Below are 71,427 nucleotides of genomic sequence, written 5' to 3' on the forward strand. Positions count from 1 at the left end.
AAGAAGGCACATGACCCAGAGCCAGGGTCAGTCTACAGATGGACAGAGACGTGTAAAGGCCTAGATTGGAGTCAGCTTCATGCCTGTACCCTCTACTGTAAATATACACACAGTTATGAATTGTTAATAAAGACTTGCTATTAACATACAAAGTCTACTTTATTGTGTTATGAAACAGGGTTCGCCAGGGTTTGCCTGTGAAACTAAAATAAACATTTAAAGAGGAAAGGAGCTGCAAACAAGAATGACCATTCTTACAGGAGTTTCCATGGTGTCATGACAACCAATCACAGCCCAAATTACTTACGGACATACTAAACTTTTAAAGGAAGATATGTGTTTTTTTTTAAAAGGCTTCCAAGCAAAGGCTGGCTGAGCATGTAAAGTAATCCCTTGCTGGAAAATTCCTATGTGGATTACACTTGACCAACTAGTCCAGAGAATATGGAATGTCGCACCCACAAGGTGTCGAGGCCTACTTCACACAAAGGCACTTGAAAGGGAGAGATGCAATGCAGGAGGCTAAACTTTAATCTCCTGTAGTTGTGGAGACAATGGAGACTAATTACCATCTCTGTAGAAACCATCCTATTCAGTTATACCTCAGAACATAGACATGATCTGAGTCGAAAGAAAGCAGATTCTGGGTGAAAGACATGGTTGTTTTTTCCATTCCAGGGATACACAAGAAGAAGGGTTAAAAAACCAGCTGCAAACCTGATCTGTGTGCTAGTCTGGTGTTCTAGTTCTGGTGTGCTAGTGTGTGTCGTGAAGGTGACAGCAGAGTCAATGCCAGCTGAATCATACCCTCCCAGTGAGAGGCAGTGCAGAAGAACAGCAATTAGGCATCCCTGCACCTTGAAGATAAAATTCTCCTCTCTCTGTTGCTGGAGGCAAGTCACAAGTCAGCAAAGCCATAGTCAAAAAGGAAACAGGACAACTCCTTCAGCTAACCTGAAGAACCAAGTGCCTCCAAACCAACTGCTGAACTGCCACAAAGTCCACTTTACCGGAATCACCCAACTTCATGGCCACACGTTTCACCATCTACTCCTCATGGGCAAGGCAAAGACTGATTCGTATAGTTTTTAAAACTTTTATTTTTGGACTCAGCTTCTCATTTCTGACCTGTGAGCGCGCGTGTTGCTTTTTTATTAGTTTTACTCGGGGTTTTTAGTAACTAATAAACTCACTCTTTCTGTGAACCAAGAAAGCCTGGTTAAATTGGCTCCTTCTAAAGCATAAATACATTTGGACTGGGAAAAGGTGTCTACGAGGGGAGGGATCATTTTTAAAAAGAATTAAACTTGTTGTGACTAACCGAAGGGTGTAGGCTATTCCTACCACTTGGGTTCGGAGGTCCACTCTGGGTATCAGTGACCCAAAACTCAAGACTTCACCCAAAACAACTGCACCTTGTTTTTTGATTTCTGTTCCAGACAGTTCAATAATACTTATGCCAGTGACTATTCACCTCGTGTTTTAGTTGCTTGGTTTCCTCGAGAAACAGGCAGGGTCAGGTGGTCAATCCGTCCTTGTCCGTTCTCTGTTCAGGTTGATGACCAGGCGATCATCCTTCCTTATCCTGCCCCAGCGAGCTTAATGACTGCCATGCTCACACAGTCTTCCTGCCCTCGCTTTTGTACACACTCGCTGATTGGCTCATTCCTCTGTCAGCAACAGTCCAATGATTGGCTCACTACCACCCCCAGCAACCCTCCCTAGAGCAGGAAGGCCCCGATCGCAAGTTTGGCCAGTGTCCTCCTGGATCTGCTAGCTTCAGCACCCACCCCTATCTGTCCCCGGTTCCCTCCAAGCAACCGTTGCAGAAGGGCACTTACAAAAATGCCGAATTTCTACTTACTCAATGATATTCTAAACAAACAGCAATCATCAGGTTACATTAAATTAAGAAGTTAGCTTTTCTCCAAACTGTGAGTTTTAAGCAAACAGCTTTACACGATATTTGTAATCAAAGACGTCACAAACTGGGGAAAAAAATTGTTCCCTGGCCTTTAACCAATTGTTGCCAGGCCATTACCAAGATGTTGCCAGGTCTTTAACCAGTTGTTGCCTGGCCTTTAACAAGTTGTTGCCCGGCTTTTAACCAGTTGTTGCCTCGCCTTTAACCAGTTGTTACCTGGTCTTTAACCAGGTGTTGTCTGGCCTTTAACAAATTGTTGCCTGGCCCTTAACCAAATGTTGCCTGGCCTTTAACCAATTGTTGCCGGGATTTTAACCAATTGTAGCCAGGCCATTAACCACTTTTTTGCCCGGACTATAACTAATTGTTGCCTGGCCTTTAACCAGCTGTTGCCTGACCTTTAACCAGCTGTTCCCTGGTCTTTATCCAATTGATGCCTGGTCTTTAACCAGATGTTGCCTGGCTTTTAGCCAATTGTTGCCTGGCCCTTAACCAGTTGTTGCCTGGCCTTTAACAATTGGTTACCTGGCTTTAACCAATTGTTGCCTTCCATTAACAAGAGGCTGCCTAGTCTTTTACCAATTGTTGCCTGGTCTTTAACCAGTTATTGCCGGGCCTTTAACCAGTTGTTGCCTAGCCTTTGACCAATTGTTGCCTGGCCTTTAACCAGTTGTTGCCTGGCTTTAACCATTTGTTGACTGGTCTTTAACCAATTGTTGCCTGGCCTTTAAGCATTTGTTGCCTGGTCTTTAACCAATTGTTGCCTGGCATTTATCCAGTTGTTGCCTGGCCTTCAGCCAGTTGTTGCTTGGCCTTTAACCATTTGTTGCCTGGCCTTTAACCATTTGTTGCCTGCCCTTTAACTATTTGTTGCCTGGCCTTTAACCAGTTGTTGCCTGGCCTTTAACCAGTTGTTGCCTGGCATTTATCCAGCTGTTGCCTGGTGTTTAACCAGTTGTTGCTTGGCCTTTAACCAGTTGTTGCCTGGCCTTTAACCAATTGTTGCCTGGTCTTCAACCAATTGTTGCCTGGCCTTTAACTATTTGTTGCCTGGCCTTTAACCAGTTGTTGCCTGGTCTTTAACCATTTGTTGCCTGCCTTTAACCAGTTGTTGCTTGGCCTTTAACCATTTGTTGCCTGGCCTTTAATCAGTTGTTGCTTGGCTTTTAACCATTTGTTGCCTGGCATTTAACCAGTTGTTGCCTGGCTTTTAACCATTTGTTGCCTGGCCTTTAACCAGTCATTGCCTGGCTTTAACCAATTACTGCCCTACCTTTAACCAGTTGTTGCCTGGCCTTTAACCAGTTCTGGCCTGTCCTTTAACCAGTTCTAACCTGGCCTTTAACCAGATGTTGCCTGGCTTTAACCAATTGTTGCCTGGCCTTTAACCAGTTGTTTCCTGGCTTTTACACAGTTGTTGCCTGGTCTTTAACCAATTGTTGCCTGGCCTTTAACAAGTTGTTGGGTGGCCTTTAACCAGTTGTTGCCTAGCCTTTAACCAGTTGTTGCCTGGCCAATAACAAGTTGTTGCCTGGCCTTTAATCGGTTGTTCCCTGGCCGTTAACCAGTTGCTGCCTGGCTGTTAACCAGTTGTTCCCTGGCTTTTAACAAATTGTTGCCTGACCTTTAATCAGTTGTTGCCTGGCTTTTAACCAATTGTTGCCTGGCCTTTAACCAGTTGTTGCCTGGCTTTTAACCAATTGTTGCCTGGCCTTTAACCAGTTGTTGCCTGGCGTTTAACTAGTTGTTGCCTGCCCTTTATCCAGTTGTTGCCTGGCCTTTAACCAGTTGTTTCCTGGCTTTTACACAGTTGTTGCCTGGCCTTTAACCAGCTGTTGGGTGGCCTTTAAGCAGCTATTGCCTGGCCGTTTACCAGTTGTTGCCTGGTTGTTAACCAGTTGTTGCCTGGCTTTTAACCAATTGTTGCCTGGCGTTTAACAAGTTGTTGCCTGCCCTTTATCTAGTTGTTGCCTGGCTTTTAAATAGTTGTTGCCTGGTCTTTAACCAGTTGTTGCCAGGCCTTTAACCAATTGTTGATTGGTCTTTAACCAATTGTTGCCTGGCCTTTAGCCAGATGTTGCCTGGTCTATAACCAGCTGTTGCCTGGCCCTTAACCAATTGTTGCGCGATCTTTAACCAATTATTGCCTGGCCTCGAACCGGTTGTTGCCTGGTCTTTAACCAGTTGTTAGCTGGTCTTTTACCAATTGTTGCCTGGTCTTTAACCAGTTGTTGCTTGGTCTTTTACAAATTGTTGCCGGGCCTTTAACCAGTTGTTGCCTGGCCTTTAATCAGTTGTTGCCTGGTCTTTTACCAATTGTTGCCTGGTCTTTAACCAGTTGTTGTCTTGTCTTTTACCAATTGTTGCCAGGCCTTTAATCAGTTGTTGCCTGGTCTTTTACCAATTGTTGTCAGGCATTTAACCAGTTGTTGCCTGGTCTTTTACCAATTGTTGCCTGGTCTTTTACCAATTGTTGCCTGGTCTTTAACCAGTTGTTGCCTGGTCTTTAACCAGTTGTTGCCTGGTCTTTTACCAATTGTTGCCAGGCCTTTTACCAATTGTTGCCTGGTCTTTAACCAGTTGTTGCCTGGTCTTTTACTAATTGTTGCCAGGCCTTTTACCAATTGTTGCCTGGCCTTTAACCAGTTGTTGCCGGTTCATTAACCATTTGTTGCCAGGCCTTTAACCAGTTGTTGCCTGGCTTTTAAGCAATTGTTGCCTGGCCTTTAACCAGTTGTTGCCTGGTCTTTTACCAATTGTTGCCAGGCCTTTAACCAGTTGTTGCCTGGTCTTTTACCAATTGTTGCCTGGTCTTTTACTAATTGTTGCCAGGCCTTTTACCAATTGTTGCCTGGCCTTTAACCAGTTGTTGCCGGTTCATTAACCATTTGTTGCCAGGCCTTTAACCAGTTGTTGCCTGGCTTTTAAGCAATTGTTGCCAGGCCTTTAACCAGTTGTTGCCTGGTCTTTTACCAATTGTTGCCAGGCCTTTAACCAGTTGTTGCCTGGTCTTTTACCAATTGTTGCCTGGTCTTTAACCAGTTGTTGCCTGGTCTTTTAGCAATTGTTGCCAGGCCCTTAACCAATTGTTGCCTGGTCTTTTACCAATTGTTGCCTGTTCTTTAACTAGTTGTTGCCTGGTCTTTAACCAGTTGTTGCCTGGTCTTTTACCAATTGTTGCCAGGCCTTTAACCAGTTGTTGCCTGGTCTTTTACCAATTGTTGCCTGGTCTTTTACCAATTGTTTCCTGGTGTTTAACCAATTGTTGCCTGGTCTTTAACCAGTTGTTGCCTGGCCTTTTACTAATTGTGGCCAAGCCTTTTACAAATTGTTGCCTGGCCTTTAACCAGTTGTTGCCGGTTCTTTAACCATTTGTTGCCAGGCCTTTAACCAGTTGTTGCCTGGTTTTTAAGCAATGGTTGCCTGGCCTCTAACCAATTGTTGCCTGGTCATTAACCAGTTGTTGCCTGGTCTTTTACCAATTGTTGCCTGGTCTTTAACCAGTTGTTGCCTGGTCTTTTTACCAATTGTTGCCAGGCCTTTAACCAACTGTTGCATGGTCTTTAACCAGTTGTTGCCTGGTCTTTCACCAATTGTTGCCAGGCCTTTAACCAGTTGTTGCCTGGTCTTTTACCAATTGTTGCCGGGCCTTTAACCAGTTGTTGCCTGGTCTTTTACCAATTGTTGCCTGGTCTTTAACCAGTTGTTGCCTGGTCTTTTACCAATTGTTGCCAGGCCCTTAACCAATTGTTGCCTGGTCTTTTACCAATTGTTGCCTGTTCTTTAACTAGTTGTTGCCCGGTCTTCAACCAGTTGTTGCCTGGTCTTTTACCAGTTGTTGCCAGGCTTTTAACCAGTTGTTGCCTGGTCTTTTACCAATTGTTGCCTGGTCTTTTACCAATTGTTTCCTGGTGTTTAACCAGTTGTTGCCTGGTCTTTTACCAATTGTGGCCAGGCCTTTTACCAATTGTTGCCTGGCCTTTAACCAGTTGTTGCCGGTTCTTTAACAATTTGTTGCCAGGCCTTTAACCAGTTGTTGCCTGGCTTTTAAGCAATTGTTGCCTGGCCTCTAACCATTTGTTGCCCGGTCTTTTACCAGTTGTTGCCTGGTATTTTACCAATTGTTGCCTGGCCTTTAACCAGTTTTTGCCTGGCTTTTAACCAGTTGTTGCCTAGCCTTTAACGAATTGTTGTCTGGCCTTTAACAAGTTGTTGCCTGGCTGTTAACCAATTGTTACCTGGCCTTTAACCAGTTGTTGCCTGGTTGTTAATCAATTGTTGCCTGGCCATAAAATAATTTTGCCTGGCTTTTAACCAATTGTTGCTTGGCCTTTAACCAGTTATTGTCTGGTCCTGAGCCAATTGTTGCCCGGCTTTTAACCAATTGTTGCCTGGCCTTCAACCAATTGTTGCCCGGCCATTAACAAGTTCTTGCCTGGCCTTTAACCAGATGTTGCCTGGAATTTAACCAATTTGTTGCCTGGCCTTTACCTAGTTGTTGCCTGGTCCTGAACCAATTGTTGCCTGGCCTTTAATCAGTTGTTGCCTGGAAATTAACCAATTGTTGCCTGGCCTTTAACCAGTTATTGCCTGGAAATTAACCAATTGTTGCCTGGCCTTTAACCAGTTGTTGCCTGGTCTTTAACCAGTTGTTGCCTGGAATTTAACCAATTTTTGCCTTGCCTTTAACCAGCTGTTTCTTAAGAATTATCCATTTGTTGCCTGGCCTTTAACCAGTTGTTGCCTGGAACTTAACCAATTGTTGCCTGGCCTTTAACCAGTTGTTGCCTGGTCATTAACCAGTTGCTGCCTGGCCTTTAACCGATTGTTGCCAGGCCATTAACAAGTTGTTGCCTGGTCAGTAACCAGCTGCTGCATGGGATTTAACCATTTGTTGCCTGGTCTTTAACTAATTGTTGTCTGGCCTTTAACCAGTTCTGGCCTGGCCTTTTATCAGTTCTAACCTGGCCTTTAAACAGTTGTTGCCTGGCCTTTAACCAGTTGTTTCCTGGCTTTTATACAGTTGTTGCCTTGCCTTTAGCCCTGACATTTAACCAATTGTTGCCAGGCCTTTAACCAGTTGTTGCCTGGTCTTTTACCAATTGTTGCCAGGCCTTTAACCAATTGTTGCTTGGCCTTTAACCAGTTGTTGCCTGGTCCTTTACTAATTGTTGCCAGGCCTTTAACCAATTGTTGCCTGGCCTTTAACCAGTTGTTGCCTGGCTTTTAACCAGTTGTTGCCTAGCCTTTAACCAATTGTTGCCTGGCCTTTAACAAGTTGTTGTCTGGCCTTTAACCAGTTGTTGCCTGGCCTCTAACCATTTGTGGTCTGGTCTTCAACCAGTTGTTGCCTGGTCTTTTACCAATTGTTGCCAGGCTTTTAACCAGTTGTTGCCTGGTCCTTTACCAATTATTGCCAGGCTTTTAACCAGTTGTTGCCTGGCCTCTAACCAGTTGTTGTCTGGCCTTTAACCAGTTGTTGCCTGGTCCTTTACCAATTGTTGCCAGGCCTCTAACCAATTGTTGCCTGGCCTTTAACCAGTTGTTGCCTGGTCATTAACCAGTTGCTGCCTGGCCTTTAACCGATTGTTGCCAGGCCATTAACAAGTTGTTGCCTGGTCAGTAACCAGCTGCTGCATGGGATTTAACCATTTGTTGCCTGGTCTTTAACCAATTGTTGTCTGGCCTTTAACCAGTTCTGGCCTGGCCTTTTATCAGTTCTAACCTGGCCTTTAAACAGTTGTTGCCTGGCCTTTAACCAGTTGTTTCCTGGCTTTTATACAGTTGTTGCCTTGCCTTTAGCCCTGACATTTAACCAATTGTTGCCAGGCCTTTAACCAGTTGTTGCCTGGTCTTTTACCAATTGTTGCCAGGCCTTTAACCAATTGTTGCTTGGCCTTTAACCAGTTGTTGCCTGGTCCTTTACTAATTGTTGCCAGGCCTTTAACCAATTGTTGCCTGGCCTTTAACCAGTTGTTGCCTGGCTTTTAACCAGTTGTTGCCTAGCCTTTAACCAATTGTTGCCTGGCCTTTAACAAGTTGTTGTCTGGCCTTTAACCAGTTGTGGTCTGGTCTTCAACCAGTTGTTGCCTGGTCTTTTACCAATTGTTGCCAGGCTTTTAACCAGTTGTTGCCTGGTCCTTTACCAATTGTTGCCAGGCTTTTAACCAGTTGTTGCCTGGCCTCTAACCAGTTGTTGTCTGGCCTTTATCCAGTTGTTGCCTGGTCCTTTACCAATTGTTGCCAGGCCTCTAACCAATTGTTGCCTGGCCTTTAACCAATTGTTGCCAGGTCCTTTACCAATTGTTGCCAGGCCATTAACCAGTTGTTGCCTGGTCTTTTACCAATTGTTGCCAGGCCTTTAACCAATTGTTGCCTGGCCTTTAACCATTTGTTGCCAGGTCCTTTACCAATTGTTGCCAGGCCTTTAACCAGTTGTTGCTGGTCTTTTACCAATTGTTGCCAGGCCTTTAACCAATTGTTGCCTGGCCTTTAACCAATTGTTGCCAGGTCCTTTACCAATTGTTGCCAGGCCTTTAACCAGTTGTTGCTTGGTCCTTTACAAATTGTTGCCTGTCTTTTAAGCAATTGTTGCCTGGTCTTTAAAGCAATTGTTGCCTGGTCTTTAAACAATTGTTGCCTGTCTTTTAACCAGTTGTTGCCTGGCTCTTAACCAATTGTTACCTGGCCTTTAACCACTTGTTGCCTGGCTGTTAACCAATTGTTACCTGGCCTTTAACCACTTGTTGCCTGGCTGTTAACCAATTGTTGCCTGGCCCTGAACTAATTGTTGCCTGGCTTTTAACCAATTGTTCCCTGGCCTTTAACCAGTTATTGCCTGGTCCTGAGCCAATTGTTGCCCAGCATTTAACCAATTGTTGCCTGGCCTTTAACCAGTTATTGCCTGGTCCTTTACCAATTGTTGCCTGTCTTTTAAGCAATTGTTGCCTGGTCTTTAAAGCAATTGTTGCCTGGTCTTTAACCAATTGTTGCCTGGCTTTTAAGCAATTGTTCCCTAGCCTCTAACCAACTGTTGCCTGGTCCTTTACCAATTATTGCCAGGCCTTTAACCAATTGTTGCCTGGCCTTTAACCAGTTGTTGCCTGGTCCTTTACCAATTGTTGCCTGGCCTTTAACCAATTGTTGCCTGGCCTTTAACCAGTTGTTGCCTGGCTTTTAACCAGTTGTTGCCTAGCATTTAACCAATTGTTGCCTGGCCTTTAACAAGTTGCTGCCTGGCTGTTAACCAATTGTTACCTGGCCTTTAACAAGTTGCTGCTTGACTGTTAACCAATTGTTACCTGGCCTTTAACCAGTTGTTGCCTGGCTGTTAACCAATTGTTGCCTGGCCCTTAACTAATTGTTGCCTGGCTTTTAACCAATTGTTGCCTGGCCTTTAACCAATTGTTGCCCGGCCATTAACAAGTTCTTGCCTGGCCTTTAAACAAATGTTGCCTGGAATTTAACCAATTGTTGCCTGGCATTTAACCAGCTGTTGCTTGGGATTTAACCATTTGTTGCCTGGTCTTTAACCAGTTGTTGCCTGGAATTTAACCAATTGTTACCTGGAATTTAACCAGTTGTTGCCTGGCCTTTAACCAATTGTTGCACAGGCCATTAACAAGTTGTTGCCTGGTCTTTAACCAGCTGTTGCCGTGCCTTTAACCAATAGTTGCCAGGCCATTAACAAGTTGTTGCCTGGTCTTTAACCAGCTGCTGCTTGGGATTTAACCATTTGTTGCCTGATCTTTAACCAATTGTTACCTGGCCTTTAACCAATTGTTGCCTGGCCTTTAACCAGTTCTGGCCTGGCCTTTAATCAGTTCTAACCCGGCCTTTAAACAGTTGTTGCCTGGCCTTTAACCAGTTGTTTCCTGGCTTTTATATAGTTGTTGCCTTGCCTTTAGCCCTGACCTTTAACCAGTTGTTGCCTGGTTTTTAACCATTTGTTGCCAGGCCTTTATCCAGTTGTTGCCTGGCCTTTAACAAGTTGTTGCTTGGGATTTACCAGCTGTTGCCAGGCCTTTAACCAGTTGTTGCCTGGCCTTTAACCAGTTGTTGTCTGGTCTTAAAGCATTTGTTGCTTGGCCTTTAACCAATTGTTGCCTGGCCTTTAACCAGTTGTTGCCTGGCCTTTAGCAAGTTGTTGCCGGGCCTTTAACAAGTTGTTACCTGGCCTTTAACCAGTTGTTGTCTGGTCTTTAAGCATTTGTTGCATGGCATTTATCCAGTTGCTGCCTGGCCTTTAACCAATTGTTGCCTGGCCTTCAACAAATTGTTGCTTGGGCTTTAACCAACTGTTGCCTGGCCTTTAACAAGTTGTTGTCTGGTCTTTAAGCATTTGTTGCCTGGCCTTTATCCAGCTGTTGCCTGGCCTTTAACCAGCTGTTGCATGGCCTTTATGCAGTTGTTGCCTGGCCTTTAACCAGTTGTTGTCTGGTCTTTAAGCATTTGTTGCCTGGCCTTTAACCCATTATTGCCTGGCTCATAACCAATTGTTGCCTGACCTTTAACAAGTTGTTGTCTGGCCTTAACCAGTTGTTGCCTGGCCTTTAACCAGTTGTTCCGTGGTCTTTAACAAATTGTTATCTGGCCTTTAACCAGTTGTTACTTGGCTGTTAACCAATTTTTGCCTGGCCCTTAACCAATTGTTGGAAAAACTCAGCAGGTCTGGCAGCATCGGTGGAGAAGAGCACAGTTGATGTTTTGAGTCCTCATGACCCTTCAACAGAACTAGGTAAAAATAGGGAAGGGGATGAAATATAAGCTGGTTTAAGGGGTGCGGGGGGGGCAGAGAAGGGCATGGGGGTTGTTGCGACAAGCAAGCAGTGATAGGAGGAGATAACCAAAAGATGTCACAGACAAAAGAACAAAGAGGTGTTGAAGGTGGTGATATTATCTAAAAGAATGTGCTAATTAAGAGTGGAGAGCAGAACAAGCAAGGTACAGATAGCTCTGGTGGGTGTGGGATGAAATAAATGATGGGTGGAATACATTTAAAAATAATGGAAATAGGCGGGAAAAGAAAAATCTATATAAATTGTTGGAAAAAACAAAAAGGTGGGGGAAGAAACAGAAAGGGGGTGGGGATGGAGGAGGGAGTTCAAGATCTAAAGTTGTTGAATTCAATATTCAATAAATGGAAGGCTGTAAAGTGCCTAGTCAGAAGATGAGGTGCTGTTCCTCCAGTTTGCATTGGGCTTCACTGGAACAATGCAGCAAGCCAAGGACAGACATGTGGGCAAGAGAGCAGGGTGGAGTGTTGAAATGGCAAGCGACAGGGAGGTTTGGGTCATTCTTGCGGACAGACCGCAGGTGTTCTGCAAAGCGGTCGCCCAGTCTGCGTTTGGTCTCTCCAATGTAGAGGAACCCGCATTGGGAGCAACGAATGCAGTAGACTAAGTTGGGGGAAATGCAAGTGAAATGCTGCTTCACTTGAAAGGAGTGTTTGGGCCCTTGGACGGTGAGGAGAGAGGAAGTGAAGGGTCAGGTATTGCATATAACCCCGCTTCCTGTAAGGACTCCATCCCATTCTCTCAGTTCCTTTGCCTCTGTCGCATCTGTTCTGATGATGCCACCTTCAAAAACAGTTCCTCTGACATGTCCTCCTTCTTCCTTAACTGAGGTTTTCCACCCAAGGTAGTACTACTTAGTTCTGTTGAAGGGTCATGAGGACCAAAAATGTCAACTTTGTAACATTTTAAACTACACTCTTAAAGTACAATCTGAAAAATCACCCGTGGCTACCAGCTCAACATATCCAAAGCACAAAATAAATTGTTCAACTTTCCACTTTCCCTCACCAGCAATTCCTCTCATTCTGCAAAAGAAGGTTCTCCAGAAATGAAACTGATTTAAACGATCATCCTTTGTCCAGACTAGATTCATTATGAGTAATAACTCAATAAAATTACTTTCATTTCATGAGAAACTCTATAAAAGTTTGGATAAAACTCCAGCACAGTTCTTTAGCGATCCCTGGCGGTCGAGTGATTGGGGTTTTACCCACAGGCTAAAAGACAATTGTTTCAATGATCGGCACTGAAACTCTAACCGTGTGCTGGGGAATGAAAGGCGTTCTCACTGAGGGAGAGCGGTTATAGTGGTAGGATTTATTCTGTGGTTTTCATGTGGTGAACTGTCCCTCACAGCTGGCTTTACACCTGGTAGTTTAAGAGACTGGATGAAAATGTGGGTTTGCTGGTGAGAGCAGGAAAGTGGTGTCAAGTTTAGAGAAAAGTAAGAGGATTTCATCTGTGAAACAAAGATAAATATTTCAGGAACATTGAGCTGAATGATGAACGCTCTCAAACCCAGGAGTTTCCGTAGCTTAGTGGTTACACTCGTCTTGTGTACGGATAATCCCTAGTCCGATCCGAAGCGGAAACGTTCAGTGACAATATCTTCCTTTCCTCCCTCGATGACCCGTTCGTAGTTGCACCAGTTTTTTTTTTTGCCATCACGGCAGCCAACGTTTCAATCCGGATTCCCGGAACTCAGGGTGCAAAATGAAACCGGAGCGAGAGTTCACCACAGACGGAAGCGGAAAACTGCCCGTGAGAGCCGAAATGTGGTGTGACTTCCGTTAGACGTCATGGGAATGTGGAGCTGGAGTTGACGCGTGAGAGGAAAATTCCCACTCAACAGGAAGCATTTGCCCAACACAGGGCCTGAATCATTGAGAGCTCAGAGGGCGCAGGTCTCGTGTCCTAGTGACTGAGTTTAGCTAGGACTGAAGGGCTTAGCTTCCCTTACCACCTACTGCAGCTTCCCCAGTGATCCATATCCAAACACTCGTTAAACTCTCTTTTGTACAAAGCAGCCAATGTTTTACGTTGCTGAAACAAATACAAAAATACCTGGGAACACTCAGCAGGTCTGACCTTGCTGCTGCGGTGCCGCGATCGATTCCCCGTTAGAAGCTGGTGCGTCCAAAGCTGCACCTTCTGACCCTTTGCAGTTGACGTGTGGGGGAGATTATTGCAGGATCCTCCTGCAACAGATTTAAACTGCGAGAATCACAGCAGAGTTAAGCTGCGAGAGACGGAGACAAAGGCATCAATTTATTGACTGTGTTCCCCCCCCCACCCCCCCAACGCGAGACAAACTGGGGAGAAGTAAGCAAGTGAAACTTGCTCAGTGTGGAGACGGTCAGTCAGCAATAGGACTGGCTGGGTGCTCTCAGTGCTTTGAGTCTGCAGTCTCCTGTAGGGGAGTTGGAAAATCACTCACGCTGTTAGTTGTTAAGAGACAGAATTCTTTCGTTAGCGTCATCAAGTGCAGGTCTTGGTTTATTTTTCTGGTGGTTGATTTGCTCCCAGCAGAATTGGCAAGTGAGCCTATAGTCGATACTGTTTGAGTGTCACAACGTGGCCATAATGTTTAAAGATAGAGAGGTATTCAAAGTTATAAATAAAAACAAAAATAGCTGGAAAAACTAAGCAGGTCTGACAACATCTGCGGAGAGGGATACAATTAACGTTTCAAGTCCGTATGACCCTTCATCAGAACTAAGGAAATAGATATAGATAGAAATAGATAAGGAAATAGATATCCAAAAGTATAAACACCAATGTTAAAGATTCCCAGGCTTATGGTGCAGCAGTAGTGTGTCTGACTCCAGATCCTACAGTTGTGTGTTTAAATCATGTCTGGGTCTGTGTCACTTTTATCACAGAATGAATTGTGCACAGTTATTGGAAAAAAGAACTTGACAGGAGTGGGATTTGAACCCATGCCACCAGAGGAGACTGTGACTGGAACACAGCACCAAAGACGGCTCGGGAATCCTGACAGCAGGAAACAACTGCCCTTGCCTGATTTCTCTTGTTTTTGGGTTGTCAAGAGGCATTCAACCTCTGAAACAAGTTTTAACCAATTCTTGCCTGGTCTTTCACCAATTGTTGCCTAGCCTTTAACCAGATGTTGCCTGGCCTTTAACCGGATGTTGCCTCGTCTTTAACCAATTGTTGCCTGGGCTTTAACCAATTGTTGCCGGGCCATTAAACATTTGTTGTCTGGCTTTCAACCATTTGTTTCCAGGCCATCAAAGAGTTGTTCCTGCGTCTTTAACCAGTTGTTGCCTGGCCATTAACCAGTTGTTGCCTGGCCTTGAACCATTTGTTGCATTGCCTTTAACCATTTGTTGCATTGCCTTTAACCAATTGTTGCCTGGTTTTTAACCAATTATTGCCAGGCGTTTAACCAGTTGTTCCCTTGTCTTTAACCAGTTGTTGCCTGCCTGTTAACCAACTGTAGCCTGGCCCTTAACCAATTGTTGCCTGGTCTTTAATCAATTGTTACCTGGCCTTTAACAAATTGTTACCTGGCCTTTAACCACTTGTTGCCTGGCTGTTAACCAATTGTTGCCTGGCCCTGAACTTATTGTTGCCTGGCTTTTAACCAATTGTTCCCTGGCCTTTAACCAGTTATTGCCTGGTCCTGAGCCAATTGTTGCCCAGCGTTTAACCAATTGTTGCCAGGCCTTTAACCAATTATTGCCTGGTCCTGAACCAATTGTTGCCTGGCTTTTAACCTATTGTTGCCTGGCCTTTGACCAATTGTTGCCTAGGCTTTAACCAGTTGTTGCCTGGCTTTTAACCAGTTGTTGCCTGGCTTTTATACAGTTGTTTCCTGGTCTTTAACCAGTTGCTGCCTGGCCTTTAAACAGTTGTTGCCTGGTCTTTAACTAATTGTTGCCTGGACTTTAACCAGTTGTTGCCTGGCTTTTAAACAGCTGTTGCCTGCTCTTTAACCAATCATTGCCTGCCTTTTAACCAGTTGTTTCCTGGCCTTTAATCAATTGTTGCCTGACCTTTAACCAATTGTTGCCGGGGCTTTAACCAACTGTTGCCAGGTCTTTAACTAGTTGTTGCCTGGCCTTTAACCAGTTGTTGTCTGGCTTTTAACCAATTGTTTCCAGGCCATTAACCAGTTGTTCCTTCGTCTTTAACCAGTTGTTGCCTGGGCTTTAACCAACTGTTGCCGGGCCTTTAACCAGTTGTTGGCTGGCATTTAACCAGTTGTTGTCTGGCTTTTAACCAATTGTTGCCAGGCGTTTAACCAGTTGTTCCCTCGTCTTTAACAAGTTGTTGCCTGCCTGTTAACCAATTGTAGCCTGGCCCTTAACCAATCGTTGCCTGGCTTTTAATCAATTGTTGCCTGGCCTTTAACAAACTGTTGCCTGGCCTTTAACCAGTTGTTGCCTGGCTGTTAATCAATTGTTGCCTGGCCTTTAACAAACTGTTACCTGGCCTTTAACCAGTTGTTGCCTGGCTTTTAAACAGTTGTTTCCTGGCCTTTAACCAATTATTGCCTGGCCTTTAACCAATTGTTGCCTGGCTTTTAAACAGTTGTTGCCTGGTCTTTAACCAGTTGTTGCCTGGCCTTTAACCAGTTGTTGCCTGGCCTTTAATCAATTTTTGCCTGCTCTTTAAGCAGTTTCTGCCTGATCTTTAACCAGTTGTTCCCTGGCCTTTAACCAATTGATGACTGGCCTATAACCAGTTGTTGCCTGGCCTTTAACCATTTGTTGCCTGGCCTTTAACCAGTTGTAACCTAGCCTTTAACCAGTTGTTGCCTGGCCTTTAACCATTTGTTGCCTGGCCTTTAACCAGTTGCAACCTGGCCTTTAACCATTTGTTGCCTGGCCTTTAACCAGTTGTTGGCTGGCCTTTAACCATTTGTAACCAGGCCTTTAACCAATTGTTGTTTGGGTTTTAACCAGTTGTTGCCTGCCCTTTAACAAGTTTTTTTCCTGGCTTTTATCCAGTTGTTGCCTGGCCTCTAACCAACTGCTGCCTGGTCCTTTACCAATTATTGCCAGGCCTTTAACCAATTGTTCCCTGGCCTCTAACCAGTTGTTGCTTGGCCTTTAACCAGTTGTTGCCTGGCCTTTAATCAATTTTTGCCTGCTCTTTAAGCAGTTTCTGCCTGATCTTTAACCAGTTGTTCCCTGGCCTTTAACCAATTGATGACTGGCCTATAACCAGTTGTTGCCTGGCCTTTAACCATTTGTTGCCTGGCCTTTAACCAGTTGTAACCTAGCCTTTAACCAGTTGTTGCCTGGCCTTTAACCATTTGTTGCCTGGCCTTTAACCAGTTGTAACCTGGCCTTTAACCATTTGTTGCCTGGCCTTTAACCAGTTGTTGGCTGGCCTTTAACCATTTGTAACCAGGCCTTTAACCAGTTGTTGCTTGGGTTTTAACCAGTTGTTGCCTGCCCTTTAACAAGTTTTTTCCTGGCTTTTATCCAGTTGTTGCCTGGCCTTTAACCAGTTGTTGCCTGGCCTTTAGCCAGTTGTTGCCTGGTCTTTAACCAATTGTTGCCTGGTCTTTAACCAGTTGTTGCCTGGTCTTTAACTAATTGTTGCCTGGTCTTTAACCAGTTGTTGCCTGGCCTTTATGCAGTTGTTGCCTAGTCTTTAACCAATTGTTGCCTGGCCTTTAACCAGTGGTTGCCTGGCCTTTAACCAATTCTTGCCTGGCCTTTAACCAATTCTTGCCTGGCCCTTAACCAAATGTTTCCTGCCTTTAAAACACTTGTTGTGTGGCCTTTAACAAGTTGTTGCCTGATCTTTAATCTATTGTTGCCTAGCATTTAACCACTTCTTGCCTGATCTTTAAATTGTTGTTGCCTGGCTTTTAACCAATTATTGCCTGGCTTTTAACCAATTGTTGCCTGGCCTTTAACCAGTTGTTGCTTGGCCTTTAACCAATTGTTGCCTGGGCTTTAACCAGTTGTTGCCTGGCCTTTAACCAATTGTTGCCTGGCTTTTAACCAGTTGTTTCCTGGCCTTTAACCAATTATTGCCTGGCCTTTAACCAATTGTTGCCTGGCTTTTAAACAGTTGTTGCCTGGTCTTTAACCAGTTGTTGCCTGGCCTTTAACCAGTTGTTGCCTGGCCTTTAATCAATTTTTGCCTAGGCTTTAACCAATTGTTGCCTGGTCTTTAACCAATTGTTGCCTGGCCTTTAACCAATTGTTCACTGGTCGTTAACCAATTGTTGCCTGGTCTTTAAGCAGTTTCTGCCTGATCTTTAACCAGTTGTTCCCTGGCCTTTAACCAATTGATGACTGGCCTATAACCAGTTGTTGCCTGGCCTTTAATCATTTGTTGCCTGGCCTTTAATCATTTGTTGCCTGGCCTTTAACCAGTTGTAACCTAGCCTTTAACCAGTTGTTGCCTGGCCTTTAACCATTTGTTGCCTGGCCTTTAACCAGTTGTTGGCTGGCCTTTAACCATTTGTAACCAGGCCTTTAACCAGTTGTTGCTTGGGTTTTAACCAGTTGTTGCCTGCCCTTTAATAAGTTTTTTCCTGGCTTTTATCCAGTTGTTGCCTGGCCTTTAAACAGTTGTTGCCTGGTCTTTAACTAATTGTTGCCTGGCCTTTAACCAGTTGTTGCCTGGTCTTTAACCAATTGTTGCCTGGCCTTTAACCAGTTGTAACCTGGCCTTTAACCAGTTGTTGCCTGGCCTTTATGCAGTAGTTGCCTGGCCTTTGACCAGTTGTTCTCTGGTCTTTAACCAATTGTTGCCTGGTCTTTAACCATTTGTTGCCTGGCCTTTAAACAGTTGTTGCCTGGTCTTTAACTAATTTTTGCCTGGCCTTTCACCAGTTGTAACCTGGCTTTTAACCAGTTGTTTCCTGGCCTTTAACCAATTATTGCCTGGCCTTTAACCAATTGTTGCCTGGCTTTTAAATAGTTGTTGCCTGGTCTTTAACCAGTTGTTGCCTGGCCTTTAACCAGTTGTTGCCTGGCCTTTAATCAATTTTTGCCTGCTCTTTAAGCAGTTTCTGCCTGATCTTTAACCAGTTGTTCCCTGGCCTTTAACCAATTGATGACTGGCCTATAACCAGTTGTTGCCTGGCCTTTAACCATTTGTTGCCTGGCCTTTAACCAGTTGCAACCTGGCCTTTAACCATTTGTTGCCTGGCCTTTAACCAGTTGTTGGCTGGCCTTTAACCATTTGTAACCAGGCCTTTAACCAGTTGTTGTTTGGGTTTTAACCAGTTGTTGCCTGTCCTTTAACAAGTTTTTTTCCTGGCTTTTATCCAGTTGTTGCCTGGCCTCTAACCAACTGCTGCCTGGTCCTTTACCAGTTATTGCCAGGCCTTTAACCAATTGTTCCCTGGCCTCTAACCAGTTGTTGCCTGGCCTTTAACCAGTTGTTGCCTGGCCTTTAATCAATTTTTGCCTGCTCTTTAAGCAGTTTCTGCCTGATCTTTAACCAGTTGTTCCCTGGCCTTTAACCAATTGATGACTAGCCTATAACCAGTTGTTGCCTGGCCTTTAACCAGTTGTAACCTAGCCTTTAACCAGTTGTTGCCTGGCCTTTAACCATTTGTTGCCTGGCCTTTAACCAGTTGCAACCTGGCCTTTAACCATTTGTTGCCTGGCCTTTAACCAGTTGTTGGCTGGCCTTTAACCATTTGTAACCAGGCCTTTAACCAGTTGTTGCTTGGGTTTTAACCAGTTGTTGCCTGCCCTTAAACAAGTTTTTTCCTGGCTTTTATCCAGTTGTTGCCTGGCCTTTAACCAGTTGTTGCCTGGCCTTTAGCCAGTTGTTGCCTGGTCTTTAACCAATTGTTGCCTGATCTTTAACCAGTTGTTGCCTGGTCTTTAACTAATTGTTGCCTGGTCTTTAACCAGTTGTTGCCTGGCCTTTATGCAGTTGTTGCCTAGTCTTTAACCAATTGTTGCCTGGCCTTTAACCAGTGGTTGCCTGGCCTTTAACCAATTCTTGCCTGGCCTTTAACCAATTCTTGCCTGGCCCTTAACCAAATGTTTCCTGCCTTTAAAACACTTGTTGTGTGGCCTTTAACAAGTTGTTGCCTGATCTTTAATCTATTGTTGCCTAGCATTTAACCACTTCTTGCCTGATCTTTAAATTGTTGTTGCCTGGCTTTTAACCAATTATTGCCTGGCTTTTAACCAATTGTTGCCTGGCCTTTAACCAGTTGTTGCTTGGCCTTTAACCAATTGTTGCCTGGGCTTTAACCAGTTGTTGCCTGGCCTTTAACCAATTGTTGCCTGGCTTTTAACCAGTTGTTTCCTGGCCTTTAACCAATTATTGCCTGGCCTTTAACCAATTGTTGCCTGGCTTTTAAACAGTTGTTGCCTGGTCTTTAACCAGTTGTTGCCTGGCCTTTAACCAGTTGTTGCCTGGCCTTTAATCAATTTTTGCCTAGGCTTTAACCAATTGTTGCCTGGTCTTTAACCAATTGTTGCCTGGCCTTTAACCAATTGTTGCCTGGTCTTTAACCAATTGTTGCCTGGCCTTTATTCAGTTGTTGCCTGGCCTTTAACCAGTTTTTTCCTGGCTTTTATACAGTTGTTGCCTGGTCTTTAACCAGTTGCTGCCTGGCCTTTAAACAGTTATTGCCTGGTCTTTAACCAGTTGTTGCCTGGCTTTTAAACAGCTGTTGCCTGACCTTTAACCAACTGTTGCCAGGCCTTTAACTAGTTGTTGCCTGGCTTTTAACCAGTTGTTGTCTGGCTTTTAACCAATTGTTTCCAGGTGTTTAACCAGTTGTTCCTTCGTCTTTAACCAGTTGTTTCCTGGGCTTTAACCAACTGTTGCCGGGCCTTTAACCAGTTGTTGCCTGGCATTTAACCAGTTGTTGTCTGGCTTTTAACCAATTGTTTCCATGATGTTAACCAGTTTTTGCCAGGCCATTAACCAGTTGTTCCCTCGTCTTTAACCAATTGTTGCCTGGCCTTTGACCAGTTGTTCACTGGTCGTTAACCAATTGTTGCCTGGTCTTTAAGCAGTTTCTGCCTGATCTTTAACCAGTTGTTCCCTGGCCTTTAACCAATTGATGACTGGCCTATAACCAGTTGTTGCCTGGCCTTTAATCATTTGTTGCCTGGCCTTTAATCATTTGTTGCCTGGCCTTTAACCAGTTGTAACCTAGCCTTTAACCAGTTGTTGCCTGGCCTTTAACCATTTGTTGCCTGGCCTTTAACCAGTTGTAACCTGGCCTTTAACCATTTGTTGCCTGGCCTTTAACCAGGTGTTGGCTGGCCTTTAACCATTTGTAACCAGGCCTTTAACCAGTTGTTGCTTGGGTTTTAACCAGTTGTTGCCTGCCCTTTAATAAGTTTTTTCCTGGCTTTTATCCAGTTGTTGCCTGGCCTTTAAACAGTTGTTGCCTGGTCTTTAACTAATTGTTGCCTGGCCTTTAACCAGTTGTTGCCTGGTCTTTAACTAATTGTTGCCTGGCCTTTAACCAGTTGTTGCCTGGCCTTTAGCCAGTTGTTGCCTGGTCTTTAACCAATTGTTGCCTGGCCTTTAACCAGTTGTAACCTGGCCTTTAACCAGTTGTTGCCTGGCCTTTATGCAGTAGTTGCCTGGCCTTTGACCAGTTGTTCTCTGGTCTTTAACCAATTGTTGCCTGGTCTTTAACCATTTGTTGCCTGGCCTTTAAACAGTTGTTGCCTGGTCTTTAACTAATTTTTGCCTGGCCTTTCACCAGTTGTAACCTGGCTTTTAACCAGTTGTTTCCTGGCCTTTAACCAATTATTGCCTGGCCTTTAACCAATTCTTGCCTGGATTTTAAACAGTTGTTGCCTGGTCTTTAACCAATCGTTGCCTGGCCTTTAACCAATTGTTGCCTGGCCTTTAACCAGTTTTTTCCTGGCTTTTATACAGTTGTTGCCTGGCTTTTAACAAGTCTCCTTTCTAATTTTGGCACAAAACCAAGAACACAGAATAAAGATTCTCTGTTAACTCACTTGCTGAAGTTTCCCTATGTTAGCCTTATAAACACAGTTAAATAGTAATAATGGTGTTAAATAGTAATAATAATGTTACATAGTAATAATAATGTTAAATAGTAATTGTAGGCTTGGCTGTTCCATCTGTCCATAAAAAGCTTTCACAATTTCATCAGCCTTTTATTATATTCAAAATGCAACAGATGCCCGCGGGAGCAGGAGCTGAATAAAGAAGGGGAGCCAGTTCATCCCCCCCTCACCTGGGTCCATAACAATTCGGGGCATCTCGTCCGTATCTGTAACAAATTGGTGCATCTGTGCCTGGGGAACAATAGTGTAAGGTTTATGAACGAGTCCCAGGTGGAAACGTTATGTGACAATGTTGTTTTTCCCCCTCGGGCAACCCATTTGGTGTTATACCACAGTTTTGCTGTCATGACAACCAACATTTCAATCCAGATTCCTGAAATATACATGTAGAATGAGATAAGAGCGAGAGTTCCCCACACACAAGCCACAAAATAGCTTCTGAGTAGAGGGATGGATGGATGTGGTGCAGGTTCAGTTCAACCCGAGGAGAGACCCGGCACCTGGAGTGGGCCTGGCAGGAATCGGGGGGCCACCGGGAAGGTGATGATTAAATTGACGCCCAGGCTCGGGGCCTAACTCTTCCCCGAGGAGGCAGCAGCAACAGCCGCAGGGACGGACCGGGGGGAACTCGAGTTTAAAAATAGGGGGCAAAATCCTGACAGTGACGTCACAGGAAAGCTGTGAGCTGTTTGGCCGGTGAGAATTGCAGCTGTGTTTTCCCGTCTCCAAAGTTAGGGAGTTAGTCTAAGCAGCTGGGAGACTAAAAACGTTAACGCTTTTAAGGAAAGCATCCAGTTAGCATTTATTCAGCACAGGCAGTTGCTGTAAGTGCTCTGAGGGGAAGCGGTGGCTGAGTGAGAGACCAGTTTACTGCCGTTAGCAAATTTATATCTCTCCTTCGCCGGTCATTCATCTGAACCATTGATAGATATAATCCTGGGGAAACAATCTCACTGCAGTAACTGATAAGGACAAGCTCTTCCTTCAGGCCCGGCTAGCTCAGTCGGTAGAGCATGAGACTCTTAATCTCAGGGTCGTGGGTTCGAGCCCCACGTTGGGCGAGTGTTTGTTTTAAACACAGATCCACCGTTCTACCGATCCAACCTCTGAATTTCCCTGACATTTAACTGGACTTGCACCAAATTCCTGCTCTCACAACCTATCAACGTTTTAAACTACACTCTTAAAATAAAATCTGAAAAACCAGAGGTGGATACCGTCTCAATACACAAAATAAAGCATTCAACTGTCCGCTCACCCTCACCGCCAACTGCTTTCATTCTGCAAAATTAGATTACCTGGTGTCATGAAAAGTGAATAAAGCCATGAATTACTTACAGGCAGACTGAACTTTTAACAAGACTTGTGTGTCTGCACCCAGAGGGTGTTGGGAGTCTGGAACTCGCTGCCTGAAAGGGCGGTTGAGTCAGAAACTCTCCTAACATTTAAGAAGTATTTAGATATTCACTTGCATTGCCGTAGCCTCCAGGGTTATGGACCAAGCGCTGGAAAATGGGATTAGTGTAGTCAGTTCTTTGTTGACCAGAGTCAACACAATGGGCCGAATGGCCTCCTTCTGTGCTGTAAACGTCTATGTGTCTATAAGAAGAGACACTTAAAAGGGTGATAGGAAAGATGCAAATGACTGAAATTTAATCCCCTGTGACCCCGGAGAAACAGACTGCTTTGCACATTTCAACAGCCTCCCAAAATTCCATCTCCTGTTGATTTATATCTCAGAATGTGTAAAAAGTTCAGGTAAGAATACAAGATGATTATTTTCTTTCCTGGAATGTACAGGGGAAAAAACTGGGTTAAAAAGCTAGCTGCAGAGCAGGGCAGGGTGAGCTGGTCGCTCTGAGAGTGACAACACAAGACCACCAATAGTTACCCCTGCAGTTACAGAGAAAGTCTCTCTCTCTCTCTCTCTCTCTCTCTCTACCTCTATCTCTTTCTCGCTGTTATTGGAGGCAAGGTTCTGCAGAAGCCACAATCCAAAAGGAAACAGGACAGCCTCTTCAGCTACCCTGCAGAACAAAGTGTCTCCAAAGCTAACTGCAAAACTGCCAAAGTCAGCTCTACTGGAATATCCCAAGTTAAGGGGGACAATGTACCACCATCTACACCTCATGGACATGCCTGCTTCTTTTCCATTAACTTTCATTTGGACTCTTAACTTCTCATTTCTGATCTGCGTGTTCTGCTTTTTAACTTATTTTCGGGCCTTGTTAACTAATAAACTAACTCTTTCTTTGAGTCAAGAATCCCTGGTTACATTGGCTCCTTTTAAGAAATAAATACTTTTGATCTGGGAAAAGATACCTTAGAGCAGCAGGGGGCAAGTCCCCCCTTTTAAGTTACCCTTGTGACGACCAAATGGAGGGGGTCGAATAAAGAAGGGGAGCCAGCTCATTCCTCCTCACCCCAAAACTGAGGTCCCATGTGGCAACATAACAAATTGGGGACCTCACCGGTGTCTGGGAGGGTCAGACAGACTCGAAACGGCACTTCTGTGTCTCTCTCTCTCCACAGATGCTGTCAGACCTGCTGAGTTTTTCCACCACTTTCTGTGTTTGTTCCAGCTCTGCTCTTTAGTGATCCCTGCTGGTCAAGTGATTAGGATTTGACACTCACATCGTGGGAAGGAAGACAATTGTTTTAAGGGTTGTGACTGAAGTTCTACCCTTGTGTTGGAGATTGGAGGCTGGCCTCATTGCTGGGGAATGGTTACTGCAGCTGTACAGAGCCTTGGTGAGACCACAGCTGGAGCATTGTGTGCTGGTTTGATCTCCTTACCTAAGAAAGATAATGCTTGCCTTAGAGAGAGTGCAGCGAAGGCTCACCAGACTGATTCCTGGGAGGGCAGGATTGTCGTATGAGGAGATATTGGGCCAACTAGACCTGTATTCACTGGAGTTTAGAAGAATGAGAGGGGATCTCATTGAAACGTATAAAATTCTGACATGGATGGACAGACTGGATGCAGGGATGATGTTTCCTCTGGCTGGGGGGGGGTCTAGAACCAGGAGTCACAGTCTCAGGATACGGGGTAGACCATTTAAGGCTGAGATGAGGAGGAACCTTTTCACTCAGAGGAATGAAGAAACTTTTTTAAATTCAGTTATGGGATGTTGGCTTCGCTGGCTGGGTCAGCATTTATTGCCCTTGAGAAGGTGGTGGTGAGCTGCTGCCTTCTTGAGCCGCTGCGGTCTATGTGGTGTAGGTACACCCACAGTGCTGTTAGGGAGGGAGTTCCGGGATTATGACCCAGAGACAATGAAGGAACGGCCGATATATTTCCAAGTGAGGATGGTGAGTGGCTTGGAGGGGAACTTCCAAGTGGTGGTGTTGCCTGTGGGATTCTCTACCACAGGAGGCTGTGGAGGTCAAGTCACTGAATATAGTTTGGAAGGAAATTGATATATTCCTAGACTCTAATGGTGTCAAGGGGCATGGAGAGAGAGATAGCGGGAGTATGGCGTTGAGATAGAGGATCAGCCATGATCATATTGAACTGCAGAGCAGGCTCAAAGGGCCGAATGGCCTACTCCTGATCCTATTTTCCATGTTCCTGTGGTCATAAGAACAGGATTTATTTTGTGGTTTTCATGTTCCTCAAAGCTGACTTTACACGTGGTAGTTGAAGAGATGATGTTAACATGTTGTCTTGCTGTTGAGAGTGGGAATGTGGGACAAGTCCAGTGAAATGGAAAGAGGAATTCAGAGCTGGGATTTGCCTGTGAAACAGAGAAATATTCATAGAAAAAAGGAACAGCAAAGGATAACAACCTCAGTTACAGAAGTTTCCATAGTGTAGTGGTTATCACGTTCACCACACACGCGACAGGTCCCCAGTTCGATCCCGGGTGGAAAAATTATGTGACAATCTTGTGCTTCTCCCTCAAGTTACCTGTACAATGTTTACGCCACAATTTTGCTGCCATGACAACCAACACTTCAATCCAGATTCCTGAAATATACTTGTAGAATGAGATAAGAGCGAGCGTTCCCCACACACAAACCACAAAATAGCTTCTGAGAAGAGGGATGGATGGATGTGGTGCAGGTTTAGTTCAACCCGAGGAGAGACTCGGCACCTGGAGTGGGCCTGACAGGAATCGGGGGCCACCGGGAAGGTGATGATTAAATTGACGCCCAGGCTCGGGGCCTATCTCTTCACCGAGGAGGCAGCAGCAACAGCCGCAGGGACAGACCGGGGGGAACTCGAGTTTAAAAATAGGGGGCAAAATCCTGACAGTGACGTCACAGGAAAGCTGTGAGCTGTTTGGCCGGTGAGAATTGCAGCTGTGTTTTCCCGTCTCCAAAGTTAGGGAGTTAGTCTAAGCAGCTGGGAGACTAAAAACGTGAACGCTTTTAAGGAAAGCATCCAGTTAGCATTTATTCAGCACAGGCAGTTGCTGTAAGTGCTCTGAGGGGAAGCGGTGGCTGAGTGAGAAACCAGTTTACTGCCGTTAGCAAATTTATATCTCTCCTTCGCCGGTCATTCATCTAAACCATTGATAGATATAATCCTGGGGAAACAATCTCACTGCAGTAACTGATAAGGACAAGTCCTTCCTTCAGGCCCGGCTAGCTCAGTCGGTAGAGCATGAGACTCTTAATCTCAGGGTCGTGGGTTCGAGCCCCACGTTGGGCGAGTGTTTGTTTTAAACACATATCCACCGTTCGACAGATCCAGCGCTGTCTCTGAATTTCCCTGACATTTATCTAAACTTGCCCCACGTTCCTGCTGTCAACCTTTTAAACTGCACTCTTAAAATACGACCTGAAAAATCACATGTGGCTACCGCCTCAACACATCCAAAGCACAAAGTAAATCCTTCGACTTTCCACACTCTCTCACCAGCAAATCCTTTCATTCTGCAAAAGAAGGTACCCAGAAACAAAACTGATTCAAATAATGATCTTTTGTCCAGACTGGATTCATATGAGTAATAATTCAATAAAATTACTTTCATTTCATGAGAAACTTCTATAAAAGTTTGGATAAAACTCCAGCGCAGTTCTTTAGTGATCCCTGGCGGTCGAGTGATTGGGGTTTACCTACCATGACGAAAAACCCAGGGGCAACCACATCTGCTGTGCCATTCTGTTCATCCCCCCCTTTGCCTCAATATTTTCTACTCTATATAATGTCCTGCCGGGTGTTGACATAGATATGACAGGTAGTACTAAGACAATGCCTATTAGCACTTTACTATTCACTATGCATTCAACATTCATTCTATATACGCGTGTTAAACCCCTGAGCTGGCAACCAGTCAAGTCATGATTCTTGTGTCGTGAGAGATTCAATAAATGTTCATTAGTTACCCATAACGGGACTACCTCTTCATTAACAAAAACAAAATTACCTGGAAAAACTCAGCAGGTCTGGCAGCATCGGCGGAGAAGAAAAGAGTTGATGTTTCGAGTCCTCATGACCCTTCGACAGAACTAGGTGAAACCCAGGAAGGGTTGCCTGGGATTCACCTAATTCTGTCGTAGGGTCATGAGGACTCGAAACGTCAACTCTTTTCTTCTCCGCCGATGCTGCCAGACCTGCTGAGTTTTTCCAGGTAATTCTGATTTTGTTTTGGATTTCCAGCATCCGCAGTTTTTTTGTTTTTACCTCTTCATTAATCTCTTCATTAAATTTTCTCGGGCTTGTTCCAGGGCCCAAGATCCATTGGTGCTGCAAAGACCTGCTCACTTCGTCTGAAATATCTTTCCCTATTTCAATTAGTTTATTGATAGTCCCTGCATGACTCTGGAGCACGGTAGCCAGACTTTGGATTAACCGTGTCACATCCTGGTCTGTATCTAATTGGGTGTCCTGGATCCCCTATCCCCACCCTAAAATCTCCTTAAGCTTAATTGCTCAGGGTCCGGACCTTCTGATCTACAGTTGCCAGGTTCTGAATTAACCACTGATGTCCCTATATTGAATATCGTAGCAGCATCATTTATCAGGCTGCGCTTAACGTGGTTCCCTCCCAAGCCTGATCGCATCTCGCCGTTGAACTGAACTGCTTCAGTCTTCAATTGGCACGTCAGAGCCGTAAAGACTGCTTGGGTATGGGTTGAGCAGCAATGGGCCGGGGAAATTCCGGATACGTTCAAGACTCTGGGTACCAGCTTGTGGTGTACATTATCATACAAAACTTCTGATTACCCAGTACCAAACCATTCGTCAGTCCTGGATACATAGTCGGACAAGATGGATCAGTTGGTGTGGTTTGAGGGGCTTCAATTATCTCAACTCAGACTGTGGAAGTAGATGTGGAAGGTGGCTGGGTAGTGGTGGACCTCCCATGCCCGATCTGAAGCAAACCCTTACTACAATTCGAAAGCACTTGTTCTCCTACTGTTACATTTATCGTTCCCCATTACGTGTTGCATTCAGCACTGTCCGTGCAGTACCAAAGTTCCTCCTGCAGTGCGGGATGAGCAGTGATGATCCCCAACCTTGTTGCCAGTACTGATACGCCCACGACCAGGATCGCAGATCTGTGGAGACATTAACATCGGCTCCCGTTCTCCACGTTACCGCTTGGTCAATTGTTATCTATCTTTAACTGTGTCTAATGCCTCCATTTACTTCCCGTTCTCACATCTACAAGTGTCTATGTATCACCTGTCATAATTACCTCATATGGTCCATGCCTGTTTGCTCCAAGCTAACCTTGACCATCACCTTATTCCCCCCTGTGCATTTCCAATGTCCCAGTTGATGGCCAGATTATCAAATTCACTTCCTTTAAAACAGTTTGTACATTGTGGCCTCTTTGCCTAACTCATTCTCCTCCTTGCCTCATACCATTTTACCCGTGCAACAGCTACCACCTTATCTTGTTCAGGTTGCCTGGAGAGACTTTAAAATAAATACCCGAATAGATACGGACCAGGATGTAACACGGTTAATTAGAAGATAAATTTTGCTGAAAAGAGAGACATGCTGCCAAAGTTTTTCATCTTGCACCCATTAGGACTATTCTACATATGCAACAGCTACTATCTTGTTCAGGTTGCCTGGAGAGACTTTAAAATAAATAAAATATTCTCACAACAGTTTTAAAAACAGAAATCAGGTATTGACATGTTTTGCTTCCTTATCTTCTTCTCAAACATTTTATTGTCTCCAAACTAACCCACTAAATTGTGTCTGACCCGTTTCTTTTAGAATTATCCCAGATTCATTAACTCGGCCAAAAATTGGATTTCTGCCAAACTTTGTCAAGGTCTTGAGCTTAGCTTCATATTTTGGGAACAGACTTTACAAATACAAAAGCTTGCAGCATTTGAATTAGTGCCAATTGTTGTCAAACATTGTAAAATGAAAATTCCCTTTTGAGAAATTTTCAGGAAGCAAACCTCAAATTTTAAACATTGTAAGAACTGTAATTTACACGATCGAAATTATAATGACCTCTTTATTATGTGTGTTAATTTGTATCCAAGTTATAATTTCCGTATTTTATCAACACATTCTTTATCTTAGATAGCATCCTAGTGATTCAAAAGTAACCTGTTAAATTACACTGCACTTTACATCTCAAGATTGTCCCAAATTCAAATTATAGTGCTGTTGGGATGCAGATTTCCTTTAATATTTAATTCATCTCTTCAAAAGAAACCCCTTTTTATCCATTGGAACCATCTAGACTGTGTGTTTATGTTTTTTGGTTTTCCTAGAATCCTTCTGAATTTTAAGTAATTTTTTTCCCTCATAATTTTAGAATACAAACTCGTATGTATTAATCCCATTCAGCTTGGAAGCTGTGATGAGGGTTATTCCCTACTAGTCTGCAAAAGGGTGGTACAAGGGTTGTTTCATCTCAAACAAAGGCAAGCCCTGTTTTATCTTTACACTACCTCCAAATTACAATTTTTGCCAGAAATCTCAACTCAAACCTTATACTCAAAACTTTGGAATGTTTGAATAAACTTTTCCTTTAATTGAAAATGGGGCTTTCAATCTAAAGTGCTCAACCACACACACAAAAGACAATTTAGGGACGAAAACACATTAAAGCTGACATACAAATGCATCCTTGCGCACAAACAAACACATATATAAAGGTATGTATTTATATTCCTATAATATTGAACTTAACTCTAAATGTAGCTTCAAGTAGCAGTGGGGGTAATAAAGGGATCTTGAAGGCTCCACCTATAGGGACAAACAAACTGCCAAAAGCTCACATTTCCCCTGCTCCTGCCTGTCACTGCTCATTAACCCCCTTAGGGGTACCCCCCTGCCTTTTCTCTCTTTCGCTCTCTCTCTCTCTCTGTTCAGCACAAGCTGCTCTTGTAACTTAGATTAATTCATTTTTTTAAGTTACAGAAAATTCAGTAGTGGACCTTTCGGGTCCCAATCATCCTTCCACATTTTCGGGAAAATCTCGTCATCCTGTACAGGACATTATACACCCTTCAGAAGGGGAACCTGGGGTTTCTTTGATGCCGAATTGCCCATCCTCTATTCAATAACTAAGAAAGGCCAATCCTTGGCAGGTCCCCGACCAGCAACCTACTTTCATCAATCAGCCCGCTCACACACTCGAGGGGTCCCAGACTCCGAGCCACAGTCACCCAGACACACACACACCATTCAAACTCCAGGGGCTGCCAAACCCGAGTATATCCTGGCCAGAGCGGTCCCAGACCACTACAAATTAATCTCCTAAATACTCAAGTTGATGGCTTACCCTAGGAGTCAGCCGCAGGCAGGCAAAGACAGTTCCGTGGGTCAATGAACCCCAGAAGCCAAAATCGGGCTGCCGCGGACTGAGGGGTCCTTGAACCGCCAGGTCTTAACGCTGGCGCTCCCTGACCCAACCCTAGGGGTTAGTCATCTCGGTGGGACCTCCAAGAAACTGTTGGAGATTAGTCACACCGAGGCATCATTAATACGTAGAAACTCCATTTATTACTTGTGCACAAGGGAGACAGCACAATGAGAGCTACTGTACAGTCTCGTAGCAGAATACACACAGACCTGTTAAGCATTTTTACAGCCAATCACTCAGTTTTGCAGCAAACCTATCCATATATTTGCATAAGTTAACCGACCAATCCATGTTCCAGTAAATTTCCCTTTTCCTCACAACAGATGTTTGGTTATGCAGTTGCTTATCACAACCCTAATTGCGTTCAGTCTAAGAAAAACAAAATGGACTGTCTCAAGGCTCATCCTGCAACTGTGGTCAGGCAAGATTGTATTCATCTCAATGTTGTAGTATTTTTCTCTTAAGCCGAGGCGCACAATCAACTTCCCGTTAACCCTTCCAGCACCAAATGGGCTCCCTGCAGTTGCCCAGGCCACCACACTCCCACATTTTACATGTATTTTGCATTGTGTGGTGAATGTGGTGCCTTGATCGCCATATGTTTAGCAAACATCAAAATCCTATTGGCCAACCCCTGTGCCAAATAATTAGCTGGACTGATTTAGGAAGATACAGGATCCGAATTGGGATTTAGCCAATTTGGCACCCAAGGAATCTGTTCAATTGCCACTGATGGGAATCATTGAATAACCATGTTTGCAGTGTACATGAGTCGTTTCCAAGCAGGGAAATCGCAGGAATTAGAAAAAACTTTTGCTGAAAAGAGAGACATGCTGCCAAAGTTTTTAATCTTGCACCCATTAGGACAAATGCAAGAATGCCAAATTTCAAATGATCTAAACAACTTATATCACAGGAGAAAAGGGTGCTGATTGGCCGGCAAGTTGAATCGGATTGGCTGAGTCATTGCCATGGAGAAAGTGACAGGGAGCTATAGGCTCCCCAAGTCCCGAGTAATTCAAAAAGGTGCAAGGCTTGAACATATTCCTTTCATTTGCAGAGGACAGGTCCCTGTTTATGAACGTATGTCACCTCTAGCAGGTATAAATGAGCCACATTACCAGCTCGAATTATTATATTAACTTGGTTGTTAACAGCAGTTAGTAATGTCACTGAGCTAGTAATCCAGAGGCCCAGGTTAATGCTCTGGGGAAATAGGTTCAAATCCCACCACAGCATCTGGTGGAATTTAAACTCAATTAATAAATCTGGAATTGAATGCTAGTCTCAAACAAAACCATGAACCTATCATCGATTGTTGTAAAAAAAACCCATCTGGTTCCCTAATGCCCTTTAGGGAAGGAAATCTGCTGCCCTTACCCAGTCTGGCTGATATGTGACTCCAGACCCGCAGCAATGTGTGGTTGACTCTGAAATATCTCAGCAAGCCACTCAGTTCAAGGGCAATTAGGGATGGGTAACAAATATTGGCGCTGCCAGCGACACGTCCCACGAAAGAATAAATAAAGAAGCTGTTAGTGTATCCCTGCGGTAAAAATTGCTGTGAGCATTTGAAATTTGACATTCTTGCATTTGTCCTGATGAGTGCAAGACGAAAAGCTTCGACAACACCTGTCTCTTTTCAGCAAGATTTAAGCTCTGTACCAAATGACTGAAATAAATGTCTAATCTATGCAGAATATAGTGAGAGATACATGTCCTCATAGGGTATGGATGTGAACATAGGAATAGGAGGAGGCCATTTAACCTATTAAACCTGTTCTGCCATTCAATCAGATTGTGGCTGATCTGCGATCTAGCTCCATATCTCCGTCTTTGTCCGATATCCCATTTTACCTTGGTTTAACAATAATTTAAAACTAGCAATCTAGCATCATTTGTGGGAAAAAAAACATTGCAAGCTTCTCCCACCGTGTGGAAGTGTTTCCTAATTTCACTCCCGAAAAGCCTGGTTCTTAAGTATTTCCACTGCTCCTAGACTTGTCTGGTCACCAGTGCGGAAGTGTCCACTCCAAGGGTGCGAGAGCGGGTCCCTGAAGAAAGAGGGTGAGAGGAGGAGAGCAGCTTTTGAAATGTGGGGATGGCGGAGGAGGCTTGGGGCCAGCGGGATGGACAGAAGGATCCATGAGTTGGGTGGGGCCAACAGTAGGAGTCCAGGAATCAAAAGGCGTCGCTAAGTACAGTTGGAGAGAGGAAGCTCGTTGAGGCGAGCATTGGAAACGAGGAGCTGGCAGCACAGTGTCCGTGCTGGGTGAAGGCTGAGGGAGGATGAAATTGGAAGCCTCTCGAAGCTCACACCAGTTTGGCTAGTGATCTATTACTGACTCACTCTGCCACTGCCTTCTCTCACCTGAGCACTTACAGCAACCACGCGTACCCAGTAAATGCCACAATACTGAACCAACCACCCAGAGTCTTCCTAAGTGTGGAAGTAATGACTGGAAAGGGTAGATTCTCACAGTCAGGATGGCCGAGCGGTCTAAGGCGCTGCGTTCAGGTCGCAGTCTCCTCTGGAGGCGTGGGTTCGAATCCCACTCCTGACATTTCCTTTTTCCAATAGCTCCGCACACAGATTCATCCTGTGATAAAAGGGACACTGACCCCCAGAGGTGATCCGGACACACAATCTAGAGTCAAGACCCGCGAGGCTAGGAATGGCTAACGCGTGGTGGTGTTGATATTGTGGAGCACTTCTCTATCTTTATACATTATGGCCACGTTGTGACACTCAATAACAGTATCGACCAAAGGCTCACTCGCCAATTCTGCTGGGAGCAAATCAACCACCAGGGAAATAAACCATGACCTGCACTCGATGACGCTAACGAAAGAATTCTGCCTCTTAACATTTAACATTGTGAGTGATTTTTCCAACTCCCCTACAGGAGACTCAAAGCACTGAGAGCACCCAGCCAGTCCGATTGCTGACTGACCGTCTCCACAATGAGCAAGTTTCACTTGCTTACTTCTCCCCAGTTTGTCTCGCGTTGGTGGGTGGGGCGGGGGCGACACAGTCAATAAATTGATGCCTCTGTCTCCGTCTCTCGCAGCTTAAATCTGCTGTGATTCTCGCAGTTTAAATCTGTTGCAGGAGGATCCTGCAATAATCTCCCCCACACGTCAACTGCAAAGGGTCAGAAGGTGCAGATTTGGACGCACCAGCTTCTAACGGGGAATCGATCGCGGCACCGCAGCAGCAAGGTCAGATCTGCCGATTGTTCCCAGGTATTTTTTGTATTTGTTTCAGCAACGTAAAACATTGGCAACGCAAACTGCAGGAACAACACCTCATCTTCCGACTAGGGACTTTACAGCCTTCCGGACTGAATATTGAATTCAACAACTTTAGGTCATAAGCTACCTTCCCCATCCCCACCCCCTTTCTGTTTCCCCCTTCCCCCTTTTTTTCCCCAATAAATTATAAAGATTTTCCTTTTCCCACCTATTTCCATGATATAAAAAACCCACTAGAGCTATACCTTGAGTGCCCTACCATCCATTCTTAATTAGCACATTCGTTTAGATAATATCACCAACTTTAACTTTAACACCTATGTGTTCTATTGTACTATTGTCGTTGACATCTTTTGATGATCTGCTTCTATCACTGCTTGTTTGTCCCTACAACCACACCCCCACTCCACCTGTCTGTCTCTCTATCTCTCCGCCCCCCACACACACCTTAAACCAGCTTATATTTCAATCTTTCTTGGACTCGAACGCAAGTTCTGTCGAAGGGTCATGAGGACTCGAAACGTCAACTCTTTTCTTCTCCGCCGATGCTGCCAGACCTGCTGAGTTTTTCCAGGTAATTCTATTTTTGTTTTGGATTTCCAGCATCCGCAGTTTTTTTGGTTTTATTTTTTGTTTTTAAAACATTGGCTGCTTTGTACAAAAGAGAGTTTAACGAGTGTTTGGATATGGATCACTGGGGAAACTGCAGTAGGTGGTAAGGGAAGCTAAACCCTTCAGTCCTAGCTAAACTCAGTCACTAGGACACGAGACCTGCGCCCTCTGAGCTCTCAATGATTACACAGGTGAATTCCTCTCACTTTCCTCTAAACTTGACACCACTTTCCTGCTCTCACCGGCAAACTCACATTTTCATCCAGTCTCTTAAACTAGCAGGTGTAAAGCCAGCTGAGGGACAGTTCACCACATGAAAACCACAGAATAAATCCTATCACTATAACCCCTCTCCCTCAGTGAGAACGCCTTTCATTCCCCAGCACACGGTTAGAGTTTCAGTGCCGATCATTGAAACAATTGTCTGTGGGTAAAACCCCAATCACTCGACCGCCAGGGATCGCTAAAGAACTGTGCTGGAGTTTTATCCAAACTTTTATAGAAGTTTCTCATGAAGTATTCAAGTAATTTTATTGAGTTATTACTCATAATGAATCTGGTCTGGACAAAGGATGATCGTTAAAATCAGTTTCATTTCTGGAGAACCTTCTTTTGCAGAATGAGAGTTGCTGGTGAGGGAGAGTGGAAAGTTGAAGGGTTTATTTTGTGCTTTGAATGTGTTGAGCTGGTAGCCACGTGTGATTATTCAGATCGTATTTTTAAAATGTCGTTTAAAAAGTTGATAGGCTGGTGAGAGCAGGAATTTGGTGCAAGTTTAGTTAAATGTCAGGGAAATTCAGAGATGGGGCTGGATCTGTGTTTAAAACAAACACTCGCCCAACGTGGGGCTCGAACCCACGACCCTGAGATTAAGAGTCTCATGCTCTACCGACTGAGCTAGCCGGGCCTGAAGGAAGGGCTTGTCCTTATCAGTTACTGATGTGAGATTGTTTCCCCAGGATTCTATCTGTCAATGGTTTAGATGAATGACCGGCGAAGGAGAGATATAAATTTGCTAACGGCAGTAAACTGGTCTCTCACGCAGCCACCGCTTCCCTTCAGAGCACTTACAGCAACTGCCTGTGCTGAATAAATCCATCCCTCTTCTCAGAAGCTATTTTGTGGTTTGTGTGTGGGGAACTCTCGCTCTTATCTCATTCTACATGTATATTTCAGGAATCTGGATTGAAGTGTTGGTTGTCATGGCAGCAAAATTGTGGCGTAAACATTGTACAGGTAACGTGAGAGAGAAGCACAAGATTGTCACATAATGTTTCCACCCGGGATCGAACCGGGGACCTTTCGCGTGTGAGGCGAACGTGATAACCACTACACTATGGAAACTTCTGTGACTGAAGCTATTATCCTTTGCTGTTCCTTTTTTGTATGACTATTTTTCTTTGTTTCACAGGCAAACCCCAGCTCTGAATTCCTCTTTCCATTTCACTGGACTTGTCCCACATTCCCACTCTCAACAGCAAGACAACATGTTAACATCATCTCTTCAACTACCACGTGTAAAGTCAGCTTTGAGGAACATGAAAACCACAAAATAAATCCTGTTCTTATGACCACAGGAACATGGAAAATAGGATCAGGAGTAGGCCATTCGGCCCTTCGAGCCTGCTCTGCTGTTCAATATGATCATGGCTGATCCTCTATCTTAACGCCATACTCCCGCTCTCTCTCTCTCCATGCCCCTTGACACCATTAGAGTCTAGAAATATATCAATTTCCTTCCAAACTATATTCAGTGACTTGACCTCCACAGCCTCCTGTGGTAGAGAATCCCACAGGCAACACCACCACTTGGAAGTTCCCCTCCAAGCCACTCACCAACGTGATTTGGAAATGTATCGGCCGTTCATTCACTGTCTCTGGGTCATAATCCTGGAACTCCCTCCCTAACAGCACGGTGGGTGTACCTACACCACAGGGACTGCAGCGGCTCAAGAAGGCAGCAGCTCACCACCACCTTCTCAAGGGCAATAAATGCTGACCCAGCCAGCGAAGCCAACATCCCATAACTGAATTTAAAAAAGTTTCTTCATTCCTCTGATTGAAAAGGTTCCTCCTCATCTCAGCATTAAATGGTCTACCCCGTATCCTGAGACTGTGACTCCTGGTTCTAGACCCCCCCAGCCAGAGGAAACATCATCCCTGCATCCAGTCTGTCCATCCCTGTCAGAATTTTATACGTTTCAATGAGATCCCCTCTCATTCTTCTAAACTCCAGTGAATACAGGTCTAGTTGGCCCAATATCTCCTCATACGACAATCCTGCCATCCCAGGAGAGCCTTCACTGCACTCTCTCTAAGGCAAGCATTATCTTTCTTAGGTAAGGAGATCAAACCAGCACACAATGCTCCAGCTGTGGTCTCACCAAGGCTCTGTACAGATGCAGTAACCATTCCCCAGCAATGAGGCCAGCCTCCATTCTCCAACACAAGGGTAGAACTTCAGTCACAACCCTTAAAACAATTGTCTTCCTTCCCATGATGTGAGTGTCAAATCCCAATCACTTGACCAGCAGGGATCACTAAAGAGCAGAGCTGGAACAAACACAGAAAGTGGTGGAAAAACTCAGCAGGTCTGACAGCATCTGTGGAGAGAGAGACACAGAAGTGCCGTTTCGAGTCTGTCTGATCTCCCAGACACCGGTGAGGTCCCAAATTTGTTATGTTGCCACATGGGACCCCAGTTTTGGGGTGAGGAGGAATGAGCTGGCTCCCCTTCTTTATTCGACCCCCTCCATTTGGTCGTCACAAGGGTAACTTAAAAGGGGGGACTTGCCCCCTGCCCCTTTAAGGTATCTTTTCCCAGATCAAAAGTATTTATTTCTTAAAAGGAGCCAATGTAATCAGAGTTTTTGACTCAAAGAAAGAGTTAGTTTATTAGTTACCAAGGCCCGAAAATAAGTTAAAAAGCAGAACACACAGATCAGAAATGAGAAGTTAAGAGTCCAAATGAAAGTTAATGGAAAAGAAGCAGGCATGTCCATGAGGTGTAGATGGTGGTACATTGTCCCCCTTAACTTGGGATATTCCAGTAGAGCTGACTTTGGCAGTTTTGCAGTTAGCTTTGGAGACACTTTGTTCTGCAGGGTAGCTGAAGAGGCTGTCCTGTTTCCTTTTGGATTGTGGCTTCTGCAGAACCTTGCCTCCAGGAACAGAGAGAGAGCAAGAGAGAGAGAGGGAGAGAGAGAGAGAGAGAGAGACTTTCTCTGTAACTGCAGGGGTAACTATTGGTGGTCTTATGTTGTCACTCTCAGAGCGACCAGCTCACCCTGCCCTGCTCTGCAGCTAGCTTTTTAACCCAGTTTTTCCCCTGTACATTCCAGGAAAGGAAATAATCATCTTGTATTCTTACCTGAACTATTTACAGATTCTGAGATATAAATCAACAGGAGATGGAATTTTGGGTGGCTGTTGAAATGTGCAAAGCAGTCTGTTTCTCCGGGGTCACAGGAGATTAAATTTCAGTCATTTGCATCTTCCCTATCACCCTTTTAAGTGTCTCTTCTTATAGGCACAAAGACATTTACAGCACAGAAGGAAGCCATTCAGCCCATCATGTTGGCTCCGGTCCACAAAGATCTGACTTCACTAATCCCATTTTCCAGCGCTTGGTCCATAGCCCTGGAGGCTATGGCAATGCAAGTGAATATCTAAATACTTCTTAACTGTTAGGAGAGTTTCTGACTCAACCGCCCTTTCAGGCAGTGAGTTCCAGACTCTCACCGTCATCTGGGTGAAGAAATTTCTCCTCAACTCCCCTCTTAGCCTTCCACCTCCTACCTTAAATCTATGCCCCTTGGTTATTGATCCCTCCATGAATGGAAAAAGTGCCTTCCTACCCACCCTATCTCTGGCCCTCATAATCTTACACCTCTATCAGGCCCCCTCTCAACCTTAGCTGCTCCAAGGAAAACAACCCCACCTATCCAATCTTTCCTCATAGTTCAGACCCTCCATCCCAGGCAGTATCCTGGTAAACCTCCTCTGTACACTTTCCAGTACAATCACATCCTTCCTATAATGTGATGACCAGAACTGCAAACACTAATCCAAATGTGGCCTAACCAGCGTTTTATACAGTTCCAGCATAACCTCCTTGCTCTTGTATTCTATGCCCTCACTAATAAAGGCAAGTATTCCATGTGCCTTCTTAACCACCTTATCTACCTGCCCTGCTACCTTCAGGGATCTGTGGATAAGCACACCAAGGTCCCTCTGATCTTCAGTACCTTCCAGGGTCCTACCATTCATAGTGTAATCCTTTGTCTTGTTAACCCTCCCCAAGTGCATTACCTCACACTTTTCCGGGTTGAATTCCATTTGCCACTGCTCTGCCCACCTGACCAGTCCATTGATATCCTCCTGTAGTTTATGGCTACCCTTCTCACTATGTACGGCCTGACCAATTTTCATCTCATCCGCAAACTCCTTGATCATACCCCCTACATTTGAGTCTAATTCATTTATGTACACCAGAAACAGCAAGGGCCCCAGCACCGAGCGCTGTGGAACCCCACTGGAAACAGACCTCCAAGCACAGAAACACCCCTCTACCATCACTCTCTGCTTCCTGCCTCTCAGCCGATTTTGGATCCAATGTGCCACTTTGCCATAGGTCACATGGGGACTCTTCCTTTCTTATCCAGTCTGCCATGAGGGACCTTATCAAACCTTAAAGAAGCCCGTGGCACCTTTTCAGCTATGACGTCCCATGTTCTCTCAGGACCGATCTGTCAGTATCACCCACACATAGGAATTTTCCAGAGGGTGGTCACTTTACATTTCCAGCCATCTTTTGCTCACTGTTCTAGCTTGTGTTTCTTTAAAAAGACACAAGCCTTACTAAAAGTTCAGTCTGCCCAGAAGTAATTCATGGCTTTATTCACTTTTCACGACACTGGATAACCTCCGTTTGCAGAATGAAAGGAATTGCCGGTGAGGTAGAGTGGACAGTTGAACGGTTTATTTTGTGCTTTGCACATGTTGAGATGGAAGCCACATCTGATTTTTCAGATTGAATCTTAAGACTGTCGGCCACTAATTTTGTTTAACTAAAACAGGAGGAACATGTGTGTGTCCATGTTCTTTCTATCTGCAAAGAAGCTACATATATATTAACATACAGGGCCCAAACTGACAAAGATAAAGCAGTAAAAGAAAGCTTATGACAGTCACAAAATACTTAATGCTGCACAAAGCCTGGAGGAGGATAGACAGTACAGGAGGGTGAAGTAAAAATGTAAATTAACAAAACTAAGAAAGGATACAAAGAAATATTGGCAGGTAAAATCACAGAAAATCGCAAGGTGTTTTGCCAGTACATTAAGAGCAATTGAATAATTAAGGAAAGGGGAGGGATTATCAGAGGTGAACATGGTAACTTGTGCGTTGATGCAGAAGATGTGGGCAGGGGTCTGAATGAGTGCTTTGTCTCTGTCGTCACTAAGGAGAGGGATGATGCGGATATTCTAGTTAAAGAGGAGGAGTGTGAAATATGAGATACAATAAGCGTAGTGAGAGAGGGTGTACTGGAGGGACTGACATCCCTGAAGATGGGTAAATCACAGGGCCAGATGGATTGTATTCTGGGCTGCTGAAGGAAGTGAAGGAGGGCTAATAGCAGATGCTCTGACGATTATTTTCCAATCCTCACTAGATACAGGCGAGGTACCAGAGGGTTGGAGGTCTCCGAACGTTGTACCAATATTTCAAAAAGGTGCGAGGAATTGGCCAGAAAATTATAGGCTGGTCACTCTGACTTCAGTGGTGGGCAAAGAGAGACAAGATAAACTGTCACTTAGAAAGAGGCACATTGATCAGGGATAGACAGCATGGTTTTGTTAGGGGAAGATCGTACCTTACGAACTTAATATAATTTTTGAGGAGGCAACAAGGAGGATTGATGAGGGTAGTGCAGTGGATGTTATCTACATGGATTTCAGTAAGGTATCTGACAAAGTCCCACATGGCAGACTGGTCAGGAAAGTGAGATCTCATGGATACAGGGGAAAGTGGTGAGTTGGATCCAAAATTGGCTCAGTGACAGGAAACAAAGGGTAATGGTCGATGGATGCTTTGGCAAATGGAAAACAGTTTCCAGTAGCATTCCACAGGGCTCAGTGTTGGGGCCCTTGCAGTTTGTCGTATATATTAATGATTTCCACTGAGTGAAGACTCCAGCCATCCCAGGAATCAGTTGGGTAAACCTTCGCTGCACTCCCTCTATAACAAGTACATCCTTCCTCAGATAAGGAGACCAAAACTGCACACAATATTCCAGGTGTGGTCTCACCAAGGCCCTGTACAATTGCAGCAAGACATCCCTGCTCCTGTACTCAAATCCTCTCGCTATGAAGGTCAACATACCATTTGCCTTCTTTACCACCTGCTGCACCTGCATGTTTACCTTCAGCGACTGGTGTACAAGGACACCCAGGTCTGATTGCACATTCCCCTCTCTCAATTTATAGCCATTCAGATAATAATCTGCCTTCCTGTTTTTGCTACCAAAATGGATAACCTCACATTTACCCACATTATACTGCATCTGCCATGCATTTGCCCACTCACTCAGCTTGTCCAAATCACACACAAGCATCTCTGCATCCTCCTCACAGCTCACCCTCCCACCCAGCTTTGTGTCATCTGCAAATTTGGAGATATTACATTTAGTTCCCTCATTAAAATCACAAATATATATCGTGAATAACTGGGGTCCCAGCACTGATCCCTGCGGTACCCCACTAGTCACTGCCTGCCATTCGGAAAAAGACCCGTTTATTCCTACTCTTTGTTTCCTGTGTGCCAACCTGTTTTCTACCCATCTCAATACTCTACCCCCAATCCCATGCGGTTTAATTTTACACACCAATCTCTTATGTGGGACTTTGTCGAAAGCCTTCTGAAAGTCCAGAAGCTTGTGAGAGAAGGAATATTGTGCAAGTCCAGTTAAATGTCAGGGAAATTCAGAGGTGGGGCTGGATCTGTAGAATGGTGGATATGTGTTTAAAATGAGCACTCACCCAATGTGGGGCTCAAACCCACAACCCCAAGATTAGGAGTTGCATGCTCTACAGACTAAGCTAGCAGGTGGTGGTGTTCTCATATGTCTGCTGCCCTTGTCCTTCTAGAAGGTAGTGGTCATGGGTTTGGAAGGTGCTGCCTAAGGAGCCTTGTTGAGTTTCTGCAGTGCATCTTGTAGATGGTACACACACTGCTCCTACTGTGTGTCGGTGGTGGAGGGAGTGAAAATTTGTGGATGGGGTGCCAATCAAGCGGGCTGCTTTGTCCTGGATGGTGTCCAGCTTCTTGAGTGTTGTGGGAGCTGCACTCATCCAGGCAAGTGGGGAGTATTTCATCACACTCCTGACTTGTGCCTTGTAGACGGTGGACAGGCTTTGGGGAGTCAGGAGGTGAGTTACTTGCCGCAGAATTCCCAGCCTCTGACCTGCTCTTGTAACCACAGTATTTATATGGCTGGAACAGGTCAGTTACTGATCAATGGTAACCCTCAGGATGTTGATAGCGGGCGATTCAGTGATGGTAATGCCAGTGAACATCAAGGGGAGATGCAAAACAAAAACAGAATAACCTGGAAAAACTCAGCAGGTCTGGCAGCATTGGCGGTGAAGAAAAGAGTTGATGTTTCGAGTCCTCATGACCCTTCGACAGAACTTGAGTTCGAGTCCAAGAAAGAGTTGAAATATAAGCTGGTTTAAGGTGTGTGTGTGGGGGGCGGAGAGATAGAGAGACAGAGAGGTGGAGGGGGGGTGTGGTTGTAGGGACAAACAAGCAGTGATAGAAGCAGATCATCAAAAGATGTCAACGACAATAGTACAATAGAACACATAGGTGTTAAAGTTAAAGTTGGTGATATTATCTAAACGAATGTGCTAATTAAGAATGGATGGTAGGGCACTCAAGGTATAGCTCTAGTGGGGTTTTTTTTTTATTTTTTTATAATGGAAATAGGTGGGAAAAGGAAAATCTTTATAATTGATTGGAAAAAAAAGGGAAGGGGGAAACAGAAAGGGGGTGGGGATGGGGGAGGGAGCTCACGACCTAAAGTTGTTGAATTCAATATTCAGTCCGGAAGGCTGTAAAGTGCCTAGTCGGAAGATGAGTTGTTGTTCCTCCAGTTTGCGTTGGGCTTCACTGGAACAATGCAGCAAACCAAGGACAGACATGTGGGCAAGAGAGCAGGGTGGAGTGTTAAAATGGTTGACGCTCAGCCTCCGCGAGGTAGAGGTCAGTGCGCCAGACAACAACAGCACCACCCTTGTCAGTGGGTTTGATGACAATTTCAGGGTTGGACCTGAGAGAATGGAGTGCAGTAAGTTCAGAGAGAGACAGGTTAGAATGGGTGAGAGGAGCAGAGAAATTGAGACGACTAATGTCGCGCCGACAGTTCTCAATGAAAAGATCGAGAGAAGGTAAGAATCCAGAGGGAGGGGTCCAGGTGGAGGGAGAATATTGGAGATGGGTAAAAGGATCCGTTGCACTGGGAGAGGACTCCCGCCCAAAGAAGTGAGCCCGGAGACGAAGACGGCGGAAGAAGAGTTCAGCATCATGCCGAGCCCAAAATTCATTGAGGTGAGGGCGTAAGGGTATGAAACTAAGTCCTTTGCTGAGCACTGAACATTCAGCATCGGAGAGGGGAAGGTCAGGGGGTATAGTGAATACACGGCTGGGGCTGGGATTGGAAGATGGGGTGGGGACGGAGGAACAGGCAGGGGTGGAGGGTCCTAGATGGGTGTTGGTGTCGATGAGTTGTTGGAGCTTGCGTTCCTTAGCACTTGAGAGAAAGAGAAAAAGTTTCTTGTTGAGGCGTCGGATGAGACGAAGAATAAAATGAAACTGGGGGCACGCCCAGCTTTGAAAAGCTGCTGGAGGGAGAGGTCAACTGTGTTCATATGGCGGCGCATGGCACTGAGTGTGGATCTCAGAATGTGACGGGAACAGCAGTCCGAGAAACGTTTTATGTCCCGGAGATACCTGTAATCCTGGGTGGGTTCAAAACATGAGGGGTGGAATTTCCGTTGAAATCCACGTGGGGTAAGTCGGAGACGGAGACAGTCACTGAGAAAGGAGTTATGGCTGTGAAAGCGGGTTTTAGAAAGCGGGTTTTTATCAAGGGGAGATGGTTGGATTCTCTCTTGTTGGAGATGGTCTTTGCCTGGCACTTGTGTAGCACGAATGTTACTTGCTACCCGTCAGCCCAAGGCTGAATATTGTCCAGCTCACAGCAAGCGTATCTCGAAACTCCTGGGTTTGAGAGCGTTCATCATTCAGCTCAATGTTCCTGAAATATTTATCTTTGTTACACAGATGAATTCCTCTCACTTTTCTCTAAACTTGACACCACTTTCCTGCTCTCACCAGCAAACTCACATTTTCATCCAGTCTCTTAAACTACCAGGTGTAAAGTCAGCGTTGGGGGACAGTTCACCACACGAAAACCACAGAATAAATCCTACCACTATAACCGCTCTCCCTCAGTGAGAACGGCTTTCATTCCCCAGCACACGTTTAGAGTTTCAGTCCCGATCATTGAAACAATTGTCTTTTAGCCTGTGGGTAAAACCCCAATCACTCAACCGCCAGGGAACGCTAAAGAACTGTGCTAGAGTTTTATCCAAACTTTTATAGATGTTTCTCACGGAGCGAAAGTAATTTTAGTGAGTTATTACTCATATGAATCCAGTCTGGACAAAGGATGATGATTTGAATCAGTTTCATTTCTGGATAACCTTCTTTTGCAGAATGAAAGGAATTGCTGGTGAGGGAGAGTGGAAAGTTGGGTTTATTTTGTGCTTTGGACGTGTTGAGGCGGTAGCTACATGTGATTTTTCATATCGTATTTTAAGAGTGTCGTTTAAAACATTGACAGCAGGAATGTGGGACAAGTTTAGTTAAATGTCAGTGGTGGGGCTGGATCTGTAGAATGGTGGATAGGTGTTTAAAAAAAATTCACCCGACAGGGGACTCAAACCCACAACCTTGAAAGTAAGAGTCTGACACTCTACAAACTGAAATACTCAGCCCTGAAGGACATTTGTGTCTTTATCACTTATAGCAGTGACATTGGCTTGTCACCAGGGTTCTATACGTCAATATGTCTGACAGCGTCGGCGGAGAGGAATACAGTTGATGTTTTGAGCCCATATGACTCTTCATCTCAACTAAGGACATGGAGAAATGAGGTGAAATATAAGCTGGTGGGCGGGGGTGGGACAGGTAGAGCTGGATAGGGGGCCAGTGATAGGTGGAGGCAAAGAAGAGATGTCACAGACAAAAGGATAAAGAGGTGTTGACGGTGGTGATATTATCTAAGGAATGGGATAATGGGGACATTAAGGGTGGCAGATGGCCCGAATGGGGGTGGGGGGAAGGGATCGAAATGGGCTAAAAGACGGAGATAAAACAATAGATCGAAATAAATTTAAAAATAGGTGGGAGAAGAAAGATATATTTTTAGAAAATTATAAATGATTGGAAAAAGGAGGATCAGAAAGGGGGTAGGGATGGAGGAGATAGTTTATGACCTGAAATTGTTGAACTCAATATCCAGTCCGGAAGGCTGGAAAGTGCCTAGTCAGAAGATGAGGTGCTGTTCCTCCAGTTTGCGTTGAGCTTCACTGGAACAATGCAGCAGGCCAAGGACGGACATGTGGGCATGAGAGCAGGGTGGAGTGTTGAAATGGCAAGCGACAGGGAGGTCTGGGTGATGCTTGCGGACAGACTGAAAGTGTTCTGCAAAGTGGACACCCTGGTCCACTCCTCCATCACCCCCTACACCTCAAACCCCTCCCCCAGCATCTTCCCATGCAATCGCAGAAGGTGCAACACCTGCCCCTTCACTTCCCCTCTCCTCACCGACCAAGGGCCCAAACACTCCTTTCAAGTGAAGCAGCATTTCACTTGCACTTCCCTCAATTTAGTCTACTGCATTCGCTGCTCCCAATGCGGTTTCCTCTACATTGGAGAGACCCAACGCAGACTGGGTGACCACTTTGAAGAAGACCTTTGGTCTGTCCGCAAGCATGCCCCAGACCTCCCTGTCGCTTGCCATTTCAACAGTCCACCCTGCTCTCATGCCCACATGTCTGTCCTTGGCCTGCTGCAATGTTCCAGTGAAGCTCAACGCAAACTGGAGGAACAGCACCTCATCTTCCGACTAGGTACTTTACAGCCTTCCGGACTGAATATTGAGTTCAACAATTTCAGATCATGAACTCTCTCCTCCATCCCCACCCCTTTTCCGATCCCTCTTTTCCCATTCATTTATAATTTTCTAAATATATATCTTTCTTTTCCCACCGATTTTAAAATTTATTTCAATCTATTGTTTTATCTCCACCTTTTAGCCCAGTTCAATCCCTTCCCTCCACCCCACCCCCACTAGGGCCATCTGCCACTAGCTTGTCCTGCTTGCTACCCTTATTGTCCCCATTAGCACATTCCTTAGATAATATCACCATCTCTTTATCCTTTGGTCTATGACATCTCTTCTTTGCCTCCACCTATCACTGGCTCTCTATCCAGCTCTCCTGTCCCACCCCCCTTCTACCAGCTTTTATTTCACTTTATTTTTCCATTTCCTTAGTTCTGTTGAAGAGTCATACAGACTTGAAACGTTAACTGTGTTCCACTCTGCTGATGCTGTCAGACCTGCTGAGTTTTTCCAGGTTTTTTTGATTTTGTTTCAGATATCCAGCATCCACAGTATTTTGCTTTTATTCTATTTATCAATGCTTTAGATGAATGACCAGCGAAGGAGAGATATAAATTTGCTAACGACAGTAAACTGGTCTCTCACTCAGCCACCGCTTCCCCTCAGAGCACTTACAGCAACTGCCTGTGCTGAATAAATGCTAACTGGATGCTTTCCTTAAAAGTGTTAACGTTTTTAGTCTCCCAGCTGCTTAGACTAACTCCCTAACTTTGGAGACGGGAAAACAAAGCTTCAATTCTCACCGGCCAAACAGCTCACAGCTTTCCTGTGACGTCACTGTCAGGATTTTGCCCCCTATTTTTAAACTCGAGTTTCCCCCGGTCCGTCCCTGCGGCTGTTGCTGCTGCCTCCTCGGGGAAGAGATAGGCCCCGAGCCTGGGCCTCAGTTTAATTATAAAAGCAAAATACTGGGGATGCTGGAAATCTGTAGTAAAAACGGAAAATGCTGGAAAAAGGAACTCAGCAGGTTTGACAGTTTCTTTGGAGAGAGAAACAGAGTTTTCGTGTCAAGTCTGTACGATTCTTCTTCAGAGCTGTTTCATTATCATCACCTTCCCGGTGCCCCCCGATTCCTGTCAGGCTCACTCCAGGTGCCGAGTCTCTCCTCGGGTTGAACTAAACCTGCACCACATCCATCCATCCCTCTTCTCAGAAGCTATTCTGTGGCCTGTGTGTGGGGAACTCTTGCTCTCATTCTACACGTATATTTCAGGAATCTGGATTGAAGTGTTGGCTGTCATGACAGAAAAATTGTGACATAAACATTGGCTGAGTAACTTGAGTGAGGAACAAAACATTGTCACATAATGTTTCCACCCGGGATTGAACTGGGGAACCTTTTGTGTGTTAGGCAAATGTGATAACCATTACACTCTGGAAACTCCTGTGACTGGATTTGTTATTCTTTGTAGCTCCTTTTTTTCTCTGAATATTTATCTTTGTTTCAACGGCAAACCCCAACTCCGAATTCCTCTTCCATTTCACTGAACTTGTACCACATTCCCACTCTCACCAGCAAGACAACATGTTAACAACGTCTCTTAAACTACCAGGTGTAAAGCCAGCTATGAGGGACATGAAAAGCACAGAATAAATCCTACCACTATAACCGCTCTCCCTCAGTGAGAACGGCTTTCATTCCCCAGCACATGGTTAGAGTTTCAGTCCCGAACATTGAAACAATTGTCTTTTAGTCTGTGGGTAAAACCCCCAATCACTCGACCGCCAGGGATCGCTAAAGAACTGTGCTGGAGTTTTATCCAAACTTTTATAGAAGTTCCTCATGACATGAAGGTAATTTTATTGAATTGTAACTCATTTGAATCCAGTCTGGACAATAGATGACTTTCAATCAGTTTCATTTCTGGATAACCTTCTTTTGCAGAATGAAAGGAGTTGCTGGTGAGGGAGAGTGGAAAGTTGAAGGATTTACTTTGTGCTTTGGATGTGTTGAGGCGGTAGCCACATGTGATTTTTCAGATTGTATTTTAAGAGTGTCATTTAAAACGTTGACAGCAGGAATGTGGGGCAAGTCCAGTTAAATCTCATGGAAGTTCAGAGATGGGGCTGGATCTGTGTTTAAAACAAACACTCGCCCAACGTGGGGCTCAAACCCACGACCCTGAGATTAAGAGTCTCATGCTCTACCGACTGAGCTAGCCGGGCCTGAAGGAAGGGCTTGTCCTTATCAGTTACTGCAGTGAGATTGTTTCCCCAGGATTATATCTATCAATGCTTTAGATGAATGACCGGCGAAGGAGAGATATAAATTTGCCAACGGCAGTAAACTGGTCTCTCACTCAGCCACCGCTTCCCCTCAGAGCACTTACAGCAACTGCCTGTGCTGAATAAATGCTAACTGGATGCTTTCCTTAAAAGCGTTAACGTTTTTAGTCTCCCAGCTGCTTAGACTAACTCCCTAACTTTGGAGACGGGAAAACACAGCTGCAATTCTCACCGGCCAAACAGCTCACAGCTTTCCTGTGACGTCACTGTCAGGATTTTGCCCCCTATTTTTAAACTCGAGTTCCCCCCGGTCCGTCCCTGCGGCTGTTGCTGCTGCCTCCTCGGGGAAGAGATAGGCCCCGAGCCTGGGCGTCAATTTAATCATCACCTTCCCGATGGCCCCCCGATTCCTGTCAGGCCCACTCCAGGTGCCGAGTCTCTCCTCGGGTTGAACTAAACCTGCACCACATCCATCCATCCCTCTTCTCAGAAGCTATTTTGTGGTTTGTGTGTGGGGAACTCTCGCTCTTATCTCATTCTACATGTATATTTCAGGAATCTGGATTGAAGTGTTGGTTGTCATGACAGCAAAACTGTGATATCACAATGAACGAGTAACTTGAAGCTGAAAAACAACTTTGCCACATAATGTTTCCACCCGGGATCTTTCGCGTGTGAAGCCAACGTGATAACCACTACACTATGGAAACTCCTGTGACTAAGGCTGTTCTTCTTTCCCTTACCAACATTGCAGGAGCCCAGCAATGTATGCCTTTTGATTATAGTTTCTGTGACCTTTAGCAGCAGAACAAGGTGAGTTTATTGAGACTCCATCCCGAATTAAGAAAAGCATTCAGATGCATTCCTTGGACCCCACCTCCACCGCCCCCACCCCACCCCCCCCCCCCCATCCCCCACACACCATAGTGCAGGTGGAAGAATAAGAGGATAGGCTTAAAGAGATTGTACAGGTAGTGAAGAGGATAAGCGATTAAATGTATGGTTGTATGGCTGTTCACGATGCAGTGATTCCACGCTGCAGCCCACTCTCTTCGGTTGTCTTCTTGGATGTAGTTGTATGGAGCAAACCTCACTTTTTTATTCAGAATTCAGTTTGCAGTAGCTTTGTCTTCTCAGGATGGTAACTTTGCAAAACCGGGTGCAGTACTCTTGAGAGGAAGAGAGAGAGAAAGAGGGCTTTCTTACAGCTTTTCAGTATGGCAACTGTGTTCTCTCCTTGTGATCGCTCTGGCTCGGTGAAACAATCCTTAAAAGTCCTACTGGCTGGCTGTATATGCCAGAGGAATTTGAATACCATGTCAGCCTTTGTGGAACAGATAGTTGCATTCTGATGTCTCATGTCAGGGACTTTTGACGAGCTTCAAGATAATGTGAAAGCCAGTAGGAGGTGGGGCCTTTCACACTCCTTAGGGTGTTTTGGATGTCTGCTCCCTTTTCATCCCACTTGGCTGGAATGCAAGTTGTACATTCGTGCTGGTGGGCCGTTCTCTATTGCCTTAGTAGGATGACAGTTTATTGTTTTCTTTTAAATCCAGCCAGAAAAAGTAGAAATAAAAGTTTCATTTTTTAAGAGAATGCAAATCCTCATAACAACACATTGAGGTGGTAACCATACCTGATTGCAGGCTGTATTTTAAGAGTGTGGTTTAAAATTCTTGCTGCCTTGTGAGATGGTGACGAGCTTTTTGAGTGTTGTGGGAGTTGCACTCATCCAGTCAAGTGGGGAGTATTCCATCACACTCCTGACTTGTGCCTTGTAGATGGTGGACAGGCTTTGGGGAGTCAGGAGGTGAGTTACTGATCACAGGATTCCTAGTCTCTGACCTGCTCTTAGAGTCACAAATGGTGCTGAACATTGTACAATCATCAGCGAACATCCCCACTTCTGACCTTATGATGGGAGGAAGGTCATTGATGAAGCAGCCTGCTTACTAATGCCCAGTTTGGGTTCTGCCAGGGCTACTCAACTCCTGACTTCATTACAGCCTTGGTTCAAACATGGATGAAAGGGCTGAACTCCCGAGGTGAGGTGAGAGTGACTGCCCTTAACATCAAGGCCGCATTTGACCGAGTGTGACATCAAGGAGCCCTAGCAAAACTGGAGTCAATGGGAATCAGGGGGAAAACTCTCCGCTGGTTGGAGTCATACCTAGCACAAAGGAAGATGGTGGTGGTTGTTGGAGGTCAGTCAACTCAGCTCCAGGACATCACTGCAGGAGTCCCTCAGGGTAGTGTCCTCGGCCCAACCATCTTCAGCTGCTTCATCAATGACCAATGGCCTCATCCTGCGTCAGGCTAACTTGGGGTGTTAAGGGTTAATATTTTAGCACTCTTGCCATCCAAGACAGAGAGGATGTATTAGAAGGATCACCAGGCAAAATCTTATCTTCCACCTTTAGTGTGTGAAGGAAAACATGACATCAAAAATTAGGATGTAACTTTGGAAGCTAAACAGAGTGAGAGGAATCCATTTGTTTTTCTGGTTCATTTGTAGCTGGCAGCATCTGCCCTTCCCTAATTACCCCTGAGGGCAGTTAAAAGTTAACCACCTTCTTGTGGCTCTAGAGCCACATATAGGTCAGACCGGGTAAGGAAGGCAGATTTCCTTCCCTAAGGGGAAATTTGTGAACCATCTGAGCGTTTACCACAATCAGTGATAACATCATCATTATTGTTATTGAGGCAAGCTTTCCATTCCTGATTCGTTAGTTTAACCCTCCCCACTACCCCACAGTGGGACTTCAACCCATATCCCCAAGGATAAAAATTGCTGGAACGACTCAGCAGGTCTGACAGCATCTGTGGAGAGGAAGATAGAGTTAACGTTTCGAGTCCGTACGACTCTTCATCAGAACTATCAACTGAGTGCATCAGAACCATCAACTGAGTGCATCAGAACCATCAACTGAGTTCTTCAGAACCTTCAACTGAGTGCATCAGAACCTTCAACTGAGTGCATCAGAACCATCAACTGAGTGCATCAGAACCATCAACTGAGTCCCCCAGGGTGTTAGCCTGGGAGGGGTGGGCCCTCAAGATTGCAGGTTAGGTGACATTATCACTGCCAAACCATTCACACATCGATTCATTCCAGGATGGAAAGATAAGGGTTAATAAAGCCTGTTCTTCAAATGATTCAAGAACAGTTCGGTCAGGACATTTTGTTTGAGGGAGGTAGCTATGGGGTGAACAGCAGTTTACATGAATGGACTGTCTTGAAAGGATTTGGGAATGGATATATCAGGAGGTCTGGCATGTACCTTTGGTGTATAGAAGGATGTGGTCATCAATAGCTTCTTGGAGGGCTCGGGAGATAGAGAACTGAAAAGGCTCTCTTGTGGCTGGTGTGGGGTCACAGGGAGAGGCAGCATTGTAAGCAGTGTAGATAGATGCGAGTCTCATAATACAAAAGAGCTATTAATGATTCAGTGAAGGAGTAAAATTGTGACAAATGGATTTCGATTTTAGCAGATGTGAAGTCATTCACTTTGAAACTAAAAGGATGGGGGACTTTGTGAATGGTGAAAAGCTACAAGCAGTGGGAGTCCAAAGAGATTCGGGGGATCCAGGCACAGCAGTCATTAACATATCTTGAACAGCTAGAGGAAATAATAAAAAAAGGCTCATGGGGTTCTGGAGGACTAGAATACAAAGGAGTAAAGTACAAGTCATGATCCTGCTCTACAAAGCCCTGGTTAGACCACACCTGGAGTTACTGTGAGCAGGTCCTGACCACCACACCATAGGAAGTATACAATGGCCCCTGAGGGAGCATAGTGCAGATTTACCGGAATGAGACCTGGACACCAAGGATTAAGCTACAAGGAGACACTTCACAAATGAGGCTTGTATTCCCTGGCATTTAGAAGGGTAAGGGGTGATTTGATCAAGGTTTTTTTAAGATATTAAGGGGGACAGATTGAGTCGATAGAGAGAAATTATTTCCGCTGGCTTGGACGTCTGGGACTCGGGGTCAGAGTTTCAAAGTAGAGTTTGACCATTCAGGAGTGGAATTAGGAAACACTTCCACACACAAAGGGTGACCATAAGACATAGGAGCAAAAATTAGGCCATTCGGCCCATCAAGAAATTTTAACCTCGCTTCCGCAAACGGCAACTGATGTTAGATCAATTATTAACATTAAATCTGAGATTCAGAAGATGCTGTTAACCATTAAGGTGTGGGGGGATATGGGGCAAAGGGGTTAGGTCACAGATCAGCCATAATCTCATTGTATGGCAGCAGAACAGGGTGGACGGGCTGAATGGCCTCTCCCTGTTCCTATGTTGGGTTGGTCACCAATGCTAGACATCAATCGAGTTGATCCCATGTTCTTCACCATTGAGTGTCTCATGCTTATTGAAAAAGTACTGTTGTGAACCAGAGGAGGGGTCGATTGAGAGACCCATGTTAACAATGAGAAGGATGAGTGTAAGCAGGAAGCAGTGAGTTTAGATGTAAGGGTGTGAGTGTCAGTGCCAGAGTGCAACGTTTAGTGTGTGTGAGTGTCCGACAGCTTAGTCCAGCCCTGCTTGAGTGGCCTTGTGAGGAAATCTGCAGATGTTGTGGGTGGGGGTCGGTGGAGATGACATTACCCCCTTCCTTACCCTGACCTCCCCCATGAGGGCAAAAATTTGGGCAGATGTTGTAAAGTATTAATAGCTGGAATATGCTAATGTATGACATAGATCACGATCTACCACTGACATCAGCCCATCATGTATTAGAGAGAGAGAGAGAGAGAGAGGTTGGAATCATGGCCTAGGAGAGATGTGTAACTAGGTTATTCTGTAACCTGTCTAGATGTAGTACTAATGAACAAGTGTTAAGCAGATATCAGTGTAGACCATAAGACATAGGAGCAGAAATGAGGCCATTCGGCCCATCGAGTCTGCTCCGAGTCTGTCTGAGAATGAAGTCCCATGCCTAGAGTCTAAGGTAGAACATCTCAGGACAGAACAACAAGTGGTTGTCCACTTTGGCAGGAAGAATAGAAAAGCAGAATATTATTTAAATGGAGAGAGGCTGCAGAATGATGCAGTACAGAGGGATCTGGGTGTCCTGATACTCGAATCACAAAAATTTAGCATGCAGGTACAGCAAGTGATTGGGAGGGCAAATGGAATGTTAGCCTTTTTTGCAAGGGCCGGGTGTAGAATGTAAAAGTGGGGAAGACTTACTGCAAGTGTACAGGGCATCGGTGAGACCACACCTGGAGCACTGTGTACAGTTTTAGTCATCTTATATAAAGAAGGATATATCTGCATTGGAAGCCGTTCAGGGAAAGTTCACTCGGCCGATTCCTGGGATCAAGGGCATTTGTTTTATGAGGAAAGGTTGAGCAGGTTGGGCCTATACTCATTGGAGTTCAGAAGAATGAGAGGTGATCTTATTGAAACTTATAAGATTTGAAGGGGGCTCAAAAAGGTAGATGCTGAGAGGGTGTTTCCCCTCGTGGGGGAATCTAGGACTAGGCACAGTTTAAGGGGAGTCATGTCAGGAACAGAGATGGGGAGGAATTTCTTCTCTCAGAGGATCGTTGATCTTTGGAATTCTCTACCCCGGAGAGCAGTGGAGGCTGGGTCACTGAATATATTCAAGGCCGAGTTAGACAGATCTTTGATCTCCAAAGGAGGTATGGGGTGCAGGTAAGAAAGCAGAGTTAATACCACAATCAGATCAGCCGTGATCTTATTGAATGGGGGAACAGGCTTGAGGGGCCGAATGGCCTCCTCCTGGCTCCTATTTCTTATGATCTTATGACCTCCAGGGTGGTCTCTGGTAGTGACTCAGTGCCTCACAGACAGTCAAATTCAGCTTACTCATTTCCACAAACCATGATCGCAGGGGCCGCGACCTCACCTGAAGACGTGCAGCCCGGTTCCAACAGGCCGCTGGACACTCCTGAGGGAAAATTACCATGCGGCCTTAGTGATCACACAGCCAGCCCTGTCAGCCAGATCAAAAGGATGTCCCGGGAGTCATTTGGGGTCTCACCCTCGAGACACTATGAGGGCTTCTGTCTCACTCCAATTTCCAATCGGGAATTAAGAGCGAGTGAGTGAGAGGGAGGAAGAGTGCACAAGGTTGTGAATGGGAGCATAATTGCGAAAGTTCATGAGTGGGTGGGAGAACAAGGAGGAGAGACATTTTGACATGGTACCATTACAGGAAGTACATATTTTATTGCTCTGATCTAGATAGATATGACACTAGTTTCTACGCATGTAACAAGTTTTATTCACAGTGCTTTAAAATGTCTGCTCCATGCTTCAGCTGTTTGCTTCCGGCTCTTTCTACAATTTGTCTACTTTGCTCAGAGTCCACACCCAGGCTAAACTAATCAAGCACAGTGAGCATCAATAATAAACAGAATTACTAATCAAACAGAACAATTGAAGACTATAGGAAACATTTTAAAGGGATCGTCAATGCAGGGAAGGTAGTTAATTGGACTAAAAACTGGTGAGATAGGAAATGGCAGTCAGAGTTGAGGGGAGTGCCTTAGAGTGGTTGGAAGTGGTTAGCAGCGCCCCACAGGGCTCTGTTCTGGGACATTGTCTATTCGCTGTTATAATCAAGGATTGGGACAGATGATTATAGGCTCCCCCTGGATTATGTGACTCAGCACCACACCCGGTAGCTGCCACTGACTGAACTACACACTTACTCAGCATATCATTGGTTTCCCAATCTCTTTTTTTTAAAAATCGATTCATGTGCTAGCTGGGACCCAGTTGGTAGCGCTCTCACCCCTGAGTTTCTGGGCTCAAGCCCCACTCCAGAACCTGAGTGCAAAAACCTAGGCTGACACTCCAGGTTGGGACTGATGGAGGTGCTGCATTATCAGAGGTGCTGTCTTTTAGATGGGATGTTAAATTGAGGCCCCAGCTGCCTGTTTAGGGGAATGTAAAAGATCCCATGGTATTATTTCAAAGAAGAGCGGGGGGGGGGGTGGAGGGATGTTCTCCCCCCTCCCCTGTCCTGGGGCCAATATTTATCCCTCAACCAACATCACAAGAACAGATGACCCAGCCATTATCACACTGCTGTTTGTGGGAGCTTGCTGTGCGCAAATTGCTTACCGTGTTTCCTGCGATACACTTGTACTTCAAAAACAACTTCACTGACTGTAAAGCGCTTTGAGGCTTCTGGTGGCTGCGAAAGGCGCTACATAAATGCAAGTCTTCCTTTCGTTTTAAATGGAATCTTTCTGTTCGGCAGATCCCAGCTCGCTGGGGCGCATGCACCCAGGAATAGAGGAGGGGCAACTGAGAAAAACAGTGAAGGGATGAATCTAAACCCCCCCCGTCTCCCAACGAGTGGAAGGGGAGAGGAGAAGAGGGGTAGAGGGGAGACGGAGCTGTGTCCGATGACTCAGCTGGCTTGCAGACAGGGACTCACTGGGCTGCTCATGTCTGGAGCACCAGAAGAAGCATACCCGTTGTCCCCTTTTGCATCCCTGGGCAATGCGAGGTGATGGAGCAGCCCCGATTATAGCCAGGGGGAGGCGAAGGAGAGCAAGTTTCCCAAGGCGAATTTAGACATTGTCGATGGAAAATCTTTGCCCTGCCCAACATCACAGAGAGGCTGGCACGGTTCGAGGGGCTGAATGGCCTCATTCTGCGCTGTAACCCTATCCTTCTGTATTTGTCCCTCAATGCACACAGCTTGCAAAAAACAAGTCAAACTGCTGCAGATGCTGGAAAGCTGAAATAAAAAGAGAGAGCGACGTAAAGACTCAGCAGGTCAGACAGCATCTCGCAGACGGAGAAGCAAGAAATGACCCTTCGTCAGAATAATAGCTAAGACTCTAACTCTTAGTTCTCACCCAGGCTGCCTGCGTTGCTGAGCATTTCCAGCATTTTCTGTTTCGTTCCAAGCCTGCCAAAGGGTTTTTCAGTGGTCCCGGGTGGTCCTATCTGGTTGTGAACCGACTGCCTGTTTCCAACCACCAGCTGCCTGCCCACTGTAATCCAGACTGGTTGCGGAGTGCCACCAGACATAAAGGGAGCTCTGCAATCCACCATGGCTCAGCTGGTAGTGCACTCCCCTTTCACCTCTGAATCACCAAGGTGCCTGGGTTCGAGGCCCACTGTGGACCTTGAGCATAAAAGACAAAGATGACACTCCAGCGCAGTACCGCAGGAGCACCACCCTGTCGGAAGTGCTGATTTTCGACTGACGTGCAAACCCAGGAGGAGGAGGGGCCCCCATCTGCATCGGTCGGATGTTAAAGATCTCGTGGCACTATTTGGAAGGAAGAAGGGCAAGGGACGCTCCCCATTCCCCTCCCCCCCAAAAAATCTTAGATCAAAGCAAAATACCGCAGGCGCTGCCTGGAAACCTGAAACAAAAACAGAACACGCTGGGGAAAAAAACAGCACTTGTGGAGAGAAAGACAGAGTTAACATTTTGAGTCCTTGTAGCTGAAGAAGAGTCATAAGGAATCGAAACGTTAGCTGTTTTTTTTTAAGCTTCACAGATGCTGTTAGGCCTGCTGAGTTTATCCAGCACTTTCTGTTTCTGTCCCCCAAGAATCTTGGCCAGTATTTAGCCCTCAATTGATATCACAAACAAACACACACACACACAAAAAAAAATGCTGTTTGTGGGATCTTGCTGTGCCCAGATTGGCTGCTGTCTTTCCTACATTACAGCACTGACTACTCTTCTTCAAGCGTTTCATTGGCCGAAGGGCGCGTTGAGATGTCCAGTAGTCGTGAAAAACACTATACAAAGGCTGGTCTTTCTTTCTTTTCCTCAGTGGGTTTGGAGGCTGGAATGAGATTCCCCGGTTTCCAAGGGCCTGTAATGTCAGTTGAACTCCTGAGTACAAGCGACATGGGATCAAGGAGCCTCTGTGCCACACAAGTCATTTCTCTGTGCGTGTCAAGGAAGGAACGATCGGGGCACATTTCCCGTGGAGCGCAAATAGATGGCTCAGTAAGAGACCGAGAGACCAATGGCTCGATCATCTTGCAGAGATGATGGTATCTTAGCGTCTGCTTTTAATAAAGACTTGTAGTTAAATCATGCTGCTGAAGGTCTCATGCTGTTATATTCACGAAAACCAGGTGGTGAAGGATAGAATTGGAGCCAATCTTTTTATGCTCTAACATTTATTTACAGAGTGAAAGATTACAAGCACACATCTCCTCACTCACCTATCCGAGTTTGAGTGCGTGTCTCTTTATAACTGCTCAAGTGAAACTCCAATTTAATGCCTTCCACCTGCATACAGTTAAAAATAGTTGATATTTAATTAACATATGGCTCTATTACTGAAATAACCCATAAAGTCAGATTATAATTTACATTCGAGTGTGGCTGATCTGTATCTTAACTCCAACTGCCCATTTGGTTTTGTAACCTCTTCCCAGCAGAAAGCCATCAGTGGAGTGGTTGAGGTGAATAGCGTGGAGTGTGATGGAATATTCTCCAACAACACTCAAGAAACTTGATACCGTGCAGGACAAAGCATTCCCGCTTGACTGGCACCCGATCCACAAACATTCACTCCCTCCACCACCGACACACAGTAGCAGCAGTATGTACCATCTACAAGATGCACTGCACCACTCACCAAGGCTCTTTAGACAGCACTTTCCAAACCCCTACCATCTAGAAGGACAAGGGCAGCAGACACATGGGGAACACCACCACCTGGAAGTTCCCCTCCAAGCCACTCACCATCCTGACTTGGAAATATATCGGCCGTTCCTTCACTGTCGCTGGGTCAAAACCCTGGAACTCCCTCCCTAACAGCACTGCGGGTGTACCTACACCACATGGACTGCAGCGATTCAAGAAGGCAGCTCACCACCACCTTCTCAAGGGGCAAGTAGAGATGGGCAATAAATGCTGGCCCAGCCAATGATGCCCACATCCCATGAATGAATTAAAAATGATGCATTTAAGGGGAACCTGGATAAACACATGAAGGAGAAAGGGATAGAAGGATATGTTGACTGGGTGAGATAAAGCAGCGATGCGAGAAGGCTGAATGGCCTGTTCCTAGTCTGTACATTCATTGTCATTCTATATAACAACCATCCATTTAACCTCCTTCCTCAAACCTGTAGATTTTGTCCTATCACAGAGTCTGTCTACCCATTTAATTTCCTGATGTCCTTCACTATACCTTGAATTCTTTATGACGATCCCGGGTTCTATTCTGAGTCTTCCATCTCCTGCCCTGTGTAAGCCTGAGAGTATCTGTAATTCTGTTGCCCCCTGTCCTAACTCTCTCCAAGTCCCATTCGCTTCTCACCTTGCCCCCCACCCACCACCTCACCCCTCCCTGTACTCACTCATCCACATTGATTCTCGGTCAAGCACCGCCACCATTCTCGCACCCTGGTTTTCGAATCCCTCCATGGCCCTTGTTCCCTCACTTCCTCTGTCATCCGACTCCCTCCAGCTCCACAACCCTCCGAGATCTCTGCGCTCTCTCCATTCTGGCCTCTTGAGCATCCCTGATTTTAATCTGGTGACACAAGCTTCTCCCTTGTCTACCTTGTCCAGGCTGTTGGTCTCTGGTGAGGTTCAGCGTTGACTGTTCACCAGCTGAGAGATGCCAGGGGAAGGGTTTTCCCTTGTCACAGAAACACGTAATGTGGTCTATGAATTTCAGTGCTGGTGTGATGCCCATACATCCCAACAACTGGGAGAATCACATCAAACAGCATGTCCCTTCAGCTATTATTATTCCTATGTTGTTGGCACAGAGTGTACCGCATAGCAACAGGCCATTTGGCCGAACTAGCCCATGCTGGTGTTTACTCCCCACATGAACCTCCTCCCACCCCTCCCTCATCAGCAGATCCTTCTAACCCTCCCTCCCACCTATACCCTCCCGCCATTTAATTTGAAGGATATGAAATGCCTGAGAATTTTCTAGAAGGGCTTTATCCAATGGCGCGTTGGCTTGAGGAGACGGCACAGCTCATTGTTGGGACTCTCGCTTCCATCGAGAAGACTGGGGTTCCAGTCTCCACCCAGAGCTCGGTGCACAGACTAGGCCCCCTTCATCTTGGAAATGGCGCCCCCGATGGTAAAAGGCTCCGGCTTTTCTGGGGATGACTCGGGGGCCCCGTCATTGTCAAAGGTCTCGTGCTGCCCGTCGGAGGAGAATCATCGGGGCATGGAGCGTTTACAGCACAGAAGGAGGCCATTCAGCCCATCGTGCCCCTGCCAGCCCTCTGCAAGAGCAACTCGGCTACTCCCCTCCCCCTCACCTTTCCCGCCTCACCCACAACCCCCCCCCCACCCCAACCCCCCTCCGATTCCCCACCACCATGGCCGTCCCTCCTTCGCCCCTGTGCCCACCAAACAAAATCGCCCGCTCCCCTTTGGCCCCAATGTGCTGCTTGGTGGGATCTTGCTGTGTGCAAAACGGGCTGTAGGTAATTGCCCCCCGGGGCAGACCACAAGCTGTGCATCAGGGGCTCTGTCTTGAGCTGCAAAGGGTCTTGAGAAGCTGCATCGAGCGACAGCTCAAAAGAAAGCAACGAATTGGCCCACTTTTCCCTCACTCTTGAATGTTCAGGCTTGGCACAGTCCTCAATGTCACCCCCCCAAGGGCGGTGATGGGGGGGGGAATCCTATGACCCCCCCCAAGTGGGGGTGGGGGGGGGGGGTAAATCCTATAACCTCCCCCAAGGAGTGGGGGGAGGTGTAAATCCCATGACCACCCGGTGGGGGGCAAATCCCAATATCGCCAAAGGTTGGGGGTGTAAATCCCAAGACACCCCAAGGGTGGGGGGGGGGGGTAAATCCCATGACCCCCTTGGGGGGAATAAATCCCATGAGCCCCCAAGTAGGTGGGTAACTTCCAAGGCCCCCTGGGAGGGGTAAATCTCATGACCCCAAGGTGGGGGTTAAATCCCGTGACCCCCTGGGAGGGGTAAATCCCATGATCCCCCAAGGGGTAGGGGTAAATCCCATGACCCCCAAGGTGGGGGTTAAATCCCATGATCCCCCAAGAGGGAGGGGTAAATCCCGTGACCCCAAGGTGGGGGTTAAATCCCATGATCCTCCAAGGGGGAGGGGTAAATCCCATGAACTAGAGCCTCAGGGGCATTAATAAATGACAGTGCGTACCTGAATAGTGCTGCCTTCTCCACATTGTAACCTGGCTTGTTGAGACCACTGCCCCCCCACCCTCCTCAGAGACCCTCACTCCCTCCCACCCGCCAACACCCCCTCACCGCTCCCCCACCCCTCCCCCCCCCCTTCACCGTGCTCGCTGCCCCATATACTGAGGCCTCTTGGTGCTCGGGGGAGGGGGGCTCCCCCTCCAGCTTTCAGGAACACGTATGTGGTGTTGAATGAGGGGTAGCTGTACAGCGGTGGGCTGCACTCGACTGAGCAGGTGCCCTGGCATCCGGGTTCCATCGGGGGCTCAGCGGGCGCCGGTCTCCTGGCGGACGCTGTGATCTCGCTGTACACCATCGTGTCGGGCTCCGTCTCCTCATCGGTCTGGCCTGGGCTCCCCCTGAAGGGCTGGGAAGATGGTTAAATGGTCAGTCGCGTGGATTGGTTCGAGGATGCAGCCGGAAAACGGTGCCAAGGCTCTGGGCCAGTGAGTCCACAAAAAGACGGGCATCAGGACTGGCATCAGGAGTGGCATCAGGTCTGTTATTAGGACAGGAATCAGGGCCTGGTATCAGGGCTGGTATCAGGACTGGAATGAGGCCTACCATAAGGGCTGGCATCAGGACTGGTATGAGGATTGGTATCAGGACTCGTATCAGGTCTGACATCAGGATTGGCATCAGGTTGGGTATCAGGACCGGAATTAGCGGGGTGGTATCCGGACTGCCTCAGGACTGGTGTGAGGACGGGCATCAGAATTGACCAGCTGATCAGTCCCTGGACACAGGTATTGGTGGTGTCCATGGACACAAAGACAGGGATCCCAGTGAATTAACTCACACTGTCACTTTCAGTCTGACACACACTGATGGGACATCGACCCCTGAGTTACTATAGCCTCTCTGACCCTTTTATTCTCTCTGTCTGTGTGTACCTGTCCTGGGAGTGTTTGATGGGGACAGTGTAGAGGAAGCTTTACTCTGTATCTAACCCCGTGCTGTACCTGTCCTGGGAGTGTTTGATGGGGACAGTGTAGAGGAAGCTTTACTCTGTATCTAACACTGTGCTGTACCTGTCCTGGGAGTGTTTGATGGGGACAGTGTAGAGGGAGCTTTACTCTGTATCTAACCCCGTGCTGTACCTGCCCTGGGAGTGTTTGATGGGGACAGTGTAGAGGGAACTTTACTCTGTATCTAACCCCGTGCTGTACCTGTCCTGGGAGTGTTTGATGGGACAGTGTAGAGGGAGCTTTACTCTCTATCTAACCCCGTGCTGTATCTGCCCTGGGCGTGTTTATTGGGGACAGTGTAGAGGTAGCTTTACTCTGTATCTAACCCCGTGCTGTACCTGTCCTGGGAGTGTTTGATGGGGACAATGTAGAGGGAGATTTACTCTGTATTTAACCCGTCTCATTCTCTTTCTGTTATGCTGTCTTTCCCTATGTCTCTATCATTTCTTCCTAATGGTTAAAAATTGTAATTGAACTGATTCGCTCAATAACACCATCCCCCGCCGACATTGACCTGCCCTCCCACAAGCCCACGCCTGCCCCATTTTCAGGGTATAAGTTGGGTATTATTCTAAACAACAATATTAATGGCATAAATGATCACAAGAAAATATTCTTGTGTCCCAGAGTCTCAGTGAATGCATCATCGGGAAAAACTGACAAGGGGAGATAAGGGAGGAAATTGGGCTCAAGGGTGAGGGTGAAATCGATCAGAAACTGGAGAGGCCACGAGGGGCAAAAACCCTTCTCTTGGAGCTGAACCCTATGTAAGTCATAGGACAAACTTGCCTCGTTCTCCAATGGTGAGTCACGGTCCCCTTCTCCTCCTCCTGCTTCCTGGGATTTTGATCCCAATTCTGCAAGAAATGCATGCACATTAGGAATGAAGGTGTGGGAACAGGAAAACAGCCTTCAGGTTCAGCCCGTTATACTCCTGAGGAATAAGAATCCCGGACAGTTTGAACAGCCTCCGGACCTTCCCGAAGTTGGAGAGACGCGGAGCCGGCACGTGGGAAAGCAACGCCTCGTCAACCATGAGTTCAGGAGCTGGAGGAGGCCATTCAGCCCCTCTATCCCCGTTCCTCCATTCACTTTGGTCATGGCTGAGTAAAGCGCAGTCGGAGCAAGGGGAGACGACTTGAGGGAAAAAAAAAATTCCTCTCAGCATGCTGAGCATTTCAGCTCCATGGAGAGCGCAGTCCAATGGTCGCAGTGATTGCCACTGCTCAGGCGGGAGGTGAACAGAAAGTTCAGAGAGGCGGAATGTCAATGGCGGCTCAGTGGGCTGCCATCTTGCCCTCCCCGAGTCGGAAGGCTGTGGGGCCAAATCCCATTCGAGGGGGGACCTCACACCACAATCGACGCCGATACGCCGGTGCAGCGCTGCACTGTCGAAGGCACCCACTTCCTGGTGGAAGGTTAAACCCTACGCTCTCAGGTAAAGGTTAAAGATTCTGCAGCCGCAGCGGCTATCGAAATGAAGCGAGCAACGGGTCACGCCGGCCAACGTTCTGACCAACGCTGGCGGTCACCAGACTGGCTGGCCACTGGCTCGGCGTGGGATCTTGCCATGCCATTTCTTTGGAAGTCGAGGATGCACACCAAACTGGGCAGAGATGGTTTCTGGGTCAAAGCTGAGGCCTTCAGCTGAAATCAGTTTTAACCCACAACACGAAGTGGACCATGTCCAGTTGGCCACCCATGACACACACACTGCCAGAGGACCTCACACGGCAAAATCGCAGGAGAATTAAGTTAACGTCATTCAAGGTTAGAGTGCCCACCCCCACATCCCCTCCTCAAGGATCGAACATGTCAAGAGTACAACTGCAGTGAATGAACATAATCCCTGCCCTGGGAGTGTTTGATGGGGACAGTGTAGAGGGAGCTTTACTCTGTATCTAACCCCGTGCTGTACCTGTCCTGGGAGTGTTTGATGGGGACGGTGTAGAGGGAGCTTTACTCTGTATCTAACCCCGTGCTGTACCTGTCCTGGGAGTGTTTGATGGGGACAGTGTAGAGGGAGCTTTACTCTGTATCTAACCCCGTGCTGTACCTGTCCTGGGAGTGTTTGATGGGGACGGTGTAGAGGGAGCTTTACTCTGTATCTAACCCAGTGCTGTAACTGTCCTGGGAGTGTTTGATGGGGACAGTGTAGAGGAACATTCTCAGTAGCAAGAACCCTTATTAATTTTTTCCCCCCTTTCTAACCAAGGTTTCTGGTAGCATTTTCCAATCCATATCCAAAAGCGTGAGGAACCTACTGAGACCAGACAAGAAATGGTTCCTGAGTTTTCATAACCACCCCACCCCGTATCTTTCAGAAATGTGGAACTTCTACAAGCACTGTCGGCAGATATACACACCAGGTATAATGTTGAATTTAACCAGGGGGCATATTAGGCACAATATGCACAGGAGGATCCCAGCGACCAGCAGAGCTGGGATAGTCCAATTCCCAAACTTTTGAAGGTCAGGTGATCCTTCATCTGGAAAAGATGAAGAATCATCACGTTAAACACAAACTCACTTCACTGAGAAAGGGTTCTCACTCCCAACAGCTAACTCTGCCCCTGTGCTTCAACTGATGTGCTAAGCTGGTTAACATTCCTCCTAGAACTTTCAACCTGGAGAATCTATTGAGGGAAGTGGGGGAAAGGAAAGTCTGTCGCACTTCCTGTTTGTGGCGCCCCCTTACTCTTGCCCCTCCACTGGGGGAGTGCTGCACTGTCGGAGGTGCCATCTTTCAGAAGAAATGTTAAACGAGGCTCTCCCCGGTGTCCTGGACCATGTTTCTCTCTCGACCAGCATCAGTAAGACATGTCGCTTGGGCTGCTTCACTATTTGTGGGATCTTGCTGTGCGTACATTGGCTGCCCCACCCCCAGCCCCACCCCTATTGCAACAGTGACTTGGAAGAACTACGTCATTGACTGTAGGGGGTTGTGCGACATCCTGAGGCCATGAAAGGCGCCTTATAGAATCATTACAGCACAGAAGGAGGCCACTCAGTCCGTCAAGTCTTTCCCCATAACCCGTCAGTATTTTTTCTGCTTCAAGTATTTATCCAATTCCCTTTTCAAGGCTATTTTCAAACCTGTTTGCACCATCCTATCAGACAGTGCATTCCAACCCCAGACCACACAATCCACAAGAACATAAGAAATAGGAGCAGGTAGTAGGCCATTCAGCCCATCAAGCCTGCTCCATCATTCAATACGATCATGGCTGACCTTGGGGCTTCAACTCCATTTTCCTGCCCACTCCCCACAAACCTTAATGCCCCAAGAGACCAAGAACTCTGTCTATCCCAGCCTTAGATGTGTTCAACAATGGAGCAGCCACGACCTTCCGGGGTAGAGAATTCCAAATATTCACAACCCATTGTGTGGAGGACTTTCTCCCCATCTCAGTCCTGAATGATCGGCCCCTTATCCTGAGACTGTGCCCCCGTGTTTTAGACTCCCCCGACCAGCGGGAAACAACCACTGAGGGTCTATTGTATCGAGCCCCTTCAGAACCTTGTACGTTTCAATAAGATCGCCACTCATTCTTCTAACCTCCCATATAAACTCCCAATTTACACAGCCTCTGACCACAGGACAATCCCCTCACCCCAGGGGCCAATTTAGTGAAGCCTTCGCTGTGCTGCCTCCATTAGAGTTTATCCTTCCTTAAATATGGAGACCAAAACTGTGCGCAGGATTCCAGATGTGGCCTCACCAATGTCCTGTACAGCTGCAGCAAGGCTTCCTCCTTTGCGTTTTCCAATCCTCTTGCAATAAAGGGCAACCAATTTGCCTTCCTAATTGCAAGCTGTAACCGCACGCTAACTTTCTGTGCTCCTTGTATGAGTGCACCCAATCTCTTTGAACCTTAACATTTACAAGCTTCACACCTTTTAAAAATATTCAGTGTTTTTGCTCTTGTTATTCAAGCTTTCTCATATTTTGCCCCATCTGCAGCCATGCTGCCCATCCACTTAAGCTGTCTATTTCTTTTGGCAGCCTCTTTGTGTCCTCCTCGCAGATTACATTCGCACCTAGTCTTGTTATGTTCAGCAAACCTCGATACATTACTCTCAGGCTATAGAAGAGAGCTCCTTCCATTTGCTGTCCCTTCTCTCTTCCTCAACATTCGTTAGTTTACAAAGCGACCGAGAAACAGAAATACCTGGTGGGTCGATGATAAGGACAGTTCCGTTACCCTGCCTGTTTTTGATTGGAATCGGATCCTCTATCTGTAGGCAACAGTAATAAGTCCCATTGTCGGTTAGCTCAACACTTCTGATCTGTAAAGTGAAGAGTTGAGTTTCCAGATTGACACTGACATTAAACCTGGGACCCGCATTGACCGAAGGGCTGTGCTTTCTTGAGTCTTTGATTTGATAGGTGTAGAGTTTGATATCTTCCTTTTTCCAATGGAAGAAAGCTTCTCTGATCTTCTCTGAGGCATTAAAGCTACAGTTTATGACCACATCCGTGCCTTGCTTGACGGTGAGAGTTGAGGGTGATTGCAGGACCAAGAGATTCGCCTGGGCACCTGAAACAGCAAAACAAATTAAACATTTATGGTTACCAAGGAGGCCATTCAGCCCATTGTGACCATGCTATGAATAGGAACTAGGAGCAGCAGTAGGCCATTCAGCCCATCGAGTCTGCTCCACCATTCAACCAGATCATGGCTAATCATCTACCTCAACGCCAATTTCCCACACTATCTCCATATCCTTTGATGTCATGAGTATCTGTTGATCTATCGATCCCTGACTTGGGCATATTCAATGATTGAGCTTCCATAAGTTTCTAAAGTAGCCAATTCTAAACTTACACTACCCTCTGAGTGAAGAAATTCCACCTCATCTCAGTCCTAAGTGACCTGCCCCTTATTCTGAGACTGTGTCCTCTGGTTTCCAGCCACCCACCCCTCCCCACTAGCTGGGGCAAACATCCCTCCTGAATCTACCCTGTCTTAGCCTCCTAAGAATTTTGTACTCCGAAACCCTTACAATAAAGGACATCCAATTTGCCTCCCTAATTGCTAGCTGTACCCATGTGCTAACTTTATGTTCCTGTTCAAATACACCGAAGTCTCATTGAACATCAATATTTATAAGTTTCACTTCTTAAAAAATAGTCAGCATTTTTGTTTCAACGACCAAACTTTCCCACATTATACTCCTGAACTCTCGAGAATGCAGGCCCCATCTTTTCAACCTTTCTTCAAAGAACAGTCCCAGTGATTAGTCTGGCAAATAAACCCTCCCTTAGGTAAGGGGACCAAAACTGAACACAATACTCCAGGACAAAGCAGCCCACTTGATTGTCACCCCATCCACAAACATTCACTCCCCCCACCACCGACGCACAGTAGCAGCAGTGTGTGTACCATCTACAAGATGCACTGCAGGAACTCACCAAGGCTCCTTAGACAGCATCTTCCAAACCCATGGCCACTACCATCTAGAACGACAAGGGCAGCAGACACATGGGGAACACTATCACCTGGAAATCCCCCTCCAAGTCACTCACCAGCCTGTCTTGGAAATATATTGCTGTTCTTTCACTGTCACTGGATCAAAATCCTGGAACTCACCTCCCTAACAGCACTGTGGGTGTACCGACACCACATGGACCGCAACGATTCACTAAAACATCTCACCATGAGTGTTGTTGGAGCTGCACTCATCCAGGCAAGCGGAGACAGTCCTGACTTGTCCTTGTAGATGGTGGACAGGCTTTGGGGAGTCAGGAGGAGAGTTACTCACCGCAGGATTCCCAGCCTCTGACCTGCTCTTGTAGACACAGTATTTATGTGGCTGGTCCAGTTCAGTTTCTGGTCAATGGTAACCCCCAGGATCTTGTTGGAGATGACAATTGCCTAACAATTGTGTGGTGCACATGTTACTTGCCACTTGTCAGCCCAAGCCTGGATATTGTCCAGGTCTTGCTGCATTTGGACATGGACTGCTTCAGTATCTGAGGAATCAAGAATGTTGCTGAACATTGTGCAATCATCAGCGAACATCCTCACTTCTGACCTTATGATGGGAGGAAGGTCAGTGACGAAGCAGTTGAAGATGGTTGCACACAAACATATGAACAAGGAGCAGGAGTAGGCCATTCAGCCCCTCAAGCCTGCTCCGCCATTTAATAAGATCATGGCTGATCTGATAGTGACCTCAAATCTGCATCCCACCCACCCCAGGTAACCTATCACGCCCCTTGCTTACCAAGAATCCTCTACCTTAAAAATATTCAAAGACTCTGCTTACACTGCCTTTGGAGGAAGAGAGTTCCAAAGAGTGTCAACCCTCTGAGAGAAAAAAATTCCTCCTCATCTCCGCTTTTAATGGGTGACCCCCTTAATTTTAAACAGCGACCCCTGGTTCTAGTTTCTCCCACAAGAGGAGACGTCGTCTCCACATCCAGCCAGTCAAGGCCCCTCAGGGTCTTAAAGGTAGCTTCCCCAGTGAGAAACAAGCACCTACTGGGGAAAATGAGGCTGACAAGCATCTGGATAACCCATGGATATTTTTTTTCTGACTTTGCTTTTTACTTGGCCAAGTTTTAAGATCTGATGCTCAACAGAATTTTATTTCTTTATTACACGCTTGGAGTGGTGACAGGTTGGGGGGTGGGGTGACGATTGTTGTCCATGTGTTGCTTTTGCGTTGGTGGTTAATCGGACATAGTTGTACATTTTAAGCCTTTTGTTAATAATTTCTGCTTCGTTACCTGAATGAGTTTTAGCAGCAAAACTAACTTTTTAACTTGCTAACTTGATAAGACTGGCTGGCTTTAATTTCTTACAATGAGCTACACACGGTTCAATAATCAACCTCCGTTCTAACCAATCCAGGAGTGGGACAAAGAGAGGAGTCAGTTCACGCCTTCTTACCTTGTCGTAACACATAGCTCACCTCTTTCCCAATGGCAGTTTAAAGTCTGATGCCAGGGCTTGGCATCGAGCAGCAGTGATGCCACCAAGTAGGCAAAGCCACACAAGTGCCAGGCAATGGGTATCTCCAACAATACAGGACTTAACCACATACCATTGACATTCAATGGCACTACCACCACTGATCCCCTCCACTATCAATGTCCTGGGGTTTACCATTGATCGGAAGCTTAACTGCACCCAGATAACTGGACATAAACAATATGGTTACAAGAGCTGGTCAGAGGCTGGGAATTCTGCATTGAGTAAACCATCTCCTGATTCCCCAACTTTTATTCCCTCTAACACCGATGCACAGTGGCAGCAGTGTGTACCATCTACAAGATGCACTGTAGGAACTCACCAAGGCTCCTCAGACTGGACCTTCCAAACCCGTGACCTCTACCACCTAGGACAAGGACAGCAGATAGATGGGAACACCACCACCTGGGAGTTCCCGTCCAAGCCACTCACCATCCTGACTTGGAAATATATCGGCCGTTCCTTCACTGTCACTGGGTCAAAATCCTGGAACTCCCTCCCTAACGGCACTGTGGGTATACCGACACCACATGGACTGCAGCGGTTCAAGAAGTTATAACTTCTACCTGGTTCTTAACAGTGCAATGTTTAGGGGAAGCATTTGTCAAATTTTGATCAGATTAATGAGAGTCCAGGAAGCTATGAATTTCTGAATTGAGAGATTTCACTTAAAATCTTTTACATCTTTAGCTGTTCTGAAAAACATCACCGACTCTGGCAAGTTAACTCTGTCTCAGTGTCTCCACAGAAGCTACCAGCTCTTGCTGAGATTTCCAGTATCTGCAGTATTTTGCTTTTGAAGCTCTTTTCGAATTGTAGTAATGTTGGAAATGTGGCTGATAATTGGCCCACAGACAGCAATGTCTTAACACCCAGGTCATCTGTTTTCCTGATGTTGGTTGTGGGAACAACATTGGTCAGGACATAAGGGGGGGGGGATCTCCCCTGCTCTTCTTTGAGATATTGGCCGTGGGGTCTTTTACACCCACTCGAGCTGGCATTGCCAACAGTGCAGCACTCGCTCGGCAGGCACTAGAGAGTCGGCCTAGATTTTTCGAGGCTCAAGGCTCTGCAGAGACACTGGAACCCACAACCTACAGACTGGGAAACAAGAGCGTAGCCCATAATGAGTCACAGCTACATTCGCAGTGAGAACATCTGCTGATAAACACTAACAGTTGGTCTAAAATCCAGATTAAAACCAAAGCATGCTAGTCTTACAGATCAGGACTAGTTACACCACATTATAGTTACACCAAGTTATAGGAAGAATGTGAATACATTGGGGAGAGTGCAGAAGTGGTTTACAAGAATGGTTCCACTGATAAGAAACTTTAGCTATGAGGATAGATCAGGGAGGTTGGGACTGTTCTCCTTGGAGAGAAGGAGGCTGAGAGGAGGTTTGATAGAGATGTTCAAGGTCATGAGGCGGCCGGACAGAGTAGATAGGGAGAAGCTGCTCCCGCTTGTAGATGGATCGAGAACCAGAGCGCACAGGTTTAAAGTGTTTTGCAAAATAAGCAAATGTGAGGTGAGAAAAAGCTTTTTCACACAACGAGTAGTTCAGGTCTGGAATGCGCTGCCTGGAAGTGTGGTGGAGGCAGGTTCAATCGAGGCATTCAAGAGGGCATTAGATGATTATTTGAATAGAAACAATGTGTAGGGGTACGGGGAATAGACAGGGAAATGGCACTAGGTCACAATGCTCATTTGGAGAGCCCAGTGCAGACACGATGGGCCGAATGGCTTCCTTCTGTGCTGCTAAGATTCTGTGATTCTGATTCTGTGAGCTTTTTATTCTTCTCATGGGATATGGGCATCACTGTTAAGGCCAGCATTTATTGCCCATCCCTAATTGCCCTTGTTCAGAGGGGCAGTTAAGAGTCGACCACATTGTTGTGGGTCTGGAGTCACATGTAGGCCAGACCGGGTAAGGACAGCAGATTTCCTTCCCTGAAGGGCATTAGTGAACCAGTTGGGTTCTTACAACAATCATAGTTTCACGGTCACCATTACTGAGGCTAGCTTTCAATCCCAGGTTTATTAATTGACGTTAAATTCCACCAGTTGCTGTGGTGCCATTTGAACCAGTGTCTCCAGAGTGTCTAAATAAATAGTCCAGTAACATTGTTACTACCCTAACACCTCCCCAATCTCCAACAAGAGAGAATCTAACTATTGCCCCTTGACATTCAATGGCATTACCATCACCGAATCCCCCACTATCAACATCCTGGAGGTCACCATTGACCAGAAACTGAACTGGGGCAGCCATATAAATACTGTGGCTACAAGAGTAGGTCAGAGGCTGGGAATCCTGCAGTGAGTAACTCACCTAGTGACTCCCCAACATTCATTCCCTCCACCACTGACGCACAGTAGCAGCAGTGTGTGTACCATCTACCAGATGCACTGCAGCAACTCGCCAAGGCTCCTTCGACAGCATTTTCCAAACCCACGACCACTACCACCTAGAGGGACAAGGGCAACAGATAGAACACCACCACCTGCAGGTTCTCCTCCAAGCCTCTCACCATCCTGACTTGGAAATATATCGGCCGTTCCTTCACTGTCGCTGGGTCAAAATTCTGGAACTCCCTCCCTAACAGCGCTGTGGGTGTACCTACACCACAGGGACTGCAGCAGTTCAACAAAATGTAACTTCAATACACTTTAACATCTACTGAGTTCTTAACAGTGCAACTACCAGTGTTAAAGTGGAAGCGCTTGTCAAATTGTGACCACATTAACGTGGAGTCCAGGAAGCTGTAAAGTTCCTTATTAAAAGATTTTACTTCCTTAAATCCTTTTCCACCTTTAGTTTATCCCAGTTCTGGAAAACATCATTGACTCTGAAACGTTAACTCTGTCTGTCTCTCTCTCTCTCTCTCTCTCTCCCTCTCTCCCTCTCTCTCTCTCTCTCTCTCTCTCTTTCTCCACAGAAGCTACCACCTGCTGAGTATGTCCAGTATTTTCTGTTTTTATTTCAGGTTTACAGAATCTGCAGTATTTCCTTTTGAAGTACTTTTTGAAGTGGAGTTGCTGCAGTAAACAGTGGCTGATAATTTGTGCACAGCAAGCTCCCACAGACAGCAATGCCTAACGCCCAGGTCGTCTGCTTTCGGGATGTTGGTTGAGGGATCAATATTGGCCAGGAAATTGTCTCCTTTGAGATCGTGGCCGTGGGATCTTTTATATCCACTCGAGAGCGTAGACGAGGCCTCGGTTTAACACCCCATCTGAAACTGGCACTGTCGGTAGTGCAGGATTCCCACAGTACTGGCACTGGAGTGCCAGCCTGGATTTTTCAACCCTCAAGTCTCTGGAGCGGGACTTGAACCCATGACCTACAGACTGGGACATAAGAATGGGACCCACAATGGGTCACAGTTACATCACTGTGAGAACTCTTGCTGAGAAGCAATAACTGTTGGTCTACAGTGCAAATTAAAATCAAAGCATGCTAGTCTGGCAGATCAGGACTAGTTAATCCTTTGTTCTTTTCATGAGGGCAGCACTGTCCTAGGGAAGCATTTGTTGCCCATCCCTAACTGCCCTTGAACTGAGTGCCAGGTCTGCTAGTCCACCCCAGAGGGCAGTTAAAGAGTCAGTCACATTGCTGTGGGCCTGGGAGTCGCCTTTAGGCAAGACCAGGCAAGGACAGCAGATTCCCTTTCCCAGGGGCCTTTCTTGATCCCGATGCAATCAGTAAGATTTACCATGGTCACCATGACTGAGACTAGATTTCCCTTCCAGATTTATTCGTGGAACTTAAACTCCACCAGCTTCTGTGGCGGGATCTGATCCCACGCTCAACCCCAGAGTATTAGCCTGATTTACAAGTCGAGCGACATTACTGCTCTACTACCATAGCGCTATTCAAATGATAGGAACAACACCAGCCAATCCAAAACAAAAACAGAAACAGAAATAGCTGGAAAAACTCAGCAGGTCCGGCAGCATCGGTGGAGAAGAGCACAGTTAACGTTCCGAGTCCTCGTGACCCTTCGACAGAACTAAGTAAAATTAGGAAAGGGGTGAAGTATAAGCTGGTTTTAGTTTTGGGGGGCGGGGGGCGGGGGATGGTTTTGTTGGGACAAGCAGCCAGTGATAGGTGGATATAACCAAAAGCTGCAAACACCAGGAGAGAAATGGAAAGCAATGAAAGTGAACAAGGCAAAAGAGAGATTCGAAAATCCTGACGGAGTGTCGGACAAAGCTTCTTCGAGGTCGGCATTTCTTGAGGAGAAGTGGCAGTCAATTAAACACAGAGCCAATCCAATCTTGCTAAGATTGTGCGTTCCTGGTCATCTCTATACAAAGTCTCCTCTGTCGTGCAACCACATCATTCTGTGATGTGTTGACCAGAACTGTACAATGCAGGGGGACGTGAGACTTTAGTTGTACAGAGCCCTGGGCAGGCCCCATCTGGAGTATCCCCGCTCA

At 46.0% G+C, this 71,427-nt stretch overlaps 1 long non-coding RNA gene and 6 other non-coding genes across 7 annotated transcripts; 4 read left to right on the top strand and 3 right to left on the bottom strand.

Moving 5' to 3' along the window:
* Positions 1–21,723: 21,723 nt before the first annotated feature.
* Positions 21,724–21,796, top strand: trnak-cuu. The gene has a single exon. It is a non-coding gene; the product is annotated as a tRNA-Lys (tRNA).
* Positions 21,797–25,319: 3,523 nt separating this feature from the next.
* trnak-cuu lies at positions 25,320–25,392 on the top strand. The gene has a single exon. It is a non-coding gene; the product is annotated as a tRNA-Lys (tRNA).
* Positions 25,393–32,008: 6,616 nt separating this feature from the next.
* On the top strand, positions 32,009–32,091 carry trnal-cag. The gene has a single exon. It is a non-coding gene; the product is annotated as a tRNA-Leu (tRNA).
* Positions 32,092–34,228: 2,137 nt separating this feature from the next.
* Positions 34,229–34,301, bottom strand: trnak-cuu. The gene has a single exon. It is a non-coding gene; the product is annotated as a tRNA-Lys (tRNA).
* Positions 34,302–34,665: 364 nt separating this feature from the next.
* Positions 34,666–34,738, bottom strand: trnav-cac. Its single transcript has one exon. It is a non-coding gene; the product is annotated as a tRNA-Val (tRNA).
* Positions 34,739–45,620: 10,882 nt separating this feature from the next.
* LOC121272394 lies at positions 45,621–55,247 on the top strand. The gene is made up of 3 exons (XR_005941880.1): positions 45,621–45,736; positions 47,300–47,684; positions 54,118–55,247. It is a non-coding gene; the product is annotated as an uncharacterized LOC121272394 (long non-coding RNA).
* Positions 46,739–46,811, bottom strand: trnak-cuu. Its single transcript has one exon. It is a non-coding gene; the product is annotated as a tRNA-Lys (tRNA).
* Positions 55,248–71,427: the final 16,180 nt, after the last annotated feature.

Source organism: Carcharodon carcharias, chromosome 33 (assembly GCF_017639515.1).
Source record: "Carcharodon carcharias isolate sCarCar2 chromosome 33, sCarCar2.pri, whole genome shotgun sequence".
In the NCBI taxonomy this organism is placed as follows: domain Eukaryota; kingdom Metazoa; phylum Chordata; class Chondrichthyes; order Lamniformes; family Lamnidae; genus Carcharodon; species Carcharodon carcharias.